We start from the raw sequence: 72,089 nt of genomic DNA, 5'->3' as shown, positions 1-72,089 counted from the left end.
ACATCACGCACTCTCTACATTCATCATCTTCACACATTGTAATCATGGCTCAAAACATGCAACACAATTATCCACATAATTTGTTGCCATACCTCATCACAAGTCCTACACATCCTGAATACGAAAACATGATTGCTCTGGAAGCTAATTCTTTAACATCTTGATGATTAACCCTGATCTTTATCCACAAACTCTCAATGAGTTTTGGAAAAATGCTTCCATTCAATATGTTGAGGATGACAGTGCGCCATTATTCATCAGGTCAATGGTAGGAAAAATAGTGGTATTTGTCTCATCTTCTCTCATTTCTCAACACTTGAAGTTGAATGATGATGACTTTCCTTCAAGAATCGTTGCACAGACACTGAAGTTTGAACTCATTAAGAGAGGTTATGTGGGTTCTACCCAAAAGGCTACCCTTTACAAAAACTTATTTCCCTCTCCAATTTTCTTTTTACTCTACTTCAGTTTATGTCATGCAATCCACTACTTGGATTGCCATTAAATGTTCAATATCTAGCTTATTCTATTATAACTTGTGAGAATTATTACTTTTAAAAATCATTTTTTAATGATTTCGTTTCAAATGTGAAAGCAATGAATACATCAAAAGGAAAACCATTTATAATGCTTCCACAGTTTTTAATGGTTTACCTCATGAAGGTACTACCAAACTCATATTTGATCCAAGGATCACAAGTCCTAAGTTAAAGTCTCAGCAATGAGATTTTGCAATAATGAAGGATTCCAAACCATCAACTTTGATTGTTGAGGAAGAACTTACAAAAATTGATGATACTTCGGCACCAGTAGTTGCAGATGAGCGCACTACTCTAGGTGATCAAAGTAAGCAACCTAGTACCTTGAAAGCTACACCTACCACCAAAAAGAAACCTTCCAAGAAATCCACAAAACCCAAATCCTCAAAGAAATCCAAAAAGGTAATTCAGGAGGATGAGGTGCCCGAATCACCTGTGGCACCACAAAGTCCACAAAGACAACTGACAGTTGTTACTTCCTCATAACTTGTCACACCTCCACCAAAACCACTGCCTTAGTCTTTCTCACAAAAGGAAGTTGTTGTAAGCTTAGGGGACCGGAATCAGAGGGTTGAAGGACTGATCAGCACTCCAACTCCAAGCACTTCTCCCAGGCTACTTCTCTTTCACCCCCATTGAATCATCACATTCTCACAACTGAGACTATTGCTCAGGTAATTGCCAAAGTTTCTCACTTCTCTGAAAGCAGTTCTTTCATCACCAAATCACCTAAAAGACAAACCACAACACAACCCGCTGAGGTTGAGAAAGGCATTACTAGCCCAAAGCAAGAGGATGTACATATATACCTATCACTATAGGTAATTTGGATACGGGATTAGTAATAACTACTACAACTGATTTTAACAACTATTTCTTAGTTGATCAGTAGTTTAGGAACTAAGACTCATATCTCAGAAACAACTGCTGATATTTTAATATCAACTACATTTAGAAGTCCCTAGTACCAAGAAAAAAGGGGCATCTATCCAATCTCAAGATGTAAATCATGATGTTGTCACAGATAAAACTGCTAATGTAGGTAAAACTACCGATAGCATGTCAGTAGATGAGATTATTCAGTTAGTTGATGCTAAAATAATTCATGAATTGACGGATCAAGTTCACAAGTTGAAATCTGAAGTCATGGAGCTCAAAAAGTTCATTTCAAACATGACTCAATCTAGAGTCCAACGCAACCCTGATAATACTCAATTGTTGGCCTCCATCCGGAGTGAATTCCAATATTGTCTACAACAACTCCTCACTCAAAAGACACCAGCCACTCAAAGCTCCAACAATACTCAAGAGAGTATAACCACCTCTAACCCAAAGCTTGCTAAGCTAAAATCCTTCTTTTCCTCTCAATTCCAAAAATTCCACACCAAAGTCAACACTGATACCACCATGCTAAGAAACTCACTCAACACTCTTGCAAATGAATTAAGAAAGAAATGGTGGATCAAAGAAACCAACTAGCAGAACTTAAAGGTACTGCTTCTCCTACACCATTGTTTTACAAATTAAGTTCAGGCTACTAATCCCAAAGGGGGGGGGGTATCCTTGATGCCTCAAGAAAAGCAGCTGAGAAAGTGCCAGATGAATCTGCTAACAATATTATTGAAGAGGCTGCTAGGTTAAAAGAAATGTTGAAGAATGAGAGATATGCTAAAGAAAGGGCTTTAGTCAGACAACTAAGAGAGAAGCCTGATGAAACTACTTCCTCCAAATCAAAAAGACTAAAGTCAATGTCAAAGGATGGAAAGGCAAAAACAAGACCAATATTTTCCAAAACTACTGATGAATTTAAAGAAATACCACTAGTTACCCTTACTACTGATGATTAAACAGTTGTTACACCAACAACTTATTCAACATCAGCTGTTACTCAAACTGCTGATGCTAGTGCTGTAGAAACTACTGGTGCTCCACAAGAACCAACAGTATTTCCAGAGACTGTTGATGAACCCAAGGTACCATAAGAACCAACTACTATTCCAAAAGTAGTTGAAACATTTAAGTCAAAGTCTACACAACAAAAGGCCATTGACAGTAGTTTGAAAATGAGAAAAATGATCTTGCCAGAAGAAGAAGAAGAAGAAGAAGATTCACCACCATCTTCACCTGCCAAAAGATTCAAACCAAAGAATGTCGATGATTTGATCACTTATCAAGAACAAGAGGCAGCAAAATCCTTGGCAGAAGCAACAAAGATAACATCTGATTAAGAAGTTGCAAGAGTATATCAACATGAGCTTTTAAAGACAAGAGATCTTGAACAACAGGCTTATGAAGGAAGCCTAGCTATTTCTGAAAGACCAATAGTTAACAAACAGTTATTGATGGAAGCCAAGAAAGCAGCTCTTGTATGGCTAAAAGAGCATGCCAAGTACAAAGTTACTCTCCACAGATTCAAAGGTTGAACTTATGAATAACTACAAGCTAAATGTGAAAGAATTGAAAAGCTTAAAGAACAATAGCCTAATCAGGATCATCTTGAACCTGATTGGGAGGTAGTAAGGGAAAGGATTTCTGAAGAACAAGCAAAAGAAATATTGAAAATGAAGATGGAATTGGCTGAGGCCAATTTTCATAAAAATCATTTTTCTTATATTATTAATTAACATGCTTCTAATTCTAGTTTCATTTATTCAATAGTGTCTCTAGGGTTCGATATTCTCGGGCATCCTTAGTTATTCTACACCCGATAGTTACACTTGTATGTTGTTAGTGGTCTGGTTTGAGGTTTTCTAGGTTTTTATTACTAAGTGTGCTTGCGCATTATTTGCTAAATTTTATAGATCGCTCAGTGCACATCATTCCCCATCCCTATTATTGAAAGATATAGTATAACTACACACATACATTCTATTTTAAAGCTCAAACAAATATAGGATATACACATTGAACTACACACATGATTTTGATATGGAAGCTTTCTCTTAATCAATTTTAGGAAATTCTATTTTGGAGGAATGAAGACCATTATACCTGCCATTTAGATAAATGTCAATAAAACCACATGGTAAGTAAATAAATGCCATCGCAAAATTTGTGAGAGGGTGAATTGTCCCATCTGAGACATCTATTTACATCCTTTTCTATTGCTTATTACAAATCCCAAATGGTTCCTCACATATACCATTTCCCAGCAGTGCTCAAGACTATAAAATATGGCAACCAAATAAAGACAAATTATCACATTATTTGCTCAAGCCCATGTTTACCCCTAATAAGTGTAGAGAACTTTCACAAATTTAATCTAATCAAGAAAATCACAAAATTTCCCTACCTGGTGAATAAGATTAGGAGGAGAGGGAGAGGACTAGCTGAAATTGGACGAGAGGTAAAGGGAGACGATTAAAAAAATTGATTCCAAAAACCTACTTGTCTTGTCAATCGTATCTTTAGAAGGAAAAAATATAAACGACAATCTGTATTCACTTTTAAGATAAATTAAATCAACTTAAATCTTAATTTAAATACTATAATTAATCAAATAAGAGAAAATTACTGTCTGAGTCCCTGTGGTTTCTAAGCGGAGGTAAAACGAGTCTCGAAAAAAAATTAAATTGGTTTAGTCTTCGTGGTTTCAAAAACAAACAATTTCATTCCATGTCGTTAACTGAAAATGAGGAATTACTAGTTTACCCATTCTTTTATGATTCGTATGAGTCTTTGTGGTTAAGTGATTGCTCAGTTTTAGCCTCTTTTTCAAATTTCCTCAAAATTAAAGAATTAACCACCAAATTATAAGCAATCCAGCGATAATCAACCAACCAACCAAACCAATATCAACCAAAAATAAATGAACCGAACTTTTTTTCTATTACAAAAATAAAAGGACCGAACTTTTTTATAACAAAAATAAACGAACTGAACTAATTTTATTTAACAAAAATAAACTAATCAAACTTTTTTTGACAAAAAATACGAACCGAACTATTTTATTAACAAAACTAAACGAACCGAACTACTTTTTAACAAATATAAACGAACCAAACTAGCTTACTTTTTTTTAACAAAAATAAATGAACCGAACTACCTTTTTATAAAACTAAACGAACGTAACAACTTCTAAAATAAGTAATCGAATCGAACTCCAGCTTAACGTAAGCTACGACGATATTAAATAAGTTCTGTTAGCTTATTATTGTTTGAAAAAAGTTTGGTTCATTTATTTTTGTTCAAAAAAACTAGTTCGATACATTTGTTTAAAAATAAGTTTGGTTCGTTTATTTTTCGAAAGTAGTTCGATACATTTGTTTTTGTTAAAGCGAATTGCTCAGTTGTTTAGTTTAGTAAAGAAAAGTTGATCGTTTTGTTTATTTGTATTAAAAAAAGTATTTCGGTATTTTATTTTTGTTAAAAAATTAGTTTGGTTAGTTTGTTTTTGTCAAATAAAAGTAGTTCGGTTAGTTTATTTTTTGTTAAAAAAAGTTGTTCGATTTGTATATTTTTGTAAAAAAATAAGTTTGATTTGTTTTTTTTTGTTTTGTTAAAATGTAGTTGGATTCGTTTATTTTTGTTAAAAGGGCAAGGGGATTCAATGTGACCAATTATGAAAGTTTAAGAAATTAGAATGAATGTGTGTGTGTGTGTATAAGTGAAATGTCAAATCTACCCCTGAAGCTAGCAAAGTTAAGTAACGACATAGACTCAAACGGTTACCTTTTGAAACCATAGGGAATCAACCGGTTCAAAATATTTCAGGGTATCATTGTGCCTCCGCCCTAAAACCATTAGGACGTAAATAGTAATTCTTTGTCAAAAAATAAAAAAGATAAATCTAAGCATTTGATTGGCGTGAGGCATTGATTGGCGTGAGGCGTTAGATTGGTCCCAAATTAGAAGTTGTATACAAAAATGCAATTAACCAACTTCCACGTGTGAAGGAAGTCATGGAAATCCTATCAATGACTCACTCATGGTGATTTGGTTTAATATAAACAAATACGAATTAAACGACTAACTCTCGTTTATCATAATATGAAAATCTAACTCAAAAAAATTGATTACAACACTTTCAAACCTTAACTCAGTTTGACTCTTAATGAACCTTAACTCGGTTACATCTCATCTTGGCAATCCCTAACTTGGCTGTCCCTATTTATAATGTTAACTCAACTTATGTAATAAGAAACCTAATAACCCTAACTTGGCCATTTCATTAATAACCACTTTAATTCTTGGGTTAGGCCCTACACTCGGGCCAAACAGAAATTGAGCCAACAATCATTCCCCAACCCTAATTGTTGTATCTGACTCACCGGACTCACCCCCTAATTTCCTACTCAAAATTGGCGGATCTTCAACTTCAAGCTTGTCTTCATTTTCTTGATTCTCCCGAGGCTTTTCCTGATCGCTTGCAATGTTCTTTGGGCTCCACTTAGCTTGAAGTAAAACTTGCTTCGTTTGATCATTACACGTCTTCCCTTGAGCCTGAATCTCTTTCTTGATCACACTTTTAGTTTCTTGAAAACTCTTCTTTGACTTGGAATTTTTGAACTTGGATCTTTGATTGGAATATGACTTGTACTCAACTTGTCTTCTTTCATTCCAATTCTTTGAAGATCCCTACCTGCAAAAATCTTCATTCCAATGCTAGTTCATTTACCGGGACTTGTTATCTTGAGGATAATCTTGTACAATCGATTCTAGGTCCTTGTTACCTTCATCAAAAGCTTACCTCTATCATCATTAATGGTTAGCGAATCGTGTTTCATGTGAATCTCACATCCACCTTCCGTTGCTTGAAGACTTATGATATTTCTTTATAAGCTCGGGATGTAGTAGACATCGGTCAACAGGTGTTGCTCCTTTGTCTTTCCTTCAATTAAGACCGGCCATTTTCCCCGATTATCAATACAAGATTCGTCCCTAAACTTCACCTTTCCCGTGACTCGTTCTTTCAATTCATATAAATACACTTTATTTCCCATCATGTGATTCGATGCTTTGTTTTCGAGATACCAAACATCTTTATTGGAATCGCACCCTCCTCATTCAGAAAAAAAAAATTGATCACCTTTTATCATAAATAAAGTTGGATCAAAATTCATCCACGTAGTTCAAATTAGCTTCTTCCTTTTTCTTCATTCGTTCCAGGCACACAGACGAGAAGTGACCAAATTCATCACAATGATAACACTGAACATGTGATATATCCTTTCTACCCCTTTGATGATCATCTGTTTTTCTTTGACTGTTTGCCTTGACCAACGATGTTGACCATATTGGTTGTCACAACCATCTTGATCCTCATCCTCTCGGTCTTGACCTCCGCGTTCCCAGCCTCTTCCACGTCCTATGAACTCGACCAACCCTTACCTCGGCTACCAGACTTATCATACAAATTGCTTTGTAACTACTTTTCGATCGACTGAAAAGTAATTAACTTTGTGAATCTGAAGTGTGTTCTCTTCCCCGTTGACCTTCCTCAAATGCCTCAAATCTTCCAACAACATCTTCAAACATCATACTATTAAGATCAACACTTTGCTCAATTGAGGTTATGAGTTGGAAGTATTTATTTGGAACCGCATTGAGTAACTATTTCACCAAGACATATTGCTAGAATACGTGGCCTAGACTCGATGCCTTTGAAACCATACATGTTATTTTTTCTGCAAACTAGTTAATAGTCTCGTCTTCTTTCATCTTGAGTTTCTCAATTTCACTTTTCAGAGTTAACAGTCGAGCCTTTTGAACTCTTGCGACCCTTACATACCGTGCCTTTAAATACGTCCATATTTTTCGAGAATTCTTGTATTGAGCAATCTGAAACAGAATATCACCTTCTACCATTTGAAACAAAAAAGATCTTGTCGTTTTATTTTTTCTTCGCATCATTAACCACTGCCTTTTCTGGTTGAACGACTTCCCATAGCCCTAGATCATCCAAGATCGTTTCCACCACAATCGCCCATGTGATGTAATTTGTTCCAGTCAACTTTGGAACGTCCAATATTATCCAGTCATTGACTGTGTCGAACCCCCTTGCTCCACTTCGTTAGACAAAATACACACCAAACAATCTTGAACTACTTTAAGAACCAAACTTACTTGTTTGGGAACCTGATTACGAATACCTCTAAAAAAATCGAATATTGTGTAACACAAAAACGCTAAAACCAATTAGGGTATTAAACTCAAACCTGACTTGTTTGAATAAAATACTAATTATTTTTTTCTTTATTCGTAAGTGCAAGACAAAAAAGACCTTTAATATAATAAACGTTGACTTTGTAGACCTTTGATCACAAACTATCCAACCACAAAACAAGCGTCGATATCCTTTGGCGTGTCGACACTCTTAGCCGTTTCAAAATTAGAACCCAACGCTAACAACCGGTGGTCTAATTTAAATAATCCTTAACCTACTCGCTGCCTGCCGCCGCTCGTAGATATCGGTTTCAAAACTCTGATTCGGAAATCCAATCGGTTATGATATGAGCCAATTGATATCTCCTCAAGCCACCAATCGCCGCCGACCAATTATCGATTTCTTGAACTTAGCTCTTATACCAATTTAAGTCCCAGTCGATAAACAAACATGAACTAAACAACAAATCTCGTTTATATTAGTCAGAAAATATAACTAAAAAAACTAATTACAACTCTTTCAAACCCTAGCTTGGTTTGACTCTTGATAAACCCTACCTAGGTTACATCTCATCTTGACAATCCCTAACTTGGTTGCCCATATTTATGATATTAACTCAACTTACCTAACAAGAAACCTAATAACCGTAACTTGGTCATTAAGCAACCCATTGATGTATGGGTAAAAGAATGTATTTTAAGTGTTTAATTCAGTGTATGTTAAGTGTTTTTATATATGGAACATGAGTATTTGAGTGGTTTTATGTTTACAGGTGCTCGGAGCTTAAATGAACTAACTTGGAGCTCTTAGGATGGCAAGGAGTTAAGTTATGGGCAAAAAGGAAGCAATCAGGGGTGTTGGAAGTGATTCGTGCACATTTAAAGTAAAACGGGAATATCCAGGGCTAGAAAATGAGTAAAGAAACCCATAATATATGAATTTTGGGTTTCTCGAAGAGAAGAGTATTAAAATGGAATAAAAGGAGCCGTAAGGCATAGGTTGAAGGCCCTGCCTGGCCGTAGGCTACGGCCATCTCTGACGGGAAATGTGTTTTGGGCTTGTTTTCTTCCATATTTAAGTCTAGTAAAACCCTATTTCGATAATTATTCATATGCTAAGATCCTTGGGTGATTTTGGAACAATCATACACCATCCTATCACCTAACGATCACAATAATCATCACTGCTTTCATCATTCCACTCCATAATCAAGCTTATCAAGATAAAGATGTAAGGCTAAACCATCTGTGACCATCTCCGGGTGTAGGGTTGTGTTTGTGGTTAGACTTTTTGGTATTTTGAAACTTAATATTGGATTTGGATTTGATTAATCATTCGGTTAGTTGAATGTTTACATTTGTTTGTGTGCTTAAATAGTTTTTCGTAATTGAATGCTTAAGATTGTATCAGTTAATTGGTTTTAGGTCATCAACATTTAGGATTGAGTTCTTATCATCATTGACCCATTTATCAGTAACCATAGCATTCATTTCATTCATTAATACCTAAACCGGTAATCAATTAGATTATTATTCAGTCGTGTCAATTGTTCGGATTATGTTTTGATAATTAGCAAAGCTAAATATTTAGTCTTTTGCTTATTGATTCAAACAAAGACATTTCCAAATAGGTTTAATTACTTGTCCAACTTGTTTCACAACCAAAAACCTGGAGATTGGTTATTTCCTCATAATTGCTAACAAATCAAAGTAACATTGTTTTTTCTTAACAAATCTTTTAAATCGCTTGACATCGTTTGTCCGCCATAGTATAATTGAGTAATAGTATTAAACTGAACGAGCATTTTCCACTGATTCCATGTGGATTCGAAACCTTACATACCCATACTAGTTATAGGTAATTAAGATTATAAATACTTGTTTTTGATTATAGCACGACGCTTGTATCAAAATGGCGTCGTTGCCGTGGAATCAAAGAGCAAAGTGTTAGTTTAGTTTAGTTTTTGTTTTTGATTTGGTTTTTTCTTTTTTTAAGTTTTACGCTTGGTATTTGTGTGACTCATGTGTGCAGGTCACTTAAGATGACGTGGAGTTGGGTTTATGACCAACATGAAGGTTATAAGGTCGTGGATGATGATGATTTACGCTATCCACATTCATACAATGAACCACCTACACCAAACCCTCAAAGAAGCTACAAGTCAAATAATTATAACCAAAGGAACCTCAACCAGTAGGGTTGCAACAGGCAATACTAGAATTATTCACCACCTTCACCTAATGATCAGGGCTATTATGAGTTAGCTGATGAGTATGATAATGATGGGCCTGAGACACCAACATCTGTAAGTTATCAAGAGGAGGAGGATTGTTACTAGCATGAATACTCTCAACCATCATATAAGGATCAAGATGTTTATAATCATGATGATGTGAGCACTAAATTAGATGAATTGATGATGTTGATAAAAGAAGTGATGGAGGAGAGAAAAGAGTTCAAGGAAAGCCAAGAAAGATCAAATGATGCCTAAGATAAGCTAATAAGTCAACTATTTGAAGATGTGGCTCAAATTAAACGAGATCAGGAACAATAGGCTAGTGATGTTGTGGTGTATGATGAAATGATAGATAAGGTTCAGGGGCTTTCAAAGCACGAAGTGGAGGAAGAGGTTGCGGAGATTAATATCACACCAACTCCGTCAATTACCGATGAGCCAATGATTTTTGCAGTTGTGGTTGAAGATGATGATACCGAGGGACAAAGTTCAGATCTTTTAGGGTAAGAAATTGAAAGTTTGCACCATGTTGAAGACATGGAAGCGATTGAAGAACCGGTGATGGAAGTAACGCAGGTTTTGTTTGTTGATAATGATGTAGTAGGAGAGGATCCAGAGCTGTTGGAGCATAGATTTGACTGCCTAGAATCAGCTGAAGAGATATCGCCAGCTAAAGAATTAGAATCTGAGATAGTTTCATATTATCCCGATCATCCTCCATTACAAATTATTCATATTAAGAAACTGTGAGATGTAGATTTGAACTCGAATAAAAATAAGGTGATGATGAAGAATAATGGGCAAAAAAGTAGGAAGTGGACCCATATTGGTTCTACTAACGTGTCAACCACAAAGAAGAGGCTGTGGATGCAACACCTCCACTACCGAGCATACTCTGGGAACTCAGTGGGAAATTGCTCGGTTCATCCCCGATCAACATTAGACACTTCAAAAATAAGAAAGTGGGTGAGGGCTATATGTGTTAACTATCGGGCACATGCGGGAAACTCTGATGGTAAATGTGCATTTACATCGGCCCATACTGGTTTATTAGAAATGTTGATCATGAAAGAGGAAGCAAAAACTTGGCACCTTAACTACCGAGCTTACTTAGGTAAATGTTCCATTAGACCACCATAACTGCCAAATCAGGTAACGGTCCGGCTAAAGACCTTATCAAAAACTTAGCGCTATCCGGGAGGCAACCCAGATTTTATTTTCAGTTTGTATTTTATGTTATCTTATTTTATTTTTGTAATTATTTAACCGTTGTTTTAAGCATACAACTGTAGCAAAAGTCAAGTGTGGGGATACCACACGGAGAAGTCGGATTTTTATATTGTTTCGGTGAAAGAATTATAAGGTACGAGGTTCCAGTTGTCCGATGTGCTTTCATGTTCCTTTTGCTATGGTTAATTCAGGTATATGTATATTTTGTTGTACTTAAAACTTTGTGGGTGTAGTTTACTAGAAACCCTCATGAGACCTTACTCGTCCACCCGGGCTATCGGGAGGGAGGGGGTTTAAAGGGCTTGTTGCATATGCTAAATGCAATTGTGATTCCTATGAAAGCGAGTTAGGTCTGTTAACATTTTTACTCGTTAAACAAATTTAATTATGAAATCTATTTAACTCAGCTGGGTAATTAAAATTAACAATTTTTCAAACGGTTTAAAGGACCTATTCTAAAAGTTGTGAGAAGCGTGCTTCTACACTTATAAGAGTTTGCAGATACTTGTTAAGTGAGTTGAGGAGACAGGTTTTTCTAAGCCAGCACGAGTGCACACGAGTTACCTATATCAGGTTATTTCGTTTTCATAATTTTCTGTGTTTTCCTAGTTTGTTTGTTAGAAGTGTAATTGTATAAGTTCTTACGACCATCACATTAGGCCTGGTTTTATATTTATAACGAGTTAATGTTAATCCCGTCCTCAGTACTGTTCTTTTAAGTGTTATATTTTTAAGCATTGAGGACAATATTCACCTCGAGTGTGAGGATGGGGGAAAAATAATTTTTTTTGCCTTAGAGTAGCTTGATTGTGCGCAAAAGTTAGGATTGTAACTTGTTAATTGTTATCATTAATGCCAAGTTGATGTCTTTGGTCATGGTCAATTTTTAAGCTTCTCGAAATTCTTCCTATTCAAATATTTTTCAAAATGGGAAAATCAAAATGGACTATTTAGATGGGGATAACGAGTCATGGGGACATGTACACATGTTTCATATCGGCAGCCTAATTCCACCCATGCGTGTGTGAGATTTGCCTTATATATAATACACATATAATATATATAGATATATACACATGTCATATGAGTGTCATTAAGAGTGAAATCAGTATGTTCATGATATCTAGAACTTGTTTGTCCTATGCATGTCGAGATCTTAATACCACCACCTGTATGGAGAAATAGGACTGTAGAAACCCACATATAATGGAATTTACATTAAAAAATTAAATAATACTCCTTACCCTACATTATCCCCTAGGAACCAAGTTTGTGCATTTTCCCTTTTGTTTGTTTAAACCCACATTACAAGCCGTGTTTGCTTGGCCTTTTATTATTTAACCCTGTGGATGAAAACCGGTACGTTAAAGTTGTATATAAGTTGTTTATCGAGCACAATACACAATGTACGTATATCTCGGGTCAGTTGCCTGTATATATTGATGATAGTATTTAAAAAAAACAAAGAAAAGAAAAAAAAGAGAAAAGAAAAGAAAGAAAGAAAGAAAAAGTTGTAAAATCAAAGAAAAGCTAAAAAAAAGTCAATGGTTGAGTCAGCATCGTTTGTAAATAATAGTCAGTGAGTTGTTTGTTTGTTTGAATAAATTGGGTTCCATCCATCATAAGTCACTAAATAAATCATATTCCACACCCGAACCTAATCCACAACAAAACCTTAGTCCTATTGTTTATGCAACCGGTGGGTAATGGGTGGAGATATGACTTGCTTGTAGGCTTATTACTTTGTGTTCATACTCGGTATAGAGGCAGAGAGATACTAGCACACTCTTTGTTGGTCCAGATATTAAACCGAGAGTAGAGATATTATATTATGAGGGGTGTGAACATGTGTGTCCTAATCGTAAATAAAGTACACTTGTATGGGCGGTTCCATAGTTTGCAATTCATTACTAAATTATTCGGTGGCTTATCAATATTGAAAGTGTCAGTTCTTGGAAATTGCGTATGACCTTGTACCTAACTAATATTAATAATTAAAATTTATGAACCATCGATCGAGGTGTATGTGTTGCATGAGAGTTTGCTTGCAGGAAACCAAATGATAAGTGTGGGGATGTGATGTGTGCGTAAAAGAATGCGTTTTAAGTGTTTAATTTCGTGTATGTTAAATGTTTGTATATATCAATGTAACATCTCAAAATTTTTTATCCAAATATAGAAAGTATCCAAAGTCAAGGACCAAAAATGAAAAATATGATTTTCTTGACCCATTGCGACACGCGATAGATCAAAAGACAACCCATCGCGTATTGCGATAGGTATTTCACAAGATCCCAGTTTGGGTGGTTTTGCGATACGCGATCACCCAAAACCAATACGTCATCACGTACCGCGATGACGCGGTCTGACAACAGTAGACGCGTGTCACGCCACGTGGCCCCACGTGGCAAGGCTATATGATAAGGAAGCACAGCTACTGAGCGGCATCGCGATACACGATGGACGTCTAGAAACTCCATCGCGTATCGCAATGGAGTATAATATTAATAAAATGGCTGTAGATCCATTGCGATACGCCATGGATCCATTGCAAGACCCATCGGCTGGACAGCCTATATAAATAAGGAAGCCAACCCTCTCATTCAGCACACGATCCTCTCTTATCTCTCTTAAATACTCTCACTACCTCGTAATTCGTGCCCTCGACCCTACGATCGTTACCTCGTAAACCATGTCCTCAACCGACGATTCCTCGAAGTTCGTGCCACCCAAAAATAACCCGAAATCCCACCTCGAAGTACGTACACGTCCGACAACCACCATACGTCGCCTCGGTTTGCGTGCCAAGAAAGGTTGATCAAGAATACCTCGATAAACGTGCAAGTGCGGAAGTGATGCCGAAAGTCTAGGTGTTTAATAAGCCAATCAAGGTAGGAGTTTTGCCTGAATAAAATATTATTATATTGTGGGCTTAGACCCAAGTCGAGGATATACTCAATACCTCGAAAGTATAAATAATATAAATAAAGAGAAGTATACATTAATAAAGGATATTAAGATAAATTAGTTCTTTGTTAATACAAGTATTATTTAAGTTTTTTAATTAAATAAAAGATAAAGTATACGTTTCTTCGAGAAGAAGAAACGTAGTGATTAGAAAACACAAATAGTCGAACTACAGGTTCAAACATATTTAATAAAGAAACGATTATTTGAACTAAAGGTTCGAAAAGAAAATATAATCGAGGTAAAGATTATGCGAAAAATACTAAAGGTCTAAAGCTAGATTGTTAATCTAGTAATAACAAATAGTTATACTCGTACTATAGGTACGAGGTAACAAAAAAAAAGAGAAAAGCAATCTGCGAAGTGAAGCAGATAAAACAAAATGTGAATACGTCCTAAACTTTTAAAACTAGTTTAATCGAGTCAATAAAATTGATTACATGAGATTACGTATCTCTAAAACATTATAAACAAAAGTAGCCGCTGGCTCTCAGGCTGTCGTGTAGGTTTTTCTGGATTCTTTCATATGTGGTTAGACGGTGGGCACACCGCTCCACACTTGGTTATGTCTCCGCCATGACGGGCCGGACTTAATTAACGTCCAAGAGAGGGTAATCACGTGTATACTGATGGTAGCTAAGTAATCTCGAACGCTGCGGTGTTTGCTGAGCGGTTTTGAGTTGTGCTTAATTTTATAATTGAGATTTACTTTTTAACTAATTATTCCTAAGCCACAATGGGCCAAGACCTAAGTTATGTCTCGAGGTGTAATTAAGTAAATAAAATATTTTTACGCTAGCTTATTAACCAGCATATGTTGCTTACGTATTTTTAAACTGTTTTACAGGTAATGGATATTAGATGCTTTGTGACGAAGTAGCCATTAGGCGATCTGATGACCCAGATGAATTTTGTAAATGTTAAATATAAATGGTGATTTTAACAAACAATCTTTTGTAAACATTAAACGGGTACTTTTATAATCCCGTGTTTTGAATATATATAAATGTTAATATTTTATCCACGCTAAATTTCCGCTAATAAATCGTAACTCTAATTTATTTACAAAAATGGTACCAACTATGTGTCACATGCCTAGGCTTAATATGGGGGTGTGACAATCGAACACGAGTACTTTGAGTGGGTTTATGTTTACAGGAGCTCAGAGCTTAAAGGAACTAATTTGGAGCACTTATAATGACAAGGAATTGAGTTATGGGAAAAAAAGGAAGCAATCGGAGGTGTTCGGAAGTGATTCGTGCGTATCTAAGGTAAAACGGGAATATCCAGGGCTAGAAAATGAGTTATGGGACCCATAATATATGAATTTTGGGTCTATTGACGAGAAGAGTATTAAAATGGAATAAAGGAGGCATAAGGCAAAGTCTGAAGGCCGTAGCCTACGGCCCTGACGTAGGCTACAATGACCTGGTCGTAGGCTACGGCCAGGTCTGGCGGGATGTGTGTTTTAGGCTTGTTTTCTTCCATATTTTAGTTCGGTTAAATCCTCATTCGATAATTCTTCATATCCTAACATCCTTGGGTGATTTTAGAGCCATCATACACCATCCTATCACCTAACGATCACACTAATCATCCATGCTTTCATCCTTCCACTCCATAATCAAGCTTATCAAGATGAAGATGCAAGGCTAAACCATCTGTGACCATCTCCGGGTGTAGGGTTGTGTTTGTGGTTAAGCTTTTTGGTATTTTGAACCTTAATATTGGATTTGGATTTGTTTAATCATTCGATTAGTTTAATCTTTACATTTGTTTGTGTGCTTAAATAGTTTTTCGTAATTGAATGCTTAAGATTGTAGCAGTTAAATGGTTTGAGGTCATCAACATTTAGGATTGAGTTCTTATCAATATTGACCCCTTTATCATTAACCATAGCATTCATTTCATTCATCATTGCCTAAAACCGGTAATCAATTAGATTATTATTCAGCCGTGCCAATTGTTCGGATTAAGTTTTGATAATCAGCAGAGCCAAATATTTAGTCTTTTGCTTATTGATTAAAACAAAGAGATTTTCAAATAGGTTTAATTACTTGTCCAACTTGTTTCACAACCTGAAACCTGAAGATTGGTTATTTCCTCATGATTGCTTACAAATCAAAGTAACATTGTTTTCGCTTAACAAATCTTTTAAACCGCTTGGCATCGTTTGTCCTCCATGGTATAATTGATTAATAGTTCCATGTGAATTCGACACCCTACTTACCCATACTAGTTATAGGTATTTAAGATTATAAATACTTGTTTTTAATTATACCACGACATCTACACCACTTATTAATAACCCCTTTTAATTCCTGGGTTGGGTCCTACATGTTGGGTTTCGTTTAGTGGTTCGGAACGAAAACGGTAAAATAATTTTAAACCCGTTTTAGTTAATAATTTTGTTTCGATAGATATTAATCTTTATTAATATACAAACTTATAAACGAACTATAAAAACGCAACGGATAAATAAATGATTAACACGAACCAAAAACCGAAACCCAAGACCCGGATCCGATTACAACTTTATACGAGTACGATTAACCGGATAACAAACATAGATAAAAGTTTAGGCTTTATACCTCGGTTATACAAAACCGGGTGAGACACCGAGGGATAACGAAACGGTGCTAGGCGACAATCGAGATCCGATGTAACAACGGTGCCGATGGCGGTGGAGACCGGCAATAGCACACAGCAGCAACAGTCACACATGGTGGTAGCAGCGGCGTGACCCACGGCGGCGACAACTCACACTGGTGTGTAGACAGCGGGACCCAACAGAAGCAGCTGTGCGGCGGTAGCGGTGCAGCTGTAGCAGTGCGGCACTGCTATGCAGCGGCAATGGTGCAGTGGAAGCGGTACGGCGCAACGGTGCGATAAGGTCCGGTGAGTAGTGTTCGGCGACTGGGTGGTCCGGTGATAAGTGGTCGGCAGCTAGGGTGGGTGATGGAGGTAGATCCTTCTGCCTTCTTTTTCTTCTTTTTTTTAAACATAATACGTATGTATGTATATATATAGAATGTATTAGGTTTAGCTAATATTAAACCCAACCTAAGCCCAATCTCTAGCCTTAAAGCCTTACCCACCAAATAAATCTCGTTTAATTTTGTCTGGCCCGGTTAACCTATTTAAGCGGGTTCAGTGTTCGTTATCCCCGGTGTAACTCTTACCGGGTCACAATCGAGTCGGCCCGCGTTGACTTGACCCGAACCGACCATATTTTCCAACAGTCTCCCACTTGGACGGATTTGGATCAAGTAGCACAACGCTGACAGCTAGAGGCGTTTTAGCTACACATAGCTGTCCCTAACCAATTATGACATTTTTAAATTCATAACCAAAATATCTTGGAATACATTATTGCAAGATAATAAACTTATAGTAATCGTTGTCATCTATCCTTTTCGTATAAGACATTAATTGAACAATGAGACATGGATCAAATCAATCTCATATAGCATTCAATTATTGTATTTCTCGATATAGAGTCAAAGTGGTCCAATCAAGCACACAGTAAGTTTTGGTGAGGCCTCACACTTTACCAGTTTGAACCAACGAGGGAGCCAATATGTCTAATTGTTACATTTTAATGTAAGAGTACAGAATCCCATCTTGACTACATACAACTCCCACTGAACTACAGAATATTCCCAATCAATGCCTTTATGGCTGGCAGTTACGCAACAGCAGTTGACATGATCAAAGAATATTCCTCGGTAAACGAAAGTTCTAATATGTGTCTCAGGTCTAAGGATACTAAATGAGTATACTATTATCAAAACATCTTATGATCAAGATCCATGAAGATAATTAGATGCGAGTTACATCCAACGTCATTCATAATGAGGTCTGTGAGTTTGGAAGTCAATTGCTTGAGTCCAAAGTCAGAATAGTCTTAATTCAGAGTCGTTCCCACGAGTACGACCGACTACGGATAATTTAGAATACAATATTCGCGGATTAAACGTATTAAAATGAACACATGTTAGGTCACTCGATTTCAGCTGGATCTTACATAATCATGTCATAACTCACACAGATTAACGTGTTGACAAGGGAGTTAATTAAGGGTTGCTATATTTAGAAAGATGTCCGTTTGTTAAAGGCGGAATCAATAACAAACATACGGTTGCTTAATAAGTATTCAATGATAGATAACACAAACAAGATTCACTCAAAAGATTTCCATTTATATAATATCAATCATACATAGTGGATAATCGATTTAGGGTTTCTTGAAGGTTTATCCGTACTAAGACAGCCATCACACACAATATTCTCTCTTAATAAATTCCTTTTACCGTGTGTTGTGTGTGTGTCTGTTCTTAGGCCTCTCTTCATCCGTAGGCGGCGTGCCCTAAAACATTCTATTTATAGGCCTACCAACCTAGGACAGCTGTTATTCCTTCTAGAAACCCCAAACATACATACATATTCAAATTACATAATCAGAAAATATTCTAAGTGTAAAACAAGTCTTCCGGGTAGGCTCTGGATAAGTAAACTTCTCCGAGTAGACTATGTGCTCTGCCTGCCTTAGACTTGGTAACATAGAAGTGTGCTCGGGATCAGTTTCCGGGTAGACTTTACTTGAAGAGTATTTTACCAAGTAAAATACTCACCGGGTAGACTTCAGTCTTCTTGACTTTGCCGGACTTTGCCCGACAAACCCTTACGAGCAACCTTGTTCTTCGATGGTTCATTCAACTCCTTGCTATACAATAACTTATTAGCAAAGTGTACTCGGCAGTACTGTTCCTTGCTTGAGTTGAACCTTGCCCGATGTTACTTAGAGATATTCCATTTATACATCAAGCTTGCTCGGACCATAATTATTAAAGAATACATTGCCCGGTCTTCCAATCACTTGGCCTCATGGACTTGGTTAGCCAAAATCTTACTCGGAAGAGAACCTTACTTGACTATGAAGAACAGACTTGCTTGATAAAGTGAACCTTGCTCTGATTTACATAAACTTGTGAACCTTGCCCGGCAATGCACTAATTTGCAAACCTTGCTCGGATATCCACTAAAGAAGACTACTTGAAGTAAACCTTGCCCGATAGACAAAATATCGTACCCGGCTAAGTAAAAGCTTACTCGAAAGTCTAAGGTGTACCCGGATCCATACTTAGCGAATTCTGAGGAGGTTGAGAAGATTCCAATCTTCCATGTACTTCATTTTGGTCAAATCTTTAACTCAACAATCTCCCCCTTAGGTCAGTTTCTTGACCCAACAATCTCCCCCTAGATTGGAACATCTCAACTAACCCAAAACATTTCTACAGTTACTTACACTTAGTCAAAATGCACATCAAATCAAAAGTCAAATTACATATTCAAATAACAAATTACATATATAAAAACTGTCCGAAGACATTACATAAGAAAGCCTATTCTAGGAGTTTTGTCTTTTCCGTTCATTGAAGGTAGCTTGTCTTCTCATTGCTATTACAGATGCAGCTCTTTCCCTAAAGATATTGAGAATTTGGTAGTGAATGTGCCCTTCTGGAATCACCAAATCTCTTATATCCATCAAGTCTTCATTATGCAAGTAGGTCAAATCTGCATCTTTCTTGATTATGGCCAGAACTTTTCCATCAGAATTTTTCAGTACATAGTGACCGGCATTTTCTTTGTATTCTAGTTCAGCAATGATACCATTCCTTTGCACTGTGTAGTTGGGCCGTGTCATTCTTCTTTCAATACTAATGCATGTGTTCATATTTGATAGGGGATTCCTATCTTTGACATTCATCACAAAGTCTCTTTCAGCAATGTCCATTCTCTTCAATTTTCTTGTCCTCTTTGACTTGTGAAGCTGAATCATTCTCCAGCTTCTCTTTTCTTTTAAGAATGGGAACCCATTGTCAGCTTCTTCGTACAATAATTTTGACAGATCATTCATCTGTCTACCTGCCAATTTGTTTCTGTTCCGATAATCATACAATCTAAGAGACACCATCCTTTTCAGTTGTTCTTCATTGTATTCACGGAAGTCACTCCTAACAACAATATCTCTCAATTGTCTGCTTTCCATAATCACCTTCAATGACTCAGTAACAGAATCAAAGTACAGTTCTCTTGGTAGATCCACATTAGATTGTGATCTGGTTCTTTGTTGTGCAGAACTGCTTGATTCACCTCTTCCTCCTTGACCTCTTCCACCTTGTGGAAATCTATTTGAAATTGGAGGCCTGAAAGGAATAGACTTCTTTGGTTTCCCAGGCCTTAAGTTGAAAAACTTTATGTAGATGGCCTCTACCATTTCAGTTGGAAGATTGGTAAGTTCAACAACATCTACTCCATGTTCTTTAAGTTCTAGTAACATTTTTGTCATTCCAGGAGTTTTGCCAACCCAGCAGGGACAAATCTTCCATCTGCATAGTATCTTGGGTTCTCACCTTCTCTTAAAGCTTATTTTCCATTCAATCTTTTGAAGATAGAAAAGGTTTTTCAGATCCTCCTTTTCCAAGACATTAAAGTCTGCTTCACTCATTCCTCTTTGATTGATCATTATGTTCCTCAGAATGTTGATCATCTCTTCATTCTCCCAAGGAACAAATGGTTCATCTTCAGGTTCAGGCTTTACTTCTTGAGGAGTAGGGGTTTCAACTGATCTGACTTGTTCTTTTGTCTTCTCCCTCAAGGTTTGAATTCTTCTTTTCTTAGCATGAGGTTCATCAGTTTCTTCAGCCTGTTTGGTAGACCTTTCAGTTTGAGCTCTTTTCAGCTTTTCTTTTCTCTTCAATTTATTATACTGGTCTACCACTGATTCTCTTGACAGATGCTCAACAATTTCAGGCTTCATACCTCTCTCCAGCAGGTATCCACACATTCCTCCAAACTTTTTCTTCAAAGCTTCTGTCTTTTCAAGTTTCTCATTCTCTTTTATACATTTTTCAATGACCTTTTCTCTCTTGCTGTTGTATAAATCTTGAAGTTGGTCAAATTTAAAATGAGACGGATCTTTTTCAGAATAGTCGTGCCTTCTGAGATAATCCCTGAATTTTTGACCCTCTCTGTTTTTCTCTTCCATCTTTTTCTTCAGGGCATCTCTCTCTTTATCAAGTCTTTTCTGCAATTGATCATCATCAAGATCAGCCAATGAGACAAAACTTATTCCATATTTTCACAATTTTACAACCAAATGATGCTCTTCTTAGCCTCTCTCATACTCAACTCAATGTTTGCCCTCTGTTCATCAGTCATCACAACTTGTGGGGACATAACATTAGCAGCTTTGACAGTTTTTCCTTGATTATTCTCAGGGTCATCATCATTATCATCTGAATCCTCAGACTCATCCTCTTCTTCAGTTAAATCATTCACTGCATCAATCTTTGGTTCATCAGAAGGTGGATGATCTGTTTCACTTCTATTTGGCACATCAGGGACACTTTGAACTCTTTCACCTGGTTGCAAGATTTGTAGTGGGACAGACCTTATATGACTAGCTTCATCTTCTGGTGTTTCAACAAAATACTTGTTCTTATCATCCCACTTGCCCCTCTTAGCAGATTTTTCATGCTCAGGCTTCTCATATGTCCTCTTACTCCTCATGTAGGTCTTGGTAAACCTATTGACTTTTTCAGCAAATTCTTCATGAAGTTTAGAAAGTCTTTCTCTTTTCTGGTTAAGTGTTTCATGAGGCTCAGGAACATTCACCCTTTCTAACCAGCTGTCAGTAGGATTCTTCTTCAGATCTTCTTTTACTTGCTCAGTCCATTTCTTGGCAGCCATTGAAGCAATGGACTCACCAATTTCTTCTTCAATAATCAGACCAGCATTCAGATTGGTTGGTTCAACAGTTTCTGATTGTTGACTTTCAGATTGAAACTTGCTAACCACCATAGCCAATGATTTTTCAGCCTCCTCTTGCTCTCTCAGCTTAATCAAGGCTTCAGTTACTTCTTGATCAGCCACATCATCAGAAATTTCTTTTGCAAGTTTGGCTTGTTTGATCAAGATCTCCAGTTCTGCAATTTCTTCAGGAGTCATGGACTGGGCTAGAATTTCCCTATCCCTTGTTTCTCTTAAGATGTTCTCTTGTTCTCTCAGAGTATTAGCATAAGCAGTTTCATCATCTATAAACAACACATCTTTTTCTGAATATGCCTCAACAGGTTCTTCTACACTGATTTTTGCCTTACCTTTCTCAATCCTCCTCCTTACATCCTCTTCATCCTCTGACTGTACATGGTCATCAATCTCCTTTTCTAATGCTTCTAGCTCAGGATCATACTCTGCTCTCTTGGAGCTTTCTGGTTGTTCAGTTTGAGTGATGAGCTCCTCAACAGCAGTATCTCCTTCATTTAACACTTCAGTTGTCTCAACTCCAATCATGTCAGTTAAAACATCAGTAGCCATATCAGTTGCAGCTACATTCTCTACACTCTTCTCAACATTCTCCATATCAATTCTTTCTTCATTGTAATTATAATCTTGTTCACCAACATCTGATATGTCACCATCATATTCATCATCATCAATCCTCCTCTCTTCACTACTTTCCTCTCCATCATCATAATCAATCATAATCAACTTCAAACTATCAGCAGTCTCCACAACTGTTGCAGTATCTTTAATATTCACACCTGAGACAGCTGAAATAGATTCATTCTCCCCCTGTTTTGGGGCAGATGAGGTCTTCTCAACCTCCTGCACCAGGGCTTGAATTATCATATTAGCTTGTACCAGTTTCTCTATCAGCATAACATTTTCATTAGTCACCTCTTCATTTCTTCTTCTCAACTCAGCATTTTCTTTCAACAAGGTTAGAAGGTCAGTGTCAGTGGGTGGTGTTGAAGGTGGTGATGTGGTGAAATGTTCAAACTCAGGTTGTTTTGTGGTGTGAGTTTGGAAAATGGATGGTGGTAGTGATTACATATAAGGTGGGATTGAAATGAGTGGATCAGAATGACTTGGGCTAAATGTTGGTGGTGTTTGTGGTGTTGGTGGTATAATTGGTTGGTCAAGGTGTGATGGTGACTGTGGTGGTGTTGGAATAGGCTGATCAATTTGCTCAAGTTGCTCCCCCTGATCAGGTGCAACAATGTCCATAGCTACCCAAGCTCCTCCATCATCTCCATTCACATCATCATCTCCATCATTAGAGTCATCATCATCACTCTCAACATCATCAACTTCTTCCTCCTCTGAGCTTAACTCAGGCACTGGCATTATCTCCAAGTCATGGTTTAACAACCATGGCAAAATCTCAAAAGGAACTCCTGAGTTAAATCTATTGGCTACACCTGTATTTCTGATCCTTTTGTAAGTGTCAGGGTTCTGGAGTAGGTGGGTTATGCCAATAGTGGGTAGATCTTGCAATTCTTGATTAAAAATTATCTGTAGAAACCTTGGATACTGCAAAAATCTATCTACCTCAGCCTTCTTTAAATTTCCCACAATGCCTTCAAATATCATCTTTGAAAAGTTAAAAGGCAGATCATATACAATACCAATAGTGGCATTAGCTAGATCACGACTCATTAGAGTCCATGACCCCTTCCGTGGAGCAAACCCTTGTATCACATGGTGTATCAAAAATCTGTACAACATAGGGAACATTCCCTTTTGAAATTGCCCCTCATGTATTGTCCCCTGATATCCCATCATCTGTTCAAAAATTCTCATCAGGTGATCAGTATTAAAGTTTATATGGTTCTGATCATCATCGCGCAACTGCAAGCAACGTCTAATCATTCTTTCAGTGACTTGTATCTCTTGTCTTGCAACTGTTGCTTCAATTCTCCGACCATTAACATCATCAACTAGTCTTGCAGATCTCCAGAAATCCAATGAATGATTTCTGTAGATAACAGGACTTTCAGTTAAAGAAAAGCTGACATTTGATCGAGCCATCCAGGTTATCATTGGTGCCACTGGCTCATTGTCAGGTGTGACTTGTAAAAGTGCACACATATTGTGTTTCTTCTGAAAAGCATACTTAGGTTGAACTTCTTCTTCTTCTGTCATATCTGAACAATACAATCAAACATATTCAAAATGAAATTAGTCATAAAGTTCAGTACTTTAGATAATTTCAATGTATAAAAATGAAGAAGAAAGTGAGAAATTTCATCAAGAACCTGTTCTTCGACCATAGTGTGCCCGAGCAACCATTCAAGAGAATAGTGTGCCCGAACACCTTTCTAATGCAAAGTATACCCGAATAACCTTCATATAGTACAAAGTGTGCCCGGAAAAGGATTTCTAGCAGACAGTGTTCTCGGAAAGTTAAGTTTTGAAATTACCAAGTATATTGAGGGAACAAAAGTGTACCCGAAATATAAAATGTGCCCGGAAAACAAAGTTTGCCCGAAAACACTTGTAATTTCAAAGAAATCATAAACACACATATCACAGAGCATGCTCGGAATGAAATTAAAGCACATAAACATTTAAGTGTGCTATAGTCTAAAATTTCAAAGAGCTTGCCCGAAAATCCTATGTTAGCACTAAGCTTGCTAGGATAAACACATTCAATCATCAGGTATGCCCTTACTCGAGGGAATTTCAACATGTCAAACCATACCCGAAAATGACAAACTTAAATAATAATATCTAAGTGTTCCTGGAAAGATTAACAAACCTTTCCTAACATCATATTCACATAAATCACAAAGCTTACTCAGTGTACTAACTTAAGTTCACAAAGTTTGCTTGAACTCACAATCAGCATATAAAATGCAAAGCTTGCCCGAAACAAGAATATCTTGTTAAAAACTAGCTATACCACATAATCATCTCAAGACTTCAAGCTTGCTCGGGAAATGATTACAGCAGTGTACTCTACCCGGAAAGTGTAAACACTTCAAAGCATGCCCGAAAATCATAAACTAAGTCAAAAATGACTAAGCTTGCCCGGAAAGGTCATAAATCATCAAACCTTACCCGAAGTAACATATTCAAACATATTCATCTGTTTTGTTCCCGGAAAGGTTATAAAACATCAAACCTTACCCGAACTTACATATTCAGCCAATTAAAGGCAAAATGCAACACTTTTTGACTTAAACCACTTGTCAAAATATATTTTTCATTAAAGATCATAGTTTAAGAGCAAATGGTGCATTTAGAGATCAAATTTCAGTTATATTTCTCTTCAAAACAGTTTCTTCCATTTTCTGCAAAGATCTCAAGAATGGGATCATATTGACTAAGTAGCTTTCTCAATACTTCATTCTCAGCATTACTATGACAACATAGATAGGTTAACAGGAGGTATAAACTTAGCATGAATTTCATTTCTTTGGTGATATTATTAAGGTTCAATTTAAACATAATGCATTAATGGTCAACACTGTGCTATGATGCCTCATATCTCTTCTCAAAGCTTATTTGGCTTTCCCCAGATCACCCCAATTTGACTCCAACCTCCTGTATTTGGTCAAAAATTGTTTTTATATGACAGAACTTATTGGATCTTTTTGTATGTTTTTTTTATTTTGAGATTCAAACATATATAGAGGTTGAATGTTGGACTTACTGTTAATAACATACCTTTCATTCAAGATGAGACTGATTTTGTCAACATCTTTGTAGTTCTTAGTTGTAACCCACTTGTTTGATAAAATATTTAAAACACTTATCAACTTTTGGTTGATTTATTCATACTTCCCCTTGTTTTTGATATTTTCTCAAATTTTCTTAAACTTTGTTCTTTGTCATATTTAAAGATGCTTCATTTTTTGTTGACCAAATAACAACAGGCTCGTGTATGACTGGGTAATCACTTTTCTGCCTATCATTCGAAGAGATTTATCTTGAGACATGCAAAGACAACTATGTATCTCCACATAAAGATTAGCATATTCATTATGTTTATATCACCTTAGATTTTACATCATCATGGGAAAGCAACCATACATGTTAATGACTATACTATGGTCCTTTTAGCCTATTAAATCCATATGATTGGCTAAGCAGTCAATGTACTATCATTTCCCATATAAAAACAGTTTAATATTCAATCACCCCAATATCTCTTTGTTGTCAGGTTAATGGCTATCCTGTTTGACCAACAGTTGTCAACAGGACCAAACATACATGTGAATATATGTCCTTTCAAAATCATAGCTATTGACATAATTTTAAGTGAAGGAATAAGAAACAAGTCATAATTGCCCCAAATGCATTCAGTTTTCAGGTCAATGGCTATCCTTTGAATCTGTAGAGATTTAAGGACCAAACATACACAAGTGCATGTCCTTCCAACTGGGCAAATGAAATAATTTTCAGCAAAAACAACTTCTTGAGACTTCTCTTTAAAAATCCTTCTTTTAAGCTTCTTTTAAAGCTTGAACTGAATAATCTTATCATATCTCTTCACCATTAACAACATGCTCATGTTTTGATCAAAATAGAGTATTTATGTAAAATTCATTGGAAAATCTTCATTTCATCATTTAATTTTGACATAAAACACATTTTGACACAAACAGTAGTAACATATTCAAATCTTAATCAAACATGAAATCATCAAGACAAGTAGACAGTACTAACAATCAAATTCCAACTTATCTTAATAACATCAGAAGATCAGATAAAGCACATATTCAAGCAATTAAGCAATGATATCAGATAACATCAACAAGTAATTCATAACAAGAACACTTATCCTGACATCACAAATGCACATTAACTGATAAACATGCAAACATATAAATCCATTCAATCATGTCAAATTTTTCACACATAATCAGTCAAAGCACATAACAGTTAACATATTTAGTAGCATACTCAAGTAACATAATTAAGCAACATAATCAAGCATATTCACTAAACATTCAATATGTGAAATCTCTAACAACATAATCAGTTAACACAGAGAGACACACAGCTAGGCACACATCCTTAATCAGATTTCATCAGAGTTGATCATTCACAGGGCTTTCAGAAGAAAGTTAAACCTGGTTCTATCAAGTGGTTTGGTGAATAGGTCAGCCAAATTGTCACTTGTATCAACTCTTTGCATTTCAATCAAACCTTTTTCACTGCAATCTCTGATGAAGTGATGTCTGATTTCAATGTGCTTAGTTTTAAAATGTTGAACTGGATTCTTAACAGTAAAATATGCAACAGTATTGTCAATAAGAATAGGGGTGTTCAGAAAATTCAAACCATAGTCCAACAACTTATTTTGAATCCATAGAACTTGTGCACAGCAGGCAGATGCAACAACATATTCAGCTTCAACAGTAGAGATTGAGACTGTAGTATGCTTTTTTGCATTGCCATGACACAAGCCTTTCACCAAAAATTGACATCCTCCTGAGGTTGACTTTCTGCTCATGTTGCAGCCATCATAGTCACTGTCAATGTAGGCAATTAGATCAAAAGATTGGTTCTTTGGATACCAAATCCCTAAGTCTGGTCTTCCTTTTAAATATCTGAATATTCTTTTAACAGCATTCTTGTGGGAGGCTTTTGGAATTGATTGGAATCTTGCACACACACATACAGCAAACATGATATCTGGTCTTGTTGCAGTCAGATACATCAGAGATCCAAGTTTGGCTCTATATTCATGTTCATATACAGGCTCCCCCTTTTCATCTGCAATCATCTTTTCTTTGGTGTCCATTGGAGTTGAACCAGTCTTGTACTCATGACAGTTGAACTTGTTCAAGATGTCCTGCACATATTTGTTTTGGTGAATGAAGATCCCTTCAGCTTTCTGTTGAACTTGCAATCCAAGAAAGAAGTTCATTTCTCCCATAGAACTCATGCTGTATTTGGACTTCATTACCCCTTCAAACTCTATGCACATTTGTTTATTTGTAGATCCAAAGATGATGTCATCCACATACACTTGTAACAGAAGCAAGTCTGATCCATTTCTTTTGTAGAAGAGTGTCTTGTCAATGGCTCCTCTTTTGAAACCATTTTCAAGAAGATGATTTGACAGCTCATCATACCATGCTCTAGGGGCCTAATGCAATCCATAAAGGGCTTTGTTTAGCTTATACAACCTATTTGGATACATTGGATCCTCAAAACCTGGAGGTTGAGCTACATACACCTCTTCATCAATCTTTCCATTAAGAAATGCAGACTTAACATCAAGCTGGAACAATCTAATGTTCTTTGAGGCAGCATATGCAAGAAAAATCCTGATAGCTTCAAGTCTTGCAACAGGAGCAAAGACTTCCTCAAAATCTATTCCTTCTTCTTGAAGACATCCCAGTGCTACAAGTCTAGCTTTGTTCTTAATCACCAAACCCCTTTCATCCCTTTTGTTTCTAAAAACCCATTTGGTTCCTATTGCATATCTGTCTATTGGCCTATCAACAAGATCCCACACATGTAGGTCTCTGAACTGTGCCAGTTCCTCTTGCATTACTTCTACCCAACTATTGTCTATTAGTGCTTGAGCAATGTTCTTTGGCTCTATTTGGGATAGAAAGCAGGAGTAAAGACAGATGTTTGTAATTTCATAATGACTTCTTGTAACTCTTTCATACAAATCACCAATGATGTTTTCAGAAGGATGATTCTTTTCCACATAAGGAGTTTGTATAATCATATTTGTAGACAAATTTGTGTCAAGATTTGTTTCATTGAGCTCTGGTTCTTCAATGATCAAATCAGCTTCTGCATCATGAAATTCTGGTGCTTCATCATTATGTTGTCCTGAAGTAGATGCACCATTGTTTTCTAAGTTCAATCTTTGAAATAGATCTTGAAATCTTGCTTTAGATGCAGCTTCTTCTCCACTTGCTTGGTTGCTTGTGTCACCCTCATTCTGAACTTGATCATTTTGTGCATCTTGATTGTCTTGATTGTTCTCAGTATGATCATGTTCAACATTGTGATTGTTTTCTTGATCAGGTTCACCAATATCACATGAGGAATTCTTCACAAAAGTATACTCCTTTTCTTTTCTAGCAACCTTTTTCCATAATTCTTCCAAGTCCAAGATTTCTTCTTTTTCTCTTCAATTTCACTGGTCTTGTAGAAAGATTCAACAAAGTCTTGAGGATAAATCTTGAAAGACCTTATTAACTTTTCATGATCAAACAGCCATGATGCACCATCAACTTTATTGAATTGATTCTCATTAAAGATAATATCAGATGATTCTATAACACTCAAGTGGTCTTTCACATAAACTCTGTAAGCCTTTGAGTGTGTAGAATATCCAACAAAGAAACAATCTAGGTACTTTGTTTGAAACTTGTTCAAATAGTCTATTGTGTTCAGTAGAAAACATTTGCATCCGAAGGGCTTGAAAAACTTAATGTAAGGCTTTCTGTTATGAAATATTTCATATGGAGTTTTGTTATGCCTTTTGTTGACAAGTACCCTGTTCTGAACATAGCAGGCTGTATTTATGGCTTCAGCCCAAAAAGTGACAGACAAATTTGCATCAGCTAACATGGTTCTTACAGCTTCAATCAAGGTTCTATTTCTTCTTTCTGCTACAACATTTTGTTCAAGAGTTCTAGGAGCTGAGAATTGTTGTAGTATACCCTTTTCTGCACAGAATTCTTGCATAACTCCATTCTTGAACTCAGTGCCATTGTCACTTCTCATCATCTTGACTTTCTTATTCAACTTGTTCTCAATCATTGTTACACAACCTTTAATCAACTCTGCAGTCTCGTCCTTGGTACTTAGGAAATAAACCCAAGTGTATCTTGAATAGTCAAAAATGATCACAAGACAATATCTTTTCTTCCCTATACTTGGTACACTTAAAGGACCAAAAAGATCCATGTGAAGTAATTTAAGTACTTGATCAATTGAGTTGATGAGCTTTGGCTTATGAGTAGATTTGTGTTGTTTTCCTTTTTGGCATGAACTACAGTGATCTTCCAATTTGAATTCTCTTGTGGGTAAGCCTATGACATGCTCACCTTTAACAAGTATGTTCATGTTCTTCAAGTTCACATGACACAGTTTCCTATGCCACAATTTTGACTCATTTTCAGTGGCTTTAGAAACAAAACATGCACCTCCTCTTGAAATCGCTTCTTTCATATTCAATTCATACAAGTTACCATTTCTTGGTGCCATCATCATAATCATTTCAGGTGGAATCACAAACTCATGTTTTAGAATGAAACAGTGTGAATCATCAAAACTGACTTTGTATCCCTTATCACACATTTGTGATATACTCAGCAGATTGTACTTAAGACCTTCAACATGAAATACATTATCAAATGAGACTTTCCCATTTGTTAAGATTCCTTTTCCAACAATCTTTCCACCATTCTCATCATTCCCAAAAGCTACTGGACCTTCATACTTTTCTTCATAATTGACAAGAGATCTCTTGTCACATGTCATGTGCCTAGAACATCCACTATCCATGTACCATATGTCATTCAGAAGAGTGGACTGTTCCTGAGAAGTTGATCCAGTTTCTTTCTCTATTATGGCCATGAATGCTACATTTGCCCTCTTGATATCATCTACAATGTCTTCTTCATGATTGCTCCAATCAAAGTTACCTTCATGTTGTGTAGTCACTGCCACATTTCCTTGATTTCTTGGTTGATTTTGGTTGACTGGAACAGTGTTGTTTGGAACATTTTGAACTGCTTGAAGGTTTTGATTGTTGTTCATTTGAAAACCTTGATTCTGTTGCATACTTTGATTAAGATTATTCATTTGAGGCTGAAATTGTTGAAGTTGGGATTGTAGTTGTTGTTGGGATTGAAGTTGTTGAAGTTTTGGTTGTTATTTCTTTGCTGATTTGCTGGTATTGCTGCTGACCTCTTGGTTGTTGATTCTGGAATTGATTCATCTGATAGTTCCTTGGCAGGTTGCATTCTCTTGCAAAATGTCCTGGCTGTTGGCAATTGTAGCAGATTACCTTTGACTTGTCAAATCCAATCCTTTCATTAGGACCAGAAACCAGAGATCTACCAGTTCTATTATACAACCTCTTACTTCTCAATGCTAACATGGAAGCTTGCCACTTCAAATCCATGTCTTCCAAATCATCAGCATCTATCTGCTCAAGATCATCTTGCACTACACTTGTGTGGATTAAATTCTTTGCAACAAATGCATTATATGACTCAGTGAACATTGAAACCAAAGCCTGTGTATCACTGCTTTGACCATGTCCACTACCAGTGTGAGGAACATTCCCACTTGCCATAGAGGCAGAATCAATGTCATCAATCAGCTGCACATTGAATCTTTGCTGATTTCCTTGATTACTTGTGCTAACACCAACAAATGATTTTGGAGTATCAGAATTGAGTTCAACAGGTTCTTCAATGATAGGAATCTTCTGTTGATTCTTGGTAGTCAAATTACCCATAGGTGCAATCAATGCATTTGAAACATTGAAGCATGGTCTTTCCTCCTTAATCATTTCATTTTCTATCATCTCTATTTCTGCAGCTTGAAGAAAACACACTACATCATCTACTTTTAGCTCATTGAAGTTGTGCTTTGTAAGAATGAACTTGCAGGCAGTATACCATTCCTTTGGCATAGAGTTCAGCAGCTTGGTGTTGAGATCAAAATCAGTCATGACATAGTCTGTGGTTCTGAGCTCATTCACAATTCCCAGAAACCTCTCTAAAATTGATTTCAACCTTTCTCCTTCTTTATACTTGAATCTTTCTAACTGCTGCTTCAATCTCTGCTTCTTGATGTTCTTGAGTTCAACATTTCCCTCAAACATTTCAAGTATTGCATCATACATTGCCTTGGCATTGGGATGATGTGCAACCTTGGTGAGTATTTCCCAAGACAGACCTAGCTTCAACATGGCTAAAGCCTTGTCATCAACCTTTCTCATTCTTTCTCTTACAGCAGTAGTTGCAGCTGCATTTGCACCTTCTGCAACTTCTCCTTATGGACCATTCTTGATGGAGTTCCACATATCAACATCATTGTAGCAAACGGCTGCTTCAAACAAAACCTTTGATTTTGTGAAATTTTCCTGTCCATACAATCTAGGAATCTTGTTAGTAGACACCTCTTGTTCCTCGTAACCAGACATTTTTGTGAAAATAAAAGTAATTTCTTAATAAAAACAGAGTTTCAAAAATATTCAGATTTGAGACTCGATTGTTCAGATCTGAGGTGTCTGATTCGATAAAAACAAGATATAAATATAAAGATTAAAACATTAAATAAAACAAGGAAGAGAAAACACCAAATGTAGATCTAGAAGAAAAATGATTGTAGATTTGGAAGAAAAATGAAGAACAGAGCTGCTGACGTCACAAATCAATGGAACAGTGGTATGCTTACGTCATTCTTCTTCAAATCTTCAATCAGCACAATCTTTCTAAAATAGCATTAATCGGATCTGATACCACTTGTCAGGTCCCTCGATTTCAGCTGGATCTTACTTAATCATGTCATAACTCACACAGATTGATGTGTTGACAAGGGAGTTAATGACGGGTTGCTATATTTAGAAAGATATCCGTTTGTTAAAGACGGAATCAATAACAAACATATGGTTTCATAATAAGTATTCAATGGTAGATAACACAAACAAGATTCACTCAAAAGATTTCCATTTATATAATATCAATCATACATAGTGGATAATCGATTTAGGGTTTCTTGAAGGTTTATCCGTACTAAGACAGCCGTCACACACAATATTCTCTCTTAATAAATTCCTTTTTCCGTGTGTTGTGTGTGAGTCTGTTCTTAGGCCTCTCTTCATCCGTAGGCGGCATTCCCTAAAACATTCTATTTATAGGCCTGCCAACCTAGGACACCTGTCATTCCTTCTAGAAACCCCAAACATACATACATATCCAAATTACATAATCAGAAAATATTCTAAGTATAAAACAAGTCTTCCGGGTAGGCTCTGGATAAGTAAACTTCTCCGAGTAGACTATGTGCTCTGCCTGCCATAGACTTGGTAACATAGAAGTGTGCTCGGGATCAGTTTTCGGGTAGACTTGTAGAGTATTTTACCAAGTAAAATACTCACCAGGTAGACTTCAGTCTTCTTGACTTTGCCAGACTTTGTCGGACAAACCCTTACGAGCAACCTTGTTCTTCGATGGTCCATTCAACTCCTTGCTACACAATAACTTATTAGCAAAGTGTACTAGGCAGTATTGTTCCTTGCTTGAGTTGAACCTTGCCTGATGTTACTTAGAGATATTCCATTTATACATCAAGCTTGCTCGGACCAAAATTATTAAAGAATACCTTGCCCGGTCTTCCAATCACTTGGCCTCATGGACTTGGTTAGCCAAAAGCTTACTCGGAAGAAAACCTTACTTGACTATGAAGAACAGACTTGCTTGATAAAGTGAACCTTGCTCGGGTTTACATAAACTAGTGAACCTTGCCCGACAATGCACTAATTTGCAAACCTTGCTCGGATATCCACTAAAGAAGACTACTTGAAGTAAACCTTGCCCGATAGACAAAATATCGTACCCGGCTAAGTAAAAGCTTGCTCGGAAGTCTAAGGTGTACCCGGATACATACTTAGCGAATTCTGGGGAGGTTGAGAAGATTCCAATCTTCCATGTACTTCATTTTGGTCAAATCTTTAACTCAACAATCTCCCCCTTAGGTCAGTTTCTTGACCCAACAACACAGTTGTATTATTCAACGTTTGCATTTAACTATTAAATCAAAAGTGAACTTAAAAGTACAACTGTTTAAACGTTCATACGTCCAAATACTAAATCAAAATAAATCACTAGCAAGTCTAAGCCTGATAGCATCTCTATGCTTGTCCTGAGTCATCGGCTTAGTGAACGGGTCAACTAGATTTTGATCTGTGTCTACTTTGCTTATTATGATGTCACCCCATTCCAGTATTTCTTGTACATAGTGGAACTAAAATGTGCTTGGCCATGTGATGATAATTGGGCTCTTTGGCTTGAGCAATAACACCTGTGTTATCACATATTACGTCGATCTTTTTCCTAAACTTGGAACCGGATTGAGGTTGGCTATGAATTTCTTCATCCAAGCAGATTATGAGCGAGAAACATCTCGATCATTCTGGAAGTTAGCGTCAGTGTAACATCTTATAGTGAGCTCCTCTTCCACTCCTCCAAACACGCTTATGATACGTCAGGTCTAGTGCATATATAGCGTACATGACAGAGCCAATCGCTGAAGCATATGGAATTGCTTGTGTGTGCTTTGTCTTAATGTCCGTTGCCGGAGATTGCGATTTGCTAAAATGGTTCCTTTAGAAATAGAACAGCTCCTATCTTAGAGTTGTCCATTGAGAAGCGTGTCATGACTTTACTTATGTATGTACTTTGACTTAGCCCTAGAATCCGCTTAGATCTATCTCTATAGATCTTTATTCCCATAATATATGCAGCTTCTCCAAGATCTTTCATTGCAAAACAAGATTCCAACCAGTGCTTAACTTCCTTAAGCATAGGAATGTTGTTTCCAATTATCAGTATATCATCCACATACAGCATGAGGAATGATATAGTGCTCCTACTAGCCTTTATGTAAACACAAGGCTCATCTTCATTTTTGACAAAACCAAACTCTTTGATTTTCTCATCAAAGTGAAGATTCCAGCTTCGAGATGCTTGCTTAAGTCCATAAATGGACTTGTTCAATTTGCAAACCCTATTAGGATATTTTGGATCGACAAAACCTTCAGGCTGAACCATATAGAAATCTTCAGAAAGATGTCCATCAAGAAAAGCGGTTTTGACATCCATTTTCATATCTCATAGTCATAGTATGCAGCAAAGGCAAGCAATATCCTAATTGACTTGGTCATAGCAACGGGCGAAAAGGTTTCATCATAGTCAACACCTTGAGTTTGAGTAAAACCTTTTGCGAATAGCCGTGCCTTATAGGTTTGCACATTTCCATGCATGTCGGTTTTTCTCTTGAAAATCCATTTGCTACCTACTGCCCGACTATCGGGGGGTAGCTCAACCAAGTTCCAAACTTGGTTATCATGCATGGATTGCATCTCGGTGTTCATGGCATCTTGCCATTTCTTGGATTCCGGATCCAAGATATCCGATTTGTAGTTAGTAGGCTCGTCACCAGACTCGGCTACTAATAAGACTTCGGGACCATCTAGATGCCATAAGTATTTAGAATTTGGTACGGGAGTCCTACTACTTTTGTGAACCCTTGTGTTCACGTCTGATGTATCAGCAACAACAACTTGTTGATCAAACGCTCCAACTTCCTCAGCGGTTGTTTGTGGTTCTCGAATTTCTTCAAGATCGACAATGTTATGTCCAGTTCCTCGATTTAGAAATTTCTTCTTGAGAAAGTGGCCTTTCCTCTTGATAGAAATCGTATTTGTATCAAGATGAAAGAAGTAATAACCGCTTTTGTTATAGTATCCGACGAAAATAACTTTTACGCCGCGAGGATCAAGTGTGTCATCAGACTCACTTGTGATATAAGCATCACATCCCCATACTCTAAGATAAGACAATTTGGGCTTCTTTCTCTTATGCCATATCTCATATGGAGTTTTGTCTATCTACTTAGTTGGAGCTAGATTGACAATTCGGGCGGCGGTCCTTGTGTTCACGGGAGTCCTACTACTTCTGTGAACCCTTGTGTTCACGTCTGATGTATCAGCAACAACAACTTGTTGATCAGACGCTCCAACTTCCTCAGCGGTTGTTTGTGGTTCTCGAATTTCTTCAAGATCGACAATGTTATGTCCAGTTGCTCGATTGAGAAATTTCTTCTTGAGAAAGTGGCCTTTCCTCTTGATAGAAATCGTATTTGTATCAAGATGAAAGAAGTAATAACCGCTTTTGTTATAGTATCCGACGAAAATAACTTTTACGCCGCGAGGATCAAGTGTGTCATCAGACTCACTTGTGATATAAGCATCACATCCCCATACTCTAAGATAAGACAATTTGGGCTTCTTTCCCTTATGCCATATCTCATATGGAGTTTTGTCTATCTTCTTAGTTGGAGCTAGATTGACAATTCGGGCGGCGGTCATATGGGCGTAACCCCAAAAGGAGTGAGGCAAGTTAGTTCTACACATCCTCGATCGAACCATGTTTAGCAAAGTTCGATTTCTCCTCTCGCACACGCCATTAAGTTGGGGTGTGCCAGGTGGAGTGAGCTGTGAAACAATTCCATGCTCTTTTAGATGAGTGATGAACTCTGAGCTGAGATACTCTCCACCTCGATCAGATCGAAGTATCTTAATGGTTTTATCAAGTTGTTTTTCCACTTCACTTTGAAACTCTTTGAACTTTTCAAAAGTTTCGTGCTTGTGTTTCATAAGATACACATAAGCATATCGACTATACTCGTCGATAAAAGAAACGAAGTATGTTTCATGGTTTCTAGTTATGGTTCTGAAAGGTCCACATACATCAGTATGTATGAGTCCTAACAGATCACTTGCTCGTTCACTTTCATTAGTGAAGGAGTCTTTGGCGAGTTTGCCAGCTAAGCAAGATTCACAATCGTCAAAAGAGTCCGGTCCTGTGGATTCAATAATCCCTTCGGATTGGAGTCTTTTAACTCTTGCCTTGCTTATGTGGCCAAGTCGGCAATGCCATAGAAAAGTATCATTGATGCTAGTCTTGATACGTTTTGAAAGATGATATACGTTACTGTCAGGTTGAACATCAATCTCATAAATACCATTTCGAGGTTTAGCCTCAAAATAAAAGATATCATTCAAGTAAGCAGAAATAGCCGTGCCATTAAGAACATACTTAAGTCCTTGTTCAAACAACAACAAAACTGAAATGATGTTTCTGGTTAAGCCAGGAGCATACAGACAATTATTCGAAGGAAAAACTAGGCCATATGGACAAGTAAAATGAAATACTCCAGTTGCCAGAACTGGTACTTTCTTCCCATCTCCAACGATGAGTTCCATGCTGCCTTTATTCAGTTTCCTCCACTTCTCAGGCTCCTACAAGACATTAACGATGTGGTAACCACATCCGGTATCAAATACCATGTGTTGCTAGAGACAGTGAAAAGTTCAATAACGTATATGGAAATACCTCGAGAAGAGCCTTCACCATTGGCTCTTTTCATCTTAATCTCAGCAAGGTAGTCGGGGCAGTTTCTCATCCAGTGCCCCATTTTGTTTCATTTGTAGCATTGGCGCTCCTCAAAGGGCGGCGGTGGTGGCTTTGCAACTTTCTTGTTAATGTTGGTAGCAACCTTGGCAGCAACAGTAACTTTCTTCTTGCCTATTCCCTAAAAACCCCGATTCTTTGGTTTTGGCTTTTTGACACCAGCAGATCGAATCATTAGAACTTGATTGGTCCTAGAAGTAATGTTCATCTCAGCCGTCTTGAGCATGTTATGAAGCTCCGGCACTGTCTTCACCCAACCATTCATGTTGAAATTCATTACGAACTGGTCGTATGGGCTGGGGAGAGAGTTGAGGATGAAATCAGATGCCATCTCATCGGGCATGGGATAATCAAGTTTCTTGAGTTGATCGATGTGCCCCTTCATCTTAAGAGCATGCGCACTGACGGGAGACCCTTCTGCCATCTTGCAACTAATGAGTTGTTTCATGGTATCGAAACGTTCTTGACGGGCTTGTTTCTAGAACATGCCCTTGTGTTGCTCAAGCATCTCATAGGCACCAAAGTCTTCCAAGCCTTTCGCAAGCTCAGAAGTCATGGTGGCTAGCATAATGCAGGATACATCAGCCGAGTCATCCTTATGCTTCTCAAGAACTTTTCGAGCAGCGGCTGTGTTGTTTTCAGGCTCGGTTGGAACAGGTCCATCGAGAACATACAGGCGCTTTGCCATGGTGAGAACAAGTCTCAAGTTGCGGTGCCATTCGATGAAGTTGGTAACGTTTAGTTTATCCTTCTCAAGGATAGTCTTAAGGGCGTATGGTGAGTTTTCGTTTGACGACATCTGATTAATTAAGAAAAAGTAAATTTAATTAGTATTTTCGACGTTGTAGACCTATTATTAATGACCCAATAACATTAATAAAATAGGAGTGTGAGAATCTGGCTTCCAGTTATTAAAGGCAGCTGTAGCACACAACATTAATAAGTGTTTAGGCAGACTGACAACGATTGTCAATTGTGAATAGAGCACAACTCTCGCTTATGAGGCCTATAGAGACAACGATTGTCTGTATAGATACGTTTAGCCTTATCTTTGCCCACTTTAAGTCTCCAAACAGCTTTAGCACATAACAGGAGAGTAAAGTAATAGTTGTCCTAGTACCGTGGCGTGTGAAAGGGTCGGATGTGTCAACGAAACGTTTTCACCTTGACGGGATAGGCTAGAAAACAAGTGCGGTGATGTAGCTCCAAACACTCGAAATTTCGCATTATGCCTCATGTGTGACTTGTAGTAGGATTGACATAAACTATTGGTTTTTAAATTGGGATTAATTTTAAAACTACCAAATAGAGTAAAAGTCAAATTTTACTGTATTTATTATCGGGACGAATTGATGAACCCTTTCATCTCTCAGGACACTTAGTTTTAAATAACCTATTAAAAACTAAATTTGTCGCGATATAACTAACCAATTTTAAGTTAATAGAAAACTATTAAGTTATTAGTTTTGGAAATCAAAACGCTTTTAATTTGCAAAACATAAATGGTTAATTAAAAAATGTTTATTTTCCAGTTTATTTGGTATTAGGTCGGTGATATTATAATCCTATTATAAATAATCCAAGCAACCACAATAGCAAAAAATAATATGTAAATCCTTATAGTCAAAAGGTGATCGGTCTCGCTAGAGCCAATTAGGGAGACCAATCGGGTCAAGGGGTTCACAACACAAAACAACCACAAGGATGTACTTCTTTGTGCATCCCGTCATCTTGTCCGAACTCCCACAAACTCCAAGAAATCCTTGAGCCCGTCCTCAGTTATCTTCGCGTCTTCTTAATTACAAATTTATAAACTAACAATAATTTGCCCAATTACAAATTTGAACCATCTTTATGGCCAAAGAAAACCGAAAAATAAATAATAACCGTTTACAACTTTTGAACCATCCATATGGCCAAAAACAAGCTCAAACACCAAACACAACCAAACAAACATAGGTCGGGGCCGGATTTACATATTCAAAATAAATAAAATTTCGGGTCGTTTTGACTTGGTCAAATATTATAAACAAAACTTTGACCAAATCTAAAATCACCCGAAAATAAATCTAGATCAAAACTTTAAACGATTTAAAGTTTAAGGTGTTGATCCGGTTTTAAACGAACCGGGATCGACTCGTATGTTGTAACCGCGGCTCTGATACCACTGTTGGGTTTCGTTTAATGGTTCAGAACGAAAACGGTCAAGTAATTTTAAACCCGTTTTAGTTAATAATTTCGTTTCGATAGATATTAATCTTTATTAATATACAAACTTATAAACGAACTATAAAAACGCAGCGGATAAATAAACGATTAACACGAACCATGTAACATCCCGAAATTTCCAAAATAATATTAATTGTATTACTTAATAATAGAGGGAAAGTTTACTCGGGTTATCGGGAAATAAATAAATAAAGTAGGAGTTGGTATGGGTCGGGCTAGTGTTGGGTAATGGATATGGGTTATGGACTTGGGTTATGAAAGAAGGAAGGAGAGTCCATGGGCTTAAGCCCATGATCCCTAAATATAAATACCATTAATCACCATTTAATCCTCATTCTCACATATTCCATACACCACCAAAACACACACAACACCATCTTATAACCCGAACCAAGATCCGAAGGCGAAAACCCGAGCTTGTTGGTGCTGGAACGTCGTGACGGACCAAAAAAACATCAAGGCTTAACCGGGTTTGTAGTTCGACTCGTTCAAGGTACGTTTATAGTTAGAAATCATTCATATAGGTTCGGTTTGATTTGGGAAATCATAGATCTGTGTTAGTTTGTTATAAACGAACCTAAAACAACAAATATTACTGGAATTGATTAGCATTTGATAGGTTAATTGTTAACCAAAATCAACCCGTAACCTATATGCCTAAATCGCACCCCTTAAACATCGATGTTAGGCCGATTTGATGGTTGGGGTTGGTAGGCGCTGGTCAGACGATTACGTGGATACCTAAATCGAGTTATTTGGTTAAGAAACGAAGATGATTAAGGACGAACAGTAGCTGCAGCTGACAACTTCGCCTGCAAGCTAAGTTCGCCTGATGAACTTCGCCTGCAAGCAAATTTCGCCTGATGACAACTTCGCCTAAAAGCTAAGTTCGCCTGATGACAACTTCGCCTAAAAGCTAAGTTCGCCTAAGGGTTTACTTCGCCTAAAGCTAAGTTCGCCTAAGGTTTAACTTCGCCTAAAGCTAAGTTCGCCTAAGGTTTAACTTCGCCTAAAGCTAAGTTCGCCTAAGGTTTAACTTCGCCTAAAGTCGGGTTCGATTAGAAAATAAAATATAAACGATAAGTAAAAGTAAGCTAATACTAAGCCGCCAGATTAGATCAGGCGAGTATTGATACGTGTAACTTATACAGTCAGCCGAGCTCAGTTAAAGAAGGGATTTACAACTATCGGAGGAAGAGGCAGAGTTCAGGTGAGTTTCTAGCCCCATTTCCTTGTTATGTTTTCGGGGCTGTGTGCATACTCGATGTGAAGTGTGAATACACTTACCTTAAGTGGTAAGTGTATGCTATAGATGTTATACGAGGTAGCTATTATATAATACTTGTTGGTGCGTGAACGATCTTCGGATATTGCACGCATCGCCAAGGACAGTGATTGCCAAGTGGTTATTATTGTGTGTGTATGCTATGATGTGACTTGCTTATTATGTAAATGATATGAAGCATGTTGTAGATTAGTAGAGGTAGAGCGTGTTAGAAGTGGCAAGGGTGTAGTAAGAGTGATAGTGGCATGACGATAGTACGTGGTAGGGTAAGCCTATACGTGACTACGTCATTAAAGTGGCAAAGTGGCAAAGTGGCATAACGTTAAACGTTATTAAAGTGGCAAAGTGGCAAAGTGGCATAACGTTATACGTTATTAAAGTGGCAAAGTGGTAAGGTGGTAGGTGTAAATAAGAGGAAGCAGGTTAGATAGTGGACTGCGTGTCTTCGGATACGTATATGATGCATGTAGTGGTTGTATGATAAGTTGCTTGATTAACTAGAACTCACTCAGCGTAGCTGACTTTTAGTATGCACGCAGGTGAGTAGGAGGAGGCATCTCGCTTGAGGAGACACGTGGCACTGAATAAGAGGCTGGCATCGGAAGACTCAAGATGTTTAAGTTTAATGTTTCGTTTATTTTGAAAGGCAAAATGATGTTTTAAGACAAGACGTGTTTTGATATGAAATGTTTTAAGAAAGTTTTTATATTCCGCAAAAGTTTTAAAGAACTCTGATTTGTAAGAACTGTGTTTATGAGTAAATCCGATGCGAAAGTAGGGCTACCGGGTTCGGGGCCTTACAAGTTGGTATCAGAGCATAAGTTTGAGAGATTTAAGCATCATACATGCTTAGACTCGAACTGAGAATGAGATTTAAATTGAGAAAGAAAGAAGATGCCAGTTCAAGATAGCCATGTGTCGCTCAAGCAAGCTCACTAAAGGTAAAGTGTATGGTAAATGGTGTATGTTAATGTTGGCTTAATTGCTAAATGAAGAATGGGTGCAGGTTAGGGATAGGATTAATTGATCTGAACTGATTAACTGTTTAAGAGTATAAACAAGCACAAGTGAAATCATGAAGGGAGGTATGTAGAACCTGAGGAGTAACGCAAATAGTTAATTACACTTGATCAACGTCATTAACTACTTACTTTACAAATCATGTGCTAAATAATTCCTAGAGTGATGAAGTTTGTGTTTTCCCTTTTAGAATACTAACGACTGGAGCTGGAGAAATTGTTGGAACTAGAGGTCGCACTGGACGTCGTGGCAGGCCTCGTCCTGTCCGGCAACCCTCGGTAGAAGAAGCTTCCAACACCGAAGATGAAGGAAGCACAGCTGGAAGAGACCAGAACAACAACGAAGAGGTTCAACTTAGCCCTGCAGTCCAAGCAGCCATTGTTCAAGCTGTAGTTGTTACTATGAAGAACCTGAATCCCGAAAGATCTGCTGGAAGCCGTGAACGAACTGCTGAAGGGGCGGGTGGTGATGGTAGGAAGGATGGGGAAGGAGAAAGAGAGGCTTCGAGTGAGGATAAGTCTGTGGAGGTCGGTGACAGGAAAAGAGGCCAAGATGGGTGCAACTATAGGTCCTTCAAAGGATGCGACCCGCCAAAGCTGACTGGGTTGGGAGACGCAATCGCTACTCTCCGGTGGATAACCACAATGGACAAGAAAATCCGAATTAGCGAATGCCGTCCCGACCAAGCAGTGGGTTATGCCACTCAGTCATTTGAAGATGAGGCCATGTACTGGTGGGAAACTGTGGAACAAAGGAAGACCCGAGAGGAGATTAAGGCCATGAGATGGGATGACCTTAAGGAGTTAGTGATGAAAAGGTTCTGTGCTGATGCTGAGGTTGAGAGGGCCGAGATGAAATTTCTGAATCTGAAGGCGGACAAGATGACACATCGTGAGTACACCACTGAATTCAACCGCATGTCTAGGCTGGTTCCTGACATGGTGAACACCGAGGCGAAACGGATCAAGTGCTACGTTAGAGGACTTCCCCAGAAGGTCCGCATGTTAGTCAGGGCCAAAAAACCTGTTACCTTTGAGTCTGCGGTCGAGTTGGGGGAGATGGTCTATGTTGATCTGGCGGCGGATGATGTGGAAGTTGAAGATGAGGAAGAAGGGAAAGGAACTAAAAGAGCTAGGGATGTCGTGGAGCGTGCAGGGAGAAAAACACAGAAGATGGCAGGAAGGGAAGCATGTAAGGTGTGCGGGAAGATGCACTTGGGGGAATGCAAGGCTGGTCCAAATCAGTGCTACCGATGTGGGAGGAAGGGGCACATCTCCCATGAATGCACCGAGGACCAGAAGTGTTACAAGTGTGGTAAGTCAGGTCACATAGCTAGGGAGTGTGGAGAAGCCGTGGCAGTGGGGGAAGGAAGAGGAGACGCGTGAAAGGATGGTCTATTAGCTGCTGAGGAGGTTGCCGGAGAATAAGTGGCATGTCACAGTTGTTTTATGTTTAGTAGTTGAAGAGTGTTTTATGTTACAGTTGAACCTATGTTTGTTTAGCGAGCTTGAATGATTTCCTTTTATGTTATGAAGTACTTGTGACTTCTTATGATTTTGTATGAACGACCTATGAATTTATCTTGAATGCATGTTGGTTATGATAAATAGTTGTGTGATGGTAAAGCGTCGCCTTAGGAGTTGGCGTTATTACATAAAACAAGGTTCCTCGGAAAGGCGATACGAGACTTGGTACATCGAGGGCTTCATGGACAAGCTACCGTAATAGCTAAAACACATGATCACCGCTCGATGACTACAAGTCAGGAGTAAGAGGGATAACCCAGAAAGCAAAGGCGATTCAATAAAGTGTGTAAATATAAGAAGTTTTCCTTTTATAGGGAATAAGTTAGGTTTTGGGGACGAAACCTCTATAAGGAGGGAAGACTTGTAACATCCCGAAATTTCCAAAATAATATTAATTGTATTACTTAATAATAGAGGGAAAGTTTACTCGGGTTATCGGGAAATAAATAAATAGAGTAGGAGTTGGTATGGGTCGGGCTAGTGTTGGGTAATGGATATGGGTTATGGACTTGGGTTATGAAAGAAGGAAGGAGAGTCCATGGGCTTAAGCCCATGATCCCTAAATATAAATACCATTAATCACCATTTAATCCTCATTCTCACATATTCCATACACCACCAAAACACACACAACACCATCTTATAACCCGAACCAAGATCCGAAGGCGAAAACCCGAGCTTGTTGGTGCTGGAACGTCGTGACGGACCAAAACAACATCAAGGCTTAACCGGGTTCGTAGTTCGACTCGTTCAAGGTACGTTTATAGTTAGAAATCGTTCGTATAGGTTCGGTTTGATTTGGAAAATCATTGATCTGTGTTAGTTTGTTATAAACGAACCTAAAACAACAAATATTACTGGAATTGATTAGCATTTGATAGGTTAATTGTTAACCTAAATAAACCCGTAACCTATATGCCTAAATCGCACCCCTTAAACATCGATGTTAGGCCGATTTGATGGTGGGGTTTGTAGGCGCTTTTCAGACGATTACGTGGATACCTAAATCGAGTTATTTGGTTAACAAACGAAGATGATTAAGTACGAACAGTAGCTGCAGCCGACAACTTCGCCTGCATGCTAAGTTCGCCTGATGAACTTCGCCTGCAAGCTAAGTTCGCCTGATGACAACTTCGCCTAAAAGCTAAGTTCGCCTGATGACAACTTCGCCTAAAAGCTAAGTTCGCCTAAGGGTTTACTTCGCCTAAAGCTAAGTTCGCCTAAGGTTTAACTTCGCCTAAAGCTAAGTTCGACTAAGGTTTAACTTCGCCTAAAGCTAAGTTCGCCTAAGGTTTAACTTCGCCTAAAGTCGGGTTCGATTAGAAAATAAATTATAAACGATAAGTAAAAGTAAGCTAATACTAAGCCGCCAGATTAGATCAGGCGAGTATTGATACGTGTAACTTATACAGTCAGCCGAGCTCAGTTAAAGAAGGGATTTACAACTATCGGAGGAAGAGGCAGAGTTCAGGTGAGTTTCTAGCCCCATTTCCTTGTTATGTTTTCGGGGCTGTGTGCATACTCTATGTGAAGTGTGAATACACTTACCTTAAGTGGTAAGTGTATGCTATAGATGTTATACGAGGTAGCTATTATATAATACTTGTTGGTGCGTGAACGATCTTTGGATATTGCACGCATCGCCAAGGACAGTGATTGCCAAGTGGTTATTAGTGTGAATGTATGCTATGATGTGACTTGCTTATTATGTAAATGATATGAAGCATGTTGTAGATAAGTAGAGGTAGAGCGTGTTAGAAGTGGCAATGGTGTAGTAAGAGTGATAGTGGCATGACGATAGTACGTGGTAGGGTAAGCCTATACGTGACTACGTCATTAAAGTGGCAAAGTGGCAAAGTGGCATAACGTTAAACGTTATTAAAGTGGCAAAGTGGCAAAGTGGCATAACGTTATACGTTATTAAAGTGGCAAAGTGGTAAGGTGGTAGGTGTAAATAAGAGGCTAAGTGGTAAGGTAAGCAGGTTAGATAGTGGACTACGTGTCTTCGGATACGTATATGATGCATGTAGTGGTTGTATGATAAGTTGCTTGATTAACTAGAACTCACTCTGCGTAGCTGACTTTTAGTATGCACGCAGGTGAGTAGGAGGAGGCATCTCGCTTGAGGAGACACGTGGCACTGAATAAGAGGCTGGCATCAGAAGACTCAAGATGTTTAAGTTTAATGTTTCGTTTATTTTGAAAGGCAAAATGATGTTTTAAGACAAGACGTGTTTTGATATGAAATGTTTTAAGAAAGTTTTTATATTCCGCAAAAGTTTTAAAGAACTCTGATTTGTAAGAACTGTGTTTATGAGTAAATCCGACGCGAAAGTAGGGCTACCGGGTTCGGGGCCTTACAAACCAAAAACCGAAACCCAAGACCAGGATCCAATTACAACTTTATACGAGTACGATTAATCGAATAACAAACTTAGATAAAAGTTTAGGCTTTATACCTTGGTTATACAAAACCTAGTGAGACACCGAGGGATAACGAAACGGTGCTAGGTTACAATCGAGATCCGATGTAGAAACGGTGCGGATGGCGGTGGAGACCGGCAATAGCACACAGCAGCAACAGTCACACAGTGGTGGTAGCAGCGGCGTGACCCACGGCGGCGACAACTCACACTGGTGTGTAGACAACGGAACCCAACAGAAGCAGCGGTGCGGCGGTAGCGGTGCAGCTGCAGCAGTGCGACGCTGCTATGCAGCGGCATTGGTGCAGTGGCAGCGGTACGGCGCAACGGTGCGATAAGGTCCGGTGAGTAGTGGTCGGAGGCTGGGTGGTCCGGTGATGAGTGGTCGGCAGCTAGGGTGGGTGATGGAGGTAGATCCTTCTGCCTTCTTTTTCTTCTTTTTTTTAACATAATACGTATGTATGTATGTATATATATAGAATGTATTAGGTTTAGCTAATATTAAACCCAATGGGCCTAAGCCCAATCTCTAGCCTTAAAGCCTTACCGACCAAATAAATCTCGTTTAATTTTGTCTGGCCCGGTTAACCTATTTAAACGGGTTCATTGTTCGTTACCCCGGTGTAACTATTACCGGGTCACAATCGGGTCGGCCCGCGTTGACTTGACCCGAACCGACCATATTTTCCAACACTACACTCAGTCCAAACAACAATTGAGCCAACACCGATGGGGCGTACGTCTTGTGGCCGTGCCTAGGTGGGAACCACTTCTCTCACAATCACATAACAATACACACGAACTAAGTATCTCTCTCTGTCTAACTCGAATATGGTCCGGTATATAATGCTTTGATATTGTGTATAATAAAATTGAGGCCTATATATTTCTCCATTTACGCATGTGTACATGTCACATTCATAATCCTAATACACTTCTAAAAATCACTTTTGGCAAAAATAGACATATAAATAAAAGAATAACAAATAGAAAAAACAAACATATAAAACAAAACAAAACAAATTGCAGAAAGTAGAGGTGAGATCATGGTCAAAACTACAATGTTGATAACAGAACTGACACGACCCATCATTATAAACCTCTGAGCCATCAAATATATGCGGTCGTCAGTCTTTTGATTCGCTCACATTCCTCTTTGCTTAGTGGCCTTGCTTAAGAATGTCACTTATTGTTTGCTGGCGTCATCTCCAATGTCATCCTCTCATCATTATAATACATGTCACCTGCTTGCCCAACACAAGACACTGATCGCATATATTAACGTTTCACACAACAACTTCAAGTCTTGTTTGTTTTCTTTTACCTTTCATGGAAAAGTTACTTGCTATGCTGATATTTTGTTAAGAATATATTAAGTGCATTCAGTAAATGAAAATGGTAACAATCCATATATAGTGTGTACGATAAATAAAACAGAAAATGTTTAAAAGATCAGTTAGAAAAATGTTGCACGTAACATTGTCTTTCAACATGAGTTGGAAAACCCATGAAAATATTATAACTAACTCGTTTCTTGAACATTAAAAACCGCAATATAGACATAATTTATTTTTAATAGCATGTACGTGTGGACTTCTTTTGTTATTTTTCATACACATTGTTTAACTGTATGGATGTTCAACCTTTTATTTCATCATTTAAGAATGGCTACTTCAAAAATTCCAGACTTTTTATGCTTTGATGGATACAACCGTGCATAGAGGAAATGTCGTTAAATGGCCCGAGAAACACCTAAGTAAGCTAATATCAACCTTTTCTTTAACCTAATCCATATATGTTTCTTAAATTAGTGTGTTTTTTTTTATTTTATTGTTACCCATTACCTAGTGGTTTATTGGTATTGTGTTTGTCCTTTCAAAGTCCTTGTAAATGCAAGGGTTGAAGAATTGTAGGTAGGAATAAATTGTTCTTCGAAAATTTTTCTATAATGCTACTGTTGATCTTGTCCATACGTTAGGTTGATTAAATTGATTGGTTGACATAGTGAACAAAATTGTATTTATAAAACTAGAGTTGTTTAAAACATGTTATGAGAATGTTTGATTTAGTGATGTTATGCTGTAGAAATTTATATAAATGAGACAATCATTTTTCTCGTTTGTTTAACTATAGTGGAGTTTTTTCTCAAAAGAATGTTGTGGGTAAAAGTATTTACCAAAATGGTGTTATTTTAAAAATAATTATCAAAATGGTGTTGTTTGACTTTGTTTCATAAACTTGGTTTTCTCACCCCTAATTTTGTTAGATAACCCATCTTTTTAATAAAATATCACATTTTTTAAAAATATTTGGAGAAAACAATTATCAATTAGGCGTACATACATATCAGTAAATAAGATGTTTCTTTCTTTTTATGTTTGTTCCGTCGAAAATGATACAAATAATACCACGTATCTGAAAGTTAAAATATGGGTTCTCCTAACCCCTTCTAGCTATGTATTTCGTCATTGAAGGTTTTGTACGTTTTTATATACAAATTATTGTATTATATTTTTATTTCCGAGTAGTTAATTTATATAAATTAAATATTATTATTTGATAAAAATCAAAATTACCAACAAATTTCTCATAGAAATGTGTCGTGAATGTTCAAACAAGTTGTCGGTAATTCAGAGGTGATGCAATGGTCGGTAATCTGCCGTGAAACAACTGTTTTTAACATATTGATAAAAGCACCTTAATAACCGAAGTAGTCAATAATTTGCCGGGATACTTCCGGTTGATGATAAATATACTGTCCGTAAATACTCTTTCCTCGCCATTTAATCGATTGAGTATCATTGGCCTATACCACCTTCACCAACGTGTACTCCTTTTTTGAAGCCTAATGTTTTGTAATGACCTAAAAACAACTTTTTTTAAGGTGTGATTCATTGTTGATTACAAGCATATTGTAACCATGTTACGTAGTATGTCTAACATTTCACAACGATTGTGTTCAACATTCCAGTTTTGATTCATTGAATTGACTCGATAGTCTCGATCATTCCCTAAAATTCGTACATGTACATTAGCATCAAGTTTTACTGTGTATTTTTTCTTTTATTTAAAAAAAAAATCTTATTTACAAAAAGGGAAATAGGAATGCATAAGGACACAACCCAGATAGTACTTGTTGTCTTTTCTGTTTTGACAATATTGTAACTTCAAACAACCACATCGTGTGTGTGTGTATATATATACACACACGAGAAATACACGCATATATATAACTAATATACACATTAATCCATAATATGGGATAAAGGGATGCATAAAGTCACAACCTGATAGTACTAATTTGCTGTCTTTTCTCTATTGACATAATAACTTCAAACAACACATCAATCATATCATTTAAACGAAACAAACGTGAAATATAAAACATAAAAAGACTCAAAAAAAGAAGACAGAAAGTGAAACAAATTAAAAGTCTTAAACTCAATGGATAAGAAACAAACATAATTAATTCTTAAAGGTGAAGTTGGTCATGATCATCATCATGTCCTACGATGATCAACCACATTGATATTGTTGGTTCTTTGTCTCTTCACACTTCCAGAAGAAGATTCATGATCCCCATTTGTTTTCTCCATCACCGCTTTGAATGCCTCTTGGATCATGTTAATCGAGTAACTATCGACGTTGTTGTTTGAATCTTGATCTCCGGTGATGAACAAGACGTTCTTCATACGACCTCCAAGTGTTGTGATCTCGGCCTTTAGGGTTCTCAGCCTAAGAGCCTTTAGGGTTTTGATGAGATCCGGCAAGAGATCGGATCGATCATCACAGCATAACGACGCTCTGATGATTATATTACCTTCTTCGTCTGACGTGTTGTTGATCGTTAACTCATCAGTTTCTGTTGGGACTGAACTTTGTTCCGCTATTATGGATGTTTGACGCTTGAGCTCCTTCACATGTTGTATCACTTCAGCTAACAATGAAGCCTTGTCCGTCTACACCAGCCATAACCACATAAAATGTTACTCCATATTATTAGTTTTAAATATGCTATGAAAAACATAATTCGAATGCTCTTTTATTTATCATATATAAGACATGATCCACACACACATATATATATATATACACACACGCGCGCACTCAAAGATATGCATGCTGCATGCTCATATGATGCACACCTTGTCATTTATGCGTGCCTATGAATGTGGAAGAAAGATAATTAATGGAAACTGAAAGAAAACATGATCGATCGAGTTAATAATAAATTAATGACCAGAGTTTTCAAATACACGGTATAATTTATTAATTAGTATATATGACTCGACAAAATGATATGAAGAAATATGGGTTATTTTGGGAAGCATTTCTCCTAGAAAAATCCGGCAACAGATGGATATCGATTGTGAAAATTATTGTGACACTAGAAACTTCATATTTAGCCGCGTAGCTTGTGGTCTGTTTGTCTTTTTAATATGACTGTTAGTTAATAACCGTTGTTTTTCATGCACATACACACAACATGAAAGAATGTGAGTGAAACCATAACTTTAAAATTTTGATTTTTGATGGTATAACTAAGAATGAATGCTTACTTTGGTGGTGCTAGGGAGTAAGCTGCGGAGTTTAGCAAGATGATTATTGATTCTCTCTCTACGTCGTCGTTCCGCTTCGCTATGGCTCTTTGAAGCTGCTAAAGCTTTAGCATCCATGATCTCTTGAGCAGTCATCTTACCCATTTCAGCTTGGAGCCCAAATGGCATGGACCCTGGTTGAACCATCTGGCCCAGCGTCTCGGATATGAGCCTCAAGTTATGGTCTGATGACGACGTACTGCCATCATAAGCAAACTGCAATCCACCAGGAACCCTCCTATTAAACAAACCACCATATGAGGACAGTGGTGGGGGTGGAGGTGGTGGAGGGAAGAGGTTATAAGAGCTGTGATCTCCGGCAGGGAAGGCAAGATCCGGAGTATAACCGGTGGTGTGGTGGTGGAATACTTGAGGTAGGATATTATTAATATTCCAGGGCTGTTGCTGAGGGTGCATGATCGGAGAGACTTCTGATGAAGATGTGTATGAGTAATCATTCATGTTTTGTGGTTGGATTTGTTGAGTAATGGATGGGTGTTCTTCAAATGTTGCTGTGTTTTGATAGTGATCACCTTCTTGTTCTTGTTCTACTGGTTCTTGTTCTTCTCTCTTAGAACACATAATAGGTAGTTACACCAACCCACATATCAATAAAAAATATGTTTGAAATGAAAGAACTCTGGTTGAATAAGAAAAGAATGGTATGAGAAAAGTGTTAAATAAACCTTCTTATCATAGTGAAGCCACTTAATCACATCACCTTTCTCCTTTTCTGAATAGAACCTTGTTTTTTTAATATATATCCCTCTCTCTCTCTCTGAAAAATGTCAGGTTTTGTTATGTAAGGTGGGGGTGTTGATAGAGCCTATTGATCAAGTAAAAAATACTTTCTTGTTTGTGTTAATATTTTGTGATGATCTTCTAGGGTTTTCCTTTTTGATTTCTCTCTCCTTTCATTAGGGAGTGACCGCCTCTTACCTTTCTTCTTACGAAATTAACTTTTAAGTTATAATACACACATGAAGGTGCCTATGAGATACGACAAGAAACAACAGTACTTAAAGGTTGTCAACGAGCCAAGCAATGTCAAGCTAAGACTGGCTTGAGCTCAGACTTCATGTCAAGCTGACTCAAAATTAAAATCGAGCTGGAATCTTAAACTCGAGCTCACTTAAGTTAAAATCCATGTTGACTCACTTGACTCAGTTTGACTCGACTTTACATTTTATAGTATTATAAGCTACAAACATATAATGTATTATTGCCAAAGGAATAAAATTCGATATTTACTTCGCCAAATAGCTAATGTATAAGTTATATAATTTATTAATTCTTGCCGAGATGTGATATGTCTTTAGGCTATGTGTGGTGGGCGGCGAATATGGGCTGACAGGGGCGATAAAGGGTGGGGCGAGGAGTATTTCTCGCCTGATTGTGTTTTGTGTTTAATATTATTATATTAGTATGTGTGTGGGTGATATATATATATATATTACCCTTTACTGACTGGGCGCCACATGACGAAAGCACCCCATTTTGTAGCCGTCCACTACACATAGCCTTATAAAGTAAATTAAGGCAGTACCTCATCAATGTGTGATAAAAGAACAACGAATAATGTTTTAACTTTAAATAAAAGAGTAATTTATTTAACAAGATCAAGGAACAATCATGAGTATTACTTATGTACCGGTCAATCATGTACCGTCACCTTATTTCTACCCTTAATTACACACGAACCACAAAATTACCGGCAACACCTTCCCACAAGTATCATAGAACTTTATTAATACATTTTAATTATTCAATAGTCAACAATGAACAATTTGTGTGTGGCAAACCTTTGCAATGGAATGAAGCCACGCACCATAATCGTATGGGGTGGGGTGGTGTTTTCATGTGGTTTGGAAGCCCAACACCATACCCATATGGGTGCCTCGTCCTCCCTAATGCTTGAAATTTAAACAAAAAGGTAATTATTGTTTTCTTTGTTGGTTTTTGTAATGTGTTTTAACACTTGTAATTACTTAAACTCAAACTTATATAAAATCTTTTTTATCCTCCTCATATGTAATAATATATTACAGATACGAGTACATTAATGTATAAAAGGATCTTATGATACAAAGTGTATGGACTTAGTAGGAAGCAACACGTGTCCTAGGGCTATTAGAGGAACTTCGTTTGTGTCATAGTTACACAAAAAAATTAAATAATCATATACAACTTGTATGAAAATTACGCATGCAAGTAATCACACAACTTATATATATATATATATATATAGACAGTTACTGTACATTAACCCCGTATCGTACAAACAGTACGCGACACAAGTAAGCGTCTGATCAAATTTTTTAAAACACGCGCCTCTATTCTTCAAAAAGGGTAAGATCGTCAATTAGTCTCCATTACTCTACCTAAAATCACTCGCAATAATCAACCTATAATCAACTCATCTCGGCGACGAAGCGTACTCATTCAATCAACTGAACTGTCAAATGATCCAGGCGACGAAGCGTACTCACTCAATCGACTGAACTATACTACATTCAATCATAACGAAGATGGATTAAATGAAGAACCCTACCTCATCTGCTTCGACGAAGGACGAAGATCAAAGCATAAACAACATAAAACTCAGATTACTAATAAATTAGGTGTTTGTTTATTATTCCTGTAATCGCTTTAGGTTTTAGAGAGGTTTTAACCGTTGTTTTCGTGAGCGTTTGACAACAATCTGTAGATGTAATCGTTTTAGGATTTAATTTTATGTTAAATTTTATTATTTCTTTTTAATTATTGGTTATTACGTTGTCAATTAATCTCTGATTGTAAGCGTTTGACAAGCGTTTGGGATGATTTCACCATATGAATCTGTCTAATTAATGTGAATGTAATTATGAGCATTTAGTAAGCGTGTTTGAACTGACTATGCAACTGGATCTATCCAGTTAACCTTAATCTGATCTTATGCGTTTGATGAGCGTTTGACAAGCGTTTGGTAAGCTTGGTTGTGATGACTGAATAACAGGTTCTTTATATGGACTTTATGCGTTTGATGAGCGTTTGACAAGAGTTTATTAAGCTTGTTTGTGATGACTGAATAACTGGTTTGTATCTGGTCTTATGCGTTTGAATAGCGTTTGACAAGCGTTTGGTAAGCTTGTTTGTGATGACTGAACATCTGAGTTTTATGTGTGATTAGTTAAGCAAAAGGTTAAAACAAAACAAGTTGATGCCGGAGTCAAAAAGCTTAAGACAAAACATGTTAAAGCAAACTCTGATTCAAACTTTGAAGTTCCAATCAACAAATTTTTAACAAAGAAGAGGAAAGAGGTGGAAGACAGTAGTTCAGACTCAGACTTTCAAAAACCAAGGAAGAAGATTGTTAAAGAAAAGAAGCCAGCTGAGAGGGTACAAAGGAAACCTTTTGCTGAATTTTTAAACAGAAAGTTGTGGCTCAGATGTGCACCATTTAACATTGTGGATGTAGTGAGTACAATGAGCTCTGACCAAAAAGTTTGTTTGGAAAAAATGGGATTTTGGTTAATATTAAACCTACAAGTTAACCAAACTCTATCAATGTTAGGGCATTGGTTGCTGATGAACTAAGATCACCGGTTTAATGAATTGAACATCGGCAGTCGTGTTATTAAGATAACAACAACAAAAGTTCATGAGGTTTTGGATATACCAATGGGTAAGATACTCGTTTTAGACAGGAGTAGACCAAGGTTGGGGGATGATGCAATTACAGATCTGTTCAAGAAATAATTCCTGACTACAAGAATAACTATAAAGCATGTGAAAGAGAAGTTGACGGCTGATCAAGGAGTTGGTGACGTGTTTAAAATTAATTTCCTTGTGTTGTTCAACACATGTATAGGATTTATAACAAAATCAATAACAATCAACCAAAGATTCATCACCGCAATCGATAAAGTCTCAGATATTCCAAATATGGATTGGTGCAGCTATGTAATTGAAAACCTAATGATGACAAAGGAAGACTGGAAAGATGTCAATGAACAATACAACGGTCCAATCACCTTTCATACGATGCTTTACACACATGAGTACCAGAAGAAATATGGTCCATTAGGGTCTCCGGTCACAACACCTGCAGTCAACTACATAACAACAACAACTCTTGCAAGGATGGACAAATACTTGTATAATAATGGACCTCCTTTAAATGATGATTCTGAGAATGAGGAATGCACTCCTGCATATGAGAATGTTGAAACCGTTGGTGCAGAAGCTAATGTGAAACTGCAAACAAAGGATTAATTGAGCCTACAACTGATATTGCTGATGCTGGTAAATATGATGTTACAACTGCTGGTGAGATTGCAGCTACCGGTGACAAGATAATTCCTGAAGCTGCTGATGATAATACAGTTGCTATTACTTCTGCTGATATACGTGCAGATACAGTTGGTGAGGAAACTGATGGTGACAAAGCGATGCTTCAGCCTGATGCAGATGGTGAAAACCAAAATCATGGTAACAAAAACTTGTTATTTTCATCTAAAAACTCTATAATGTATATTTCTTCTAATGATACATTAACATATGTCAGGGACAGATAGGGGAAGTGAAACAGAACCAGATAATGCCGATCACAATGCTGAAGGCGAATTTGATGATGATGATGATACTTATTCCCATTTGAGTTTGAAAATGCCATTGGGGACACACACGCAAGAACTGGTCGACTTTTATATGACCCCACTTCAGTTGTCCGGAATATATGCTTACCTACCACCAAAAGAAACAAAGGAAGAAAAGGTGAGACGTCCATCAAATCAGAATATCTTAAATTAATTAATAACTATATTTTCATTTTACAGTCTTTGAATAAGAATATGGATAATAAGATGAAGAAATTTGAAATACTTTGCTCAGAATTCAATGAATTCGTCCGTGAAGGGAAGGACAAACATCTATCAAATTTCTAGATCATTGCTAGGTGTTGTGATTGGGAAGATAAATTCAATCCTAATGTGATTCCCAAAACATACGAAAGTGAAACCGTGAAAAACAACTCACTCCTTAACTTAGGTGAGAAAACAATCTAATTTTCTTTCAATTTTCAACCATATGCACTTCTTTCAATATATATATATATATATACATCTTTGAAAGTTACCACTTCTTATACAGCTGCTGCCATTGAGTCAGTTCATTCATATCAGTAGTTGGTATAGATACTGTGGTTGGTGAAGAAGGTAGTGGTACTATTCTATATACTTATACTATAAACGCTCAACAAACTCTGATATCTAAAATTTGAATCCCAGATATTCCTGAAGTTATATAATATATCGGAAGAAAAGAAAAAATATGAGGAAACTGTTGATGATGCAGGGGTTAGTGATGCAAGGGGTGGTGATGTAGTGGTAAATATAGATGTTAAGGGGGGCAAAGAAGGTAATAAATTAAAAACTTCTTTTATACAAAGAATATTATTTAAAAGGATTATATGACAGCTGTCATTGGTAATGAATCTCAAGTAAACAATGATGAAGATATTATAGTAACAGAGCTAGAAGGGAATAATAAACTTGATTCAGTTGTTACTACAGTACTTGCATGGGCAAAGGAAGGTATTAATATGCTTAAATTTATTTTTATACAACTTGAACGGTTGTAAAACGCTCGTGTTAATATGTTTATATTTTATATGAAAGATACACAAGTTGGATCGAAAGAGGAAAAGATGGAACACACTTTTGCAAAAAATCTATTGTGTACTGAAATTCCAAAAGAAGCTGAAGGTCTTAAACGCTTATTAGGCTATCTATATTTTTTTTAACAGTTTCATACATAAATGCTTATTAAACGCTCACACTTATTGCTTCACAGCTATCTCACTTGGAGCTGATGTGGTGCATGTTCATAAACATGCCCAAGAGTCTAGTGCCCAAAAAGGAGGTGAAACCAGAGATGATGTTGATCTCATAAACACTGATGCAACTCTAAAAGATATCATAGGTAAGACACACAAAAAATGCATTGGTTTATAAAAAAATAAAATTTAGTAAGCTGATTCAGTGACTTGTCCTTATTGTTTTTCAGTTACTAAAGTTGAAGAGAAAAACCAAGTGAAAATTTCAAAAGCTGACATTGGTATGTCACCAAGTGAAAATTTCGTAACACCGACATCAACTTCAAAAATGATACCCAAAATTACATCTCCGGTATCATTAATACAAGAAAATAAAGACAAAGAGTTGATGAGAGAAGAAAAAAGAGAAAGTTAGCTCTTGTATTGAAATCACCATATCTTTTAAGAAAGGTTGAAATAAGCACATCAGTCACAAATGATGAATAATCAAATACGGAGTATATATTTTTTTTGCCTTAAAGACATATGGGAAGAGGTTTTCAAGTCTAGTTACACAGATTCATTTAAGGTGATTTTTGAGAGTTTTTGTCCTGGTTTGTATTTAACAACAAATGCAATGGAAGCATTCTGTGAACTGATGTACTATGAAGAAAAGAAAAAATCTGCAGAATCACCATTGAGGCTCTTTGGTACAAGCACACTGCCGTTATGCTTTAATCTACATGTTATCTTAAAACGCTTGTTAAAAGCTTGTTAAACTCTTGAACATCTATTATGTATCTACGCTTATCAAACGCTTATTTGAAGTCTTATGCATACAAGTGACCATTATAATGAGGCATCTGGTCACACAAATGAACAAAGACTCGATGTGTTTACGAATAACATTGAAAAATAGATGATGAGGTGTGATGTCAAAATAATGAAGGAAGTTGCTATTTTCCTCGTGCCAATTCTACATAATGATCACTTCTATGTGGTTGCTTTCGACCTTCAAACAGGAGTGATAGAGTTGCTTGACAACAGTGCACATCAGGAAGTATCGGTTGATAAAACGTTTAAAAGGCCAGAGGTCAAACAAAAAGAAATCAGACGACTTTTGGAAGAAAGATACAACAAGAATCCTCAAATCCTGGTAAATGCTTAACAAAATCTCAACAAAAATCTATTATAAATTTGTGAAATACGTAACTGCTTTTAATTTTTTTTAGAGAACCGTCTTCAACTTGTATCTTAAGAAAATCAATCACCCCATTGCTGAACAAATCCAAAAGGCTCCAATCACAAGATTAAGGATGACATGGAGAACAACCGAAAATGGTGTAGATTGTGGGTTTTTTGCTATGAGACACATAGAGAAATATGATGGGAAGAAACTGTGGACGTGCGGATTTTACAAGGAAGGTCCTAAACAAGTGAATCAGCTAAAAAAGTTGAGGTCGAATTATTTGGGCAAAATCCTTCTGTCAGATCTAAACAAGAAAAGAGATTATCTTATCCAGAAGGCGTACGAATTTACTGAAAATAACGACACCGATATGTCAGCAGAGGAGATGGTTGAAGAACTCAAAATAAGGCAACAACTAATTTGACTACTTTCAAAACTATGTTGTCTATTTTAATCAATGCCCTTATGTTAGTAAAAATCTACTAACAAAACATTAGAATATTATTATTAACCACACAAAATACTACACGATAATAAAAATTGAAAAAAACATTACAAATCTCTCATCAAACTCTTAACATCATCACCCACTAGCCCCCTACTCTGATAGTGACTTGAGAAAATCCAACTTCAATTTCATTGAACAGTTTAGTTCAAGAATTGCCTTTGATAATGCTTTGAACTGTTCTAACCCATTCTTCCCTATGTCAACCATAAAAAAACCGCAAGATCTTGGATAGTACTAGCAGGCATTTTGATAAGAACATTCGTAAGAACATCCCTGTAATCCATATTATCGTTAAGCATCACAAACTCATGTGTTAGCTTGTCACGGCAAGCTTTGTCGGCAGCTACCTGCTCAACAATTTTCATCTTCAAGGCTTCCTTGAAAGATGAAGATGATGATGATGATGATGAAGAATCCATTATAACTGATTTTGAGATGTGTGGATATGAGTGTGACAAAATATAGCATATGTATAGGAAAAGATCACGGACCAAATAGTATAAAAAGGACAACAAAACACAAAATAACTGTAGGTTCACGGACCAAAATAGTAAAAAAAATCATAATAAAAAGACAAACGCTTGAACAATGCTCCAACCTGTATGCTCACGGACGCAACATACAAACAGTGAACGGGCGCTGTTATGAGACGCTCATTATACGCTTTTAACACGCTAAGCCACTGCATCTTTTTAAAGAAACTAATTTTTAATCTAGTTTTGTACGAAACTTAAATTACATTTATTACTACTTATCTGCCAAATTTTGAAAAAAGATCTTTGTAGCGATAGCCTACATCAAATCAATTAAATTAAATTACACTATGTCAACTACCAAAAAGATTAAAAAGTATATCTATCACGCTTAAAACACGCTTCATAAATAATAAATGACATTTGTGTGATGATCATAGCCTACATTAAAATTAAATGACATTGAATAACTCTATCACAACTACCCACAATTAATAGATATCCAAATTATGTCTATATTCGGATCACACAAAAACACTTAAAAACACACAAAAAATGTGTTCATGTGATAAAGCCGTCAAAAGCATAGTGAAAGCCAAACTGGATCTTGAGAAAGCAAATGATGAGAAGTTTCAAACTGCCCTTCAACACTCACAGTCCTACGTGCTTCAAGAGAAATCAAAAACTCTTCAAGCATATAACTAACTCATGGAGCTACCAGACAGTGAATTCAAGGCAAAAACTACCGAGTTCCTGAAATAGCAGAATACATGCTACGACTCCGTGTATGGTACTTTGGTTGACACGGTTTCAAAATTGTCAGCCAACATGGAGTTCAAGGAAGTTGGGCGTGAGAACATCAAGAAACAGGGAGCGGTGGGGGTTTATGGGGTTTGGGTTGATGGGGGCTGATGGGGTCTGATGGGGTCTGATGATGTTGTTTTTATTTTCTTTTTTTTAGTTTGCATGGTCTGATGATGATGGGGTCTGATGGCCCCATGTTTTAAAAAAAATAAATAAAAAGTTTATCTATACGCTTGTCATACGCTTGTTATACGTTTGTGAAACGCTTGTGTAAAAAAAGGTAACTACATAACACACAGTCTAAAAACAAACTAACTCTTTCTATCTAAAACAATCATTTACGAATTCATTGTTGCAGTTGTTGCTGCAATGCTTTACAGGTTCTGCTATTGTGTCCAGGTAGGTGACAAATATGACACTCCATATAACTCTTCCCAGATCGACTAATGGCTATCTCTTTCTTTGATTTAATTCTTTTGTGTGAGCCACAACCCTAGTTTCTTATTCAAGTAGGTACACGAACGGTTGCAATAGACTCTTCACCAAACTCACCGTCCTTCTTAAACACAACCTAAAAAATGTAAAATGCTTATTAAACGCTTGTTAATTAACTTAAACTTAAACAACTTTAAACTAAAAACGCTTAATAAACGCTCATAATTACCTCCAAAAAACCTGGAACATACGCATTAAAATCCATTATTTTACACCTCAAAAAACCTCCTTCTTCTTCACAAGAACTAAATTGTGAAACACCACCAACAATTTCATTAATTTCATCTTGAAGATCATTAAATATAGATCTTATATATATATATATATATATATATATATATATATATATATATATCCTAACCGCTTCCCGTTCAAGATAACTTCTGGTTTCTAACTGCGGATACGTGTACCTACTATCATGATCACACTGTCTGCCATTGTATCTCTGTATCTCCATACAAAAATAAAAATGGTTGAAAAACTCAACTAATGTTAACTGAGAATTTGTATCTTTTCCTAAAAAATGGTTTTCGCTATCTGATCTTGATGTTGTACGTATCAATCCAGACAAAGGTTCGTCTCTATAAAAAGCAGGTATCCAATCAAATCTGATTTCATACATATCAGTAAGCCATTTATTCTTGTCAAGCTCAAACTCAACCATTATAGCCTGCCATTTTTCCTCAAATTCTAAAGGACTAATTGAATTCGTCCACACAATGTTACATAGCCTACTCTTAAAATCTTCGTTGTTACATAAATCAGCTCCCACTTGATAACAAAAAAATGTTAAACGCTTATGAAACGCTCGTTATCAAAATACAAAATCACATATTAAACATCAAAGAAAAATACTATTGCCATTAAACACTTGTCATTCGCTCATTATTTAAACTGCTTAAAACACAATTAAATCAAGAATAGTTAAAAAAGTTACCTTGCCAGCAACTTTCTTCATGATATGCCACATCCATAACCTATACCTTGTATTTGGAAACACAGATGCAATATCTTTCTTCATAGCAGGGTCTTGATCAGTAACAACAACCTTCGGTGCATGACCAAATGACTTAAGTAACATTTGCAATAACCATGTGTACGATTCAATAGTTTCAGAAGCTAATAATCCAGCACCGACAGTCACACTATGACAATGGTTATCATTTGCCGTGAACGGGACAAAAACCATCTTGTACCTGTACATAAAAAATCATATAAATACACACAAACATATACATACACACAATCCTATACATACACACAAACTTACTTGTTAGTCTTAAATGTAGCATCAAAAGATATAATATCCCCAAATGCAAGATAATTACTCTTTGGAATCTCATCAGCCCAAAACACACGAATTAACTCACGATCATCATTAACGTCATATTCAAAAGAATAATTGGATGAAAATGTTTTCTTCACACACAATTTCTGAACAATTATCTCAGCATCATATTCTCCAATATAACAATTCAAACCTTGTTTAAAATTCTTACAATCATCTTTAGTTGCACCTACTTTTTCAAACCCACCGTACTGTGTTCTCATAAGATTAAACGCTTTAACAGGTACCAGGTTCATATTAGACAGCTCATAAATAGCTTCCTCTTGGACATGTGTTAACCTCCTCGCAGAACGAACAAACTACATATCAGAATCTGCAACCATTCTATAATTATGGCCTTCAACAAAGTCATCTACTTCAAAAATTACACCGTTAACAGATTTTAACTGTAGATGTGCTCTACAAGCACATCTAATTTTCGGCCTCTTTCTCCTTTTATAATATGGCTTGCTTGGTTCATTACAATCACCTTTTGAATCATACATTTTAGCAGGCTTGTGACCTTCTTTACAACATATAAAATACTTGGTCTTTAGTACACCATCATGCACGTAAGATCCACCTTTACGGACCCCAAATCTAGCTTTTTAGCATATTCACTATAAAAATTAAATGCTTGATCAATTGACGAAAACATCATTCCTTTAACAGGTCTATAGGAAGAAGCAACTTCAGGAATGATATCAACCTTCAACCAAAACACTTGAATCATCTACACAAAACATCAAATAAAACCATATTATAATCCAAACACGCTCAAAACGCTCATAACACGCTCATATTATACAACATTATAATCAGTCATAGTAACACGCTCATGATACACTCATAGTATGAAAATCAAAAATAAAAACATGTTTAGACACTCCTAAATGAATACGCTCGTAACCCGCTCGCAAACTAAACTAATCAGTTATCATGTGATTCTCATGGAAACTAACATACATGTTACTGCCAAAATTATAAACATAGTACACATCTACGAGGTCTCATACATCTACTGTTGATTAGTTTAAACATAGCAAAAACTTACATTCACGATCGTCTTCCATTTCAAAACCCTAAATCACAAAAATCGATTGAAAACTGGTTCGTGTACTCAAGAGAGCTCAATTGATAGTTCCGGTACAAAAATTGTTTCGTAAATAAGAAATTGATTTTGATTAAGCTAAATATCAGGATCGTAACCGTTTATACGCAAATTACCAAATTTAATGACGAATCAAAAAGACAATCGTACCCTTCTCGCTTAAAATACACTGGATCTTCTCAACCGCTCTCAGCTGAATGGAAAGTGTAGATCGATGCTCCAAAATTTCGCGTACGGTTTTGTACGATAACGATTTGCGTATTCCATCTTTTGTCTCTCTCTCTATATATATATATATATATATAATTACACAACATATATGAAAATTATGCAACATATTTTGTAACTACACATGTACATAATTACAAACGTTATACGTACCACACATATGAGTTTTTATATACAGTTAAGTTTTTAATAAGTTTAGCAATAAGATACTCACATTAAAGACAATAAAATGCTCAGTTGCTGTTTTACTTTCTTTTAAATAGTAATGTCGTCTAAAAGGAGTTATGGTCATTTAAACAAAATGAAAAAAAAAATTTGAAAAAAAGTCAATGTTGGATTGTACTAGTTTTTCACCTCCTAGCATTTTCACCTTTATAAAATGATGATATGATGTTCCTATTTTTATTTTTTCCATTAATTTCTTAATCTACTTGTTTAAAATTTTTCATACACTTTGTATGATAAGAATTTTTGGATCTTTTCTACTTACACCCCTTGATAAATAATGTGACGATTGAATTACATTTTAGTATGTTACACATACCAAATATTCGAATATTGAGGTTTCGCTAGGGATTGAACCCTTGCTATTGAAGGTGAATACATGAAGACAATATACGCAAAAGTTTACATACTTACATGTTTTTACAGGTTACTATATTTTACTAGCCTAGTGTCCTAATCCTTCATAAGCACGCCAAAGCCAAATCCCAGCTTCTTGAAGCAACTAAACTTGATGCTAATAAAGGTAGCTCTTTTCTTTTTGCGCCTACATATACAAATTTTCAAAAGAACTATTAAGAAGGTAAACTTCAACCTCTTTAACTTGTAAGTCTAAACACATTCCTTGGGATGTTTCTACTAGTGTGTTTCAATCTATAGATGTTAACCATTCCACAGTGATTTCAACACCTAATGTCATATTAGGTGGGAACTGGTATATTAACATGGAAGATTTTAAATGGACTTTAATTCCATCCTTATAGCCGACATGTGATGTGTGGGTAAAATAATGCGTTTTAAGTGTTTAATTTCGTGTATGTTAAGTGCTTTTATATATAGAACATGGTACTTTGAGTGGTTTTATGTTTACATGTACTCGGAGCTTAAAGGAACTAATTTTGAGCACTTAGGATGGCAAGGAATTAAGTTATGGGCAAAAAGGAAGCAATTGGGGGTGTTCGAAAGTGATTCATGCGTATCTAAATTAAAACGGGCATATATCTGGGGCTAGAAAATGAGTTACGGAACCCATAATATATGAATGTTGGGTTTCTCAACAAGAAGAGTATGAAAATGGAATAATATGAGCCGTAAGGCATAGGTTGAAGGCCTTTCCTGGCCGTAGGCTATGGCCAGGTCTGACGAGAAGTGTGTTTTGGGCTTGTTTTCTTCCATATTTAAGTCCGATTAAACCATAATTCGATAATTCTTCATATCCTAACATCCTTGGGTGATTTTGGAGCAATTATACACCATCCTATCACCTAACAATCACAATAATCATCCACGCTTTCATCCTTCCACTCGATAATCAACCTTATCAAGATGAAGATGCAAGGCTAAACCATCTGTGACCATCTCCGGCTGAAGGTTGTAGCCTACGGCCCTGCCATTGGCTACGGTGACCTAGCCGTAGGCTACGGCCAGGTCTGACGGGAATTGTGTTTTGGGCTTGTTTTCTTTCGTAAAAAAGCCAAGATAAACCTTAAATCGTTAATTCTTGATACCCTAGCCACCAAGAACGACTTTGGAGCAATTCTTCACCATCATAATACCTCTTAATCACCAAATCATCCATGGTTTCATCCTTCCAATTCATATTCGAGTCATTTGTGATGCAGAGGCAAGGATAAACCACTTGTGACCACTTCAGGTGTAGTGTTTTATGTAATTTACTGTGATTAGATTCTTTATGCTTAATTGATTATGAACTCGATTGAGTTTTGTTATTTAATCTTGTTTACTTTGCCAATTGATTATTTAAACACTTTGTGTTCTTGATTATTGAATTTTTCATCACTTATTTGGTTGAGTTCATCAACATTTAAGACTAGGTTATTGTGTCATTGAACTAATAACCGCTAGTCATTGCAGACTAATTGATTTTCATAATATAATATTGGTATTTGGGTAGACCGGGTCCAGTTGTGTCAACAATTCGGTTAGGGTATCGTTTGTCATCACAACCAAACTATTAGGTCTAGTAATTACTACGCATTCAGTTTATTTGAATCTGTGATTAGTTGGTAATTACATTACCTGAACCTAAAGTGAATCATTTTTATCATAATTGTTATATTTAATTAAAAGTAATCGTGTGTTTTTACAAATCATATTTCTAAACCGCTTGACATCATCTGTCCGCCATTGTAGAATTAAGTAAAATTATTAAACCGAACGAGCACTTTCCATTGATTCCTTGTGGATTCGACTCTTTACTTGCCATTTCTAGTAGAGGTACTTTTATAAATGGTTTTGATTGACCTTTCGACATAGATCAAAATAGCGCCGTTGTTGAGGAATCAACGCCTCTGCCCCTGCCTTACGACTCCTATTGCCCTTTCTATGGCCTTCAGCATATGCCTTATGGCTCCTATTGATCAATTTTCATACTCTTCTCGTCGAGAAACCCAAAATTCATATATTATGGGCTTCGTAGCACATTTTCTAGCCGTGGATACACCCGTTTTACTTTAGATGCGAACGAATCACTTCCGAACACCTCCGATTGCTTCCTTTTGAAGATTTTTGACATTTCAAATCATATTCTCGAGCTTCCATTTTTTTCATGAATTCTGAGGCCGTTAGATCTTCATTCTTGAAATAATTATTTTCTTTCAAAACCATGAGAAATGCTGAATATGAACTAGGTAAAGCATTCTTCATTGTATCAATTTTGTCAGATTCAGTGGGTTCCATCTTCAACTTGAACATTTCAGTTATCAAATGATTAAAACAAGTAAGCATCTCTTCAACAGTTTCACCTTTTAATAAGTTAAAGTTCGAAATTGAAAATGCCACATCACCTTCTTGCTTTCTTCTGTGTTTCCCATACTTCTCATCTTGATGTGTTGAAACAATGATGCACATATCTTAATACTCCCAACTTGATGAAATATGTTATCGGGTAGTGCCATAGTCAAACTAGAATATTCTTTAGTCTCAATCTCTAAAGCTTTCTTTTCTTCTTGCGAGTATTGAGAAAATGCTTTTGGAGTAAAACCTGTAGTTGCATTACCAATCATCGGAATGGTATAAACTTCATCAAGACATTAAGAACAATCAAGATGCACAGAACCAATATATGCTCGAAAACGTGGTTCCCATTTAGCAAAATCGCTACATTTCATCAACTGAGGACATTTCGAGTGAGAACCTATTTCCGCATCAAGATGTAACATTTGTTACATTAAAACGTTCTGAGATGCCAGTGCATACTAACCAGCCATTTTGGCTAAATAAAAGTTTAATTTTGAACAAAATTCAAACTTAAGGATTTAAGGATAACGAATCAGGCACAATAGTATTAACGAATTGAGTGATGTCTGGATGACGAATCAGGAACAGTAACTTAACGAATCAGTAACGAATTGACTGAAAAGAATGAGCGACGAATCAATAACGAATCAATGACGAATCAGAATGACGAATCAATGAGCACGAATGAGCTACAATGAAAACGAATTAACTATAGTGAATAACGACCTAGGTTGTTATTCAGTTGTAACAAACTTTACACGTGGCACGAATCAGTTAGAGACTGATAACGAATTAAAACACGTGTATAACGAATTAGTCATATCGAATTACGGAAATCTTCAAACCTCAAATCTTCAAACCAAATTTCTAGAAATCTGGAAATTTTCCAGATCTGATATTACCAATCACACAAACTCAAATGATGTAATACTTGATCAATCTAGCACCAAATCAACCAAATCATAATATATATACTCATAATTTACTCGTGAACACACACAACCTATCCCGTATACATTAAACCAATCAATCGATTACCAAATTCCAACAAATCGAACATGATTACCCCCTGTTCCATACAATCAACAAATCTGAACCCAATCCATAACAAACTACCTTAATAATCCAATTCAATCTACACAAACCTTCCGCAAATCACACCAAACACAATTAAACTCAATTCAATCCTCAATTAACATATCCGAATGTTAATTCAATCAAACTAATATTAAAACCAATAATTAACCGACAAAAATCAAATCCTTTATCAAATTACCTTAACTAAGAGCAATATAACACCAGAAAGCTCTGATACCACTTGTAAATCACTACTAAGATCTAAATCAATCCATAAATGTATTCGGTTGATTAAGCTACGGATCTAGTTATATGATATGTCCTTAGTTATATAATTAATAGTAATTGATAACAGTAATAATAATGTTAACGAAGTATTGAGCGAGAGAGAAATTGGGCAGAGGTTCTAGGTTAGCTTAAACAATACTTTAAATTACTCAAGGCTAAACAGCCTTATATAGACGATGGAACCCCATTCGTTACACGTCCCGTAACGAATAAGCTCCATTCGTTAACATTACATAAGTTAAAGGAAAGCATAGAGAATCAGTAATTCGCTATACCCCCATTCGTCAACAGTCCATGACGAATGGGAAACATACATAACGAACCAATGTCCATTAGTTAAACATCCTTAACGAATGGACTGTGCAAATAACGAACTGGCTCATTCGTTAAACATCCTTAAGTAATGAGCCTATATATAACGAAATAATTGGGTTTTGCATAAATACCCTTAACATTAAAATAATAATAATAAGTTACAACAGATAAATTACAAAGACTCGAGACGACAAAACCGTGCACTAACATTCTTCATCCTCGCATTGAAATGGACTTGCAGTATTTGCAACAACATATGTAAAAACATTAAATGATTTAAACAATTCATGATAGTCATATAACCAATCTGGACCAACTCTTGCATACATCGATCACATGTTCTTCTAGCCAACGCAAATCATACGATTCCACAATCTGTGTTGTAGCCTTGTTGTAAACTCAATAAGCAGTACGTCCAGCATATCCAACAAAATAACAATCATCGGCCTTTGAGTCAAACTTTGGTCTAGCCTCCTAGTGCAATGACACCCGAAAGCGCTAAAATAAGCAACAGCCGGTTTGTGTCCATATAGCAACTGATAGGGTGTCTTCATGTGTTGTTTGTTGATGAGCACCCTATTCTGCACATAGCACGCCATATTGATTGCCTCAGCCCAAAAGAAAAGAGGCAATTTTGAGCCACACAACATCGTGCGAGCAGCTTCAATCAAGGTACGATTTCTTCTTGCAGCCACTCCATTTGTTATGGTGTTCTTACAATGCTATATTGACGCTGGATACCCTTTTCAGCACAGAAGTGATTCAAAGCATCATTCTTACCATTATCACATTGTATCCCCTTGACCTTCAAATTAGTCTGATTTTCCATCAACACTACAAATCTCTTAATCATCTCTGCAATCTCGCTCTTGATAGCCAAAAATAAAACCCAAGAATAACGTGAGTAATCATCAGTAATAACTAAGCAATAAGAATTACGAGAAATACTGAGCACACTGATCGGACCAAAAAGATCCATATGAAGCAGTTGAAGTAATGAGTCAATAGATTTGACAATCTTAGACTTGTGAGATTTATAGTGATGTTTTCCTTGAGCACACGCCACACATTTCTCAAAGGTTATAAAGTCTTTAATTGGCAAGCGACGAACAATGTTGTTTTAATCAGGACGATTCAAGTTTTTGACATTTGCATGGCCCAAACGATGATGCCAGAACATGGCATTTTGTTCTGACACTTTTAAAAATTAACAAGTAATTTGTTCAGGAACATTTTGGTTCATGTCGGTCACGTATGCATTATCTTTGCTTTATGATCGAACAAGTACCGAGTCTTCTGGTATGACAATGCATGGTTTCAAAATAAGGCATTCTTTGATTGTAAGTTGAGAAACCTATATCACAAATCTGATATACACTTAACAGACTGTGTTTCAACTCTGGGACATATTTCACATTGTCGAACTTCAACACACCATTTCTTACAGTACCCTTTTGAGTTATCTTTCCCTTCTCTCATCCCGCAAAGGACACATACCCACCATTAATGGTTTGAATATCATGCAATTGGGTGATGTCTCCTATCATGTGCCTGGAAAAGCCACTATCAGCATACCAAGGTCTGATAATAACCCTCCATAGCTGTTCCTGCACAAAGTGCGGGATTAGTTAGATTTAGGTACCCAGTCCTAGTAACACTGGGAAAACCTGAAGTGTCTATACATGGCTCATGTGGCTATGTCATGTCTTCCTTGTTTTCAAATACATATCTATAATTAACACAGGGAGTTTTGAGGGACTGGTCCATTACATATTAGGCAACCATCTATAGTCAGGTTTGATCACCTTATTATCAACACATATGGGCTTTCTGACTTCGGCTTTGGGAGCTGACGGTGAACGAATTCGTGGTCCCTTGGCCGATTTCAAACTCGAGTTCGGTTTTGAGGCTGAACCAGGTTTTTTATCAGGTTTCTTTTCCATTGTTGGATTAGATCCCTGATTTGCACGTTTACAGATGTTCCAGTCACTCTCAGAGGAGTATTCCTTGGAGGGGTTTTTGCAAAATGATTTTGAAGGCATACTCATTTGTTTTCGTCCGTAATAAGAAACATGTGGACGATGTGGGAAGTTTGTAGCTATGTGACCAGGATTTCCACAGTTGTAGCAGGTTTGCTTCTTTAAATAAAAGTCATTGCTGTCAACTCCTGGTCTCAGATGTTTGTATGAACCTGCTTGATTTTTATTAACTTGTACCTTTTTAGTTGTTTGACATAAGGGCATTTACAAGTTTCACCTTCTTTTACAAATTTTGGACCAACATATTTATTAGTTTTCACAGGTTTACCAACATTATTATCAATCACACTATTAGTAAAAGCAATCACAAAAGGTTCAAGCGCAGTTTTCGCTCTTAAAAACGGAGCTCGCATAAACATTAGTTTCAACGGAACAAAAATCACAAACAATTTAAATTTGTTTATTCATTAAAGTAGGTAAAACATCCTCATCTGTAGACAACCAATCTTCAACTAATACTTCATCTGCACGTGAGGTAGAGGCATGAGAATTAACTTGTTTAACAAAATTAGGCTTGATGGCTTTGAGGGAACCCTTTCCCACGTTATCATTTGCAACCTTTCTACCATATTGCATATGTTGTTCCCACTCCTCTTTCTCTGTTGTCATTGGAAGATATGTATAATTGTTGTTAAAAGGAAGGAGAACTTTATCAACCCCAAGACCTGCACCCTTATTATCTTTATATTTCAATTGATGTTCAAATATATTTTCAACTAGCACGCTAGACACATAAAATTTCTTAAAATTGAAACTGGTATTTCAAATTTAGTATTTAATTTTGCAATTTCTAATTTAGATGCTTCTAGTTTAGCAGTTAAAGTTTCTATTTTCCTTTTAGCATCAAGATAGATGCAACCTTGTTGACTTAAATCAACTTTTTAGTTTAGAAATATCTTTTTGTTGAGCTTCGACCTTTTCTTTATATTTCATCTCATGAGCCTTGTAGGTGTTGTTGGCCCTTTTAACATCCTTCATTTGTCTAAAGGAGGTTCATTCTAAAGTCTATACATTTAAACTTTATAAGAACATTTAGAAGGACATAGTTTAGTTTTTACCTGGTTGATGTTTGGAGTAGAAGTTACCATGAAGGCGAATTGAAGTTCCTTCATCAGATCTTCAGTTTGGTTTTCCACTTCCATATGGTCAACTTGTGCCAAATTAGCCAATTCCTCTCTGAAGTTTAGATCCTTCATTTGATCCTCCCATCCAAACTATTGTACAACCATAGCCTTCTCATTGTTCAACCTAACTCCTCCACCTTGTCCCACTAGTACCATGGCCCTCTTCCCATTTGGTTATTTGGAAGGATTTGTGCACTCACGAGCAAAGTGACCGGGCTCGTGGCAGTTGTATCACCTCATCTGCTTTTGTCGAACCCCACCCTTTTGTTGTTGGTGATAACCCAGTTATTTTTACCAGTCTTCTTGGTGAACTTCTTTGCCTTGAAAACCGCCATTGCCATTTGCCACGAAATATCCATCTCCTGAATTTCTTCATGAAGAATTTGATCCAATTCAGCAAACATAACTGGCGAGACAATGTCACCAGGAAGAAAAACATTGTACCAGTTCATAAAAACCTGCAATCAGCTCAATCTTAGCCGATCTCATCTTGGTCACTAGCTTGGTGAATCTTTGTAGTTGAGAAAACAAAAGTATCTATAATGGCTAACCATAGCTCTTTAGCCTACTTTGCATCTCGAAGACCAATATCAATATCCAGGGATAGTGCTAGACTGAGAGTAGAAAATGCTCTGTCATCATCCTCTACCAGAGCAAAATCTTCATCAGTGAACAGATCTTCTGGTTTGGGAACCACAATCCTCTCATAATCATCCAAAGTATAGACTACTATAGTTGGACCTCTCATAATGCTTCTCCAACCCATGGAGTCTTTCAGATTCATGTATCTTTCAAATTTGTACTTCCACTCGTCGTGCCCATCAGCTGATAACAGGCGAGGATCGCGAGTGGTGGTACTCATCACGGAGTCAAGTTCCTGATGAATATTGGTGCCAACTGTGTCATCATTTGATTCCATCTTAGCTGAGAACACAACTTTTAGCCCAAAGCACAATGAGACCATTAGATCCGGCCGATAATCCTTAACCGAGAACCTTTGAACCTAACTAAAAACCCAACACTGAGCCGAAAACACTTTGCTGAACCATGAACTCTGTTTTACCGAGAACCCGGGGAAGCCCTGATCTCAAATGTACCTTAGTAGTACCGAGAACCCTGTGTGACTTGATCAATACTCAAAATCCCGATAAACAAGGGATTTCGATATTTTTGATTTTCTTTTTCAAGATTTGAGCAAATCTTATCTTAAAGTTCCAACCGAAATGCCTAAGAACACGATGAATATCAATTCTTCGTGTTCTTCGGTTTCCAGCAAACTTTAACGATCAACTGAGCAAAAACACCCCAAATTTCGATTTTAGCACCCTGAAAAATTCAAAATTCTGTTTCTTGAATTCATTGATATCGCAACAGAGCCTAGAAAAGGTCTATATGCTCTAATACCACAGGTAAGTCCTGAATCTGGATCACTACAACGTAATATCAAATAAACACATGATTGGGCAGAATCCAAACACGTGATGAATCAAGAAATAGATGAAAGAAACACAAACACAAGAGTGAAGAGTAAAAAATATAATAATAATAATGAATGTGTTGGAACCCAGATAGTATCAATCTAATAACAATAACAGATCTCAGATATGTGAATAATCGATCAATACCTTAACTATAGATCTAGCTCCTACTTACCTTAGATTCAGTGTTATATATGTTTATGTATTATCAGTATAATGTTATAATGTTAAGATGAAGAATTGAGAGAGAATCTGGACAGGGGTTTGTTAATTAACTCAAAACTTAAATTAAACGTGAACAGTGTTCACTATATATAGAAGATAGGTCTGGTTCGCTAACATCCCCTAGCGAACCAGACGCTACTTCGTTACATACATAAATCTGACGAAGCACCCCCTGATTCGTTAACATTTCCTAACGAATCAGGAGAGAATAAGCTTAAGTCTTAGTTCGCTAACATCTCCTAGCGAACTAGAACTTACATATAACGAACTAGACAATAATTAACCTAATTATTACATTAAATATAAAACAAATATGTTAACGATAATTACAAAGACTCAAGATGCAAAACCGGGCAGTAACAGACACCCCCTCGTCTTGAGCTCTTTGTCTTTAGATTACTTGAAGCGCTTGGACTGCCAGTCTCTGAAACT

The 72,089-nt window shown here is 36.8% G+C and overlaps 1 protein-coding gene across 1 annotated transcript; it reads right to left on the bottom strand.

Annotated features, from left to right (window-relative positions):
- Nucleotides 1-49,018: 49,018 nt before the first annotated feature.
- LOC143608472 (transcription factor bHLH30-like) lies at nucleotides 49,019-51,029 on the bottom strand. Its single transcript, XM_077083500.1, has 2 exons — nucleotides 50,162-51,029; nucleotides 49,019-49,561 (listed from the first exon to the last, which is right to left on the bottom strand). The coding sequence occupies exons 1-2, from the start codon at nucleotides 50,780-50,782 to the stop codon at nucleotides 49,103-49,105; spliced, it is 1,080 nt and encodes a 359-aa protein (XP_076939615.1). The 5' UTR covers nucleotides 50,783-51,029; the 3' UTR covers nucleotides 49,019-49,102.
- Between the last annotated feature and the right edge of the window lie 21,060 nt (nucleotides 51,030-72,089).

Source organism: Bidens hawaiensis, unplaced genomic scaffold, assembly GCF_021521415.1.
Source record: "Bidens hawaiensis isolate Kalapana, Puna unplaced genomic scaffold, B.hawaiensis_p1.1 tig00419376_1, whole genome shotgun sequence".
NCBI lineage: Eukaryota > Viridiplantae > Streptophyta > Magnoliopsida > Asterales > Asteraceae > Bidens > Bidens hawaiensis.
This window is presented reverse-complemented; position numbering and strand designations above follow the sequence as displayed.

Excerpts from the sequence above, each read along its gene's own strand:
- LOC143608472 (XM_077083500.1), bottom strand. The coding sequence starts at position 50,782 with ATGTGTTCTAAGAGAGAAGAACAAGAACCAGTAGAACAAGAACAAGAA. Across the intron at positions 49,562-50,161 it reads TACTCCCTAGCACCACCAAA|ACGGACAAGGCTTCATTGTT; the intron begins GTAAGCATTCAT and ends TGGCTGGTGTAG.